A 55,104-nucleotide genomic window follows, 5' to 3' on the forward strand; every position below is an offset into this window, starting at 1 on the left:
TATATATATATATATATATATATATATATATATATATATATATATATATATACCACATCTTCTTTATCCATTCATCCACTGATGGACATTTGGGCTCTTTCCATACTTTGGCTATTGTTGATAGTGCTGCTATAAACATGGGGGTACATGTGTCCCTTTGAAACAGCACACCTGTATCTCATGGATAAATGCCTAGTAGTGCAATTGCTGGGTTGTAGGGTAGTTCTATTTTTAGTTTTTTGAGGAACCACCTGTCAGAATGGCTAACATTAACAACTCAGGTAACAACAGATGTTGGCGAGGAGAAGGATGATTTAAGTGATAGAAAATGTTTTTTTCCAGATCACCTCTCCTCTCAGGCTGTACCACTGTCCTGAAACCAGATGAGTACACTTTTATTCTCTTCCTTTGGGATCTTCCCTTTGAGAATTTCTGAGGGAAATGTAGATCAACGGACATTTAGTCAAAACGTGGAAAACTCATGCTTAATAAGATGTTGATTCATAGGTGTCTTCAAATGCCTTGATAAGTAGAAAACACTTAATGGTTTATTTCCATGAAAATTATTTAAAGTTTAAAAATCAGTGTACAGAAATCAGTTGCATTCTTATACACTAATAATGAAGCAACAGAAAGACAAATAAAGAAACTGATCCCATTCACAATTGCACCAAGAAGCATAAAATACCTAGGAATAAATATAACCAAAGATGTAAAAGATCTGTAAGCTGAAAACTATAGAAAGCTTATGAAGAAAATTGAAGAAGATATAAAGAAATGGAAAGACATTCCATGCTCATGGATTGGAAGAATAAGTATTGTTAAAATGTCAATACTACCCAAAGCTATCTACACATTCAATGTAATCCCAATCAAAACCAGCATTCTTCTCAAAGCTAGAACAAGCAATCCTAAAATTTGTATGGAACCACAAAAGGCCCTGACTAGCCAAAGTAATTTTGAAGAAGAAGACCAAAGCAGGAGGCATCACAATTCCAGACTTTAGCTTCTACCACAAAGCTGTAATCATCAAGACAGCATGGTATTGGCACAAAAACAGACACATAGACCAATGGAATAGAATAGAAACCCAAGAACTAGACCCACAAACGTATGGCCAACTAATCTTTGACAAAGCAGGAAAGAATATCCAATGGAAAAAAGACAGTCTCTTTAACAAATGGTGCTGGGAGAACTGGACAGCAACATGCAGAAAGATGAAACTAAACCACTTTCTTACACCATTCACAAAAACAAACTCAAAATGGATAAAGGACCTGAATGTGAGACAGGAAACCATGAAAACCCTAGAGGAGAAAGCAGGAAAAGACCTCTCTGACCTCAGCCGCAGCAATTTCTTACTTGACACATCCCTAAAGGCAAGGGAATTAAAAGCAAAAATGAACTATTGGGACCTCATGAAGATAAAAGGCTTCTGCACAGCAAAGGAAACAACCAACAAAACTAAAAGGCAACCAACAGAATGGGAAAAAATATTTGCAAATGACATATCAGACAAAAGGCTAGTATCCAAAATCTATGAAGAGCTCACCAAACTCCACACCCAAGAAACAAATAATCCAGTGAAGAAATGGGCAGAAGACATGAATAGACACTTCTCTAAAGAAGACATCCAGATGGCCAACAGGCACATGAAAAGATGCTCAACATCGCTCCTCATCAGGGAAATACAAATCAAAACCACACTGAGATAGTCACCTCACGCCAGTCAGTGGCTAAAATGAACACATCAGGAGACTACAGATGCTGGAGAGGATGTGGAGAAATGGGAACCCTCTTGCCCTGTTGGTGGGAATGCAAATTGGTGCAGCCATTCTGGAAAACAGTGTAGAGGTTCCTCAAAAAATTAAAAATAGACTTACCCGATGATCAGCAATAGAACTGCTAGGAATTTACCCAAGGGATACAGGAGTGTTGATGCACAGGGGCACTTGTACCCCAATGTTTGTAGCAGCACTTTCAACAATAGCCAAATGATGGAAAGAGCCTAAATGTCCATCAACTGATGAATGGATAAAGAAATTGCGGTTGGGGCGCCTGGGTGGCTCAGTCTGTTAAGCGGCCAACTTCAGCTCAGGTCACGATCTCACAGTCCGTGAGTTCGAGCCCCGCATTGGGCTCTGTGCTGACCGCTCAGGGCCTGGAGCCTGTTTCAGATTCTGTGTCTCCCTCTCTCTCTGACCCTCCCCTGTTCATGCTCTGTCTCTCTCTGTCTCAAAAATAAATAAATGTTAAAAAAAAAAAAAAAAGAAATTGTGGTTTATATACACAATGGAATACTATGTGGCAATGTGAAAGCATGAAATATGGCCTTTTGTAGCAATGTGGATGGAACTGGAGAGTGCTATGCTAAGTGAAGTAAGTCATACAGAAAAAGACAGATACCATATGTTTTCACTCTTATGTGGATCCTGAGAAACTTAACATAAGACCATTGGGGAGGGGAAGGAAAAAAAAAAAAGAGGTTAGAGAGGGAGAGAGCCAAAGCATAAGAGACTCTTAAAAACTGAGAACAAACTGAGGGTTGATAGGGGGTGGGTGATGGGTATTGAGGAGGCCACTTTTGGGATGAGCACTGGGTGTTGTATGGGAACCAATTTGACAATAAATTTCATATTAAAAATAGAAATGAAAATGAAAATAAAAATAAAAATTAAAAAAACTATTTAAAGTTTAAATTTTTTGTTGCAATTTTTACTGTATCAATGGTTAAGGATATTTTTATCTTATTTAGGATTCAACACTTATAATTTCCTAATGATTCATTTTGGGTTTAAGTCTTACTTAGCAATTCCAAGAGGGTCTAATATGTTCATGTATTTTCCAGAAGTATAATGTCACACCACTCACAAATAGTGTTCATAGTAATACTCAGCTCAAAATAATAAAAAATTACAATGATAGTAATAATAGTTTATTAAAAAATTATTGTGCCAAGAATAATTGCTTAACATGAAAGTCTTCTAAAAACTATGTCCAAGATGAGGCTCCCAGGTGGCTTAGTTGGTTAAGCATTGGATTCTTTATTTCAGCTTGGGTCATGATCCCGGGGTCATGGGATTGGGCCCGGTGTCGGGTTCCATGCTGAGCGTGGAGCCTGCTTGGGATTCTCTCCCACCCTCTCTCTCTCTCTCTCTCTCTGCCCCTCCCCCCTCTAAAAAAACTATGTCCAACTTAGCTGGCATCTTAATGAAAACATGTACAGTAGTTAGTTGGTATTTAATAAAAACATAGTTAGCTGGGAACAATAGTAATATAGATTACCATGAATTTCTAATAAACTGGTATCAGAATTCTACAGCTGGAGGTGTTTCTTCTGAGCCAAATTGATAATTTAAAAATCATTCCATTTGAATAGTTTTTATATAGTGGTTTTTATATAGGGTGCATTTATGATCCCGACACAATCATACAATGTTGATACGCTTGGTTGAATCTCACAGATGAAGAGGTGATGTGAAATCAGGGAGGTGCACAAGACCACTCAGATGAAAACAGGCAGGATTAAGACTCATGCCATGTGTTAACACTACTATTTTTAATTAAAAATTTTTAAAATATTTATTCATTTTTTAGAGAGAGAGAGAGAGAGTGAGTGAGTGAGAGAGAGAGAGAGAGAGAGAGAGAGAGAAAGTATGAGCAGGGAAGGGGCTGAGACAGGGAGACACAGAATCTAAAGCAGGCTCCAGGCTGTGAGCTGTCAGCACAGAGCCTGACGCGGGGCTCTAACTCAGGAACCATGAGATCATGACCTGAGCCGAAGTCTGATGCTTAACAGACTGAGCCACCCAGGCGCCCCCCCCCCCCTTTTAATATTTTTTAACTCGGGATGGCCATTTTTCTAGACTGTTCTTTCATTATGTTATGATGCTTCTTTTAAAGCACTTAAAAATCTGATTGGTTTAAAATGGTACCTTGAATGTGAACTTGTGACTTGCCTATTCTCAATTACATCACTCTTGTCTAAATATATTTGTCGATTAGTGTTATTTACCATTTTCAATTTGCTTAGCGACTTGCTCCATCTCCTGGTCTGGTTCCTTTCCCAGAATTGAACTGCATGATGGTATTGAGTTAAGGAACTTGAGGGGTATATATAGTACAATGCTTAGAGCATAGTGGGTATATACTGTGTTTGAGGATAATCAATTACTATTGCAATGCTAGGTTCTCACGTGGATTTTAGTCCCCAAAGGTCACCTCTTAAAACTGACCCTACATGGGGCACCTGGGTGACTCAGTTGGTTAAGAGTCAACTTCGGCTCAGGTCATGCATGATCTTGCGGTTTGTGAGTCTGAGCCCCACCTTGGGCTCTGTGCTGACAGCTCAGATCCTGGAGACTCCCTCTCTCTTTGCCCCTCCTTCAGCTCGCGCTCTGTCTCTCTCTCTCTCTCTCTCAAAAATTAACATAAAAAAGGTCCCGCCCTCGGCCCCACCGCTGCTCTCCGTTCCTCGAGATGCAGCCCCGCGTTAGCAGTCGCCGAGCCCGCCGCCCCCGCGCGCCCCCCCGCATCCCCCAGATGGCTGTGCCTCCCACGTATGCTGATCTTGGCAAATGTGCCAGAGATGTCTTCACCAAGGGTTATGGATTTGGCTTAATCAAACTCGATTTGGAGACAAAATCTGAGAATAGAATGGAATTTACGAGCTCAGGTTCCGCCAACACTGAGACCACCAAAGTGACCGGCAGTCTGGAAACCAAGTACAGATGGACTGAATATGGTCTGACGTTTACAGAGAAATGAACACTGACGACACACTAGGCACAGAGATTACTGTGGAGGATCAGCTTGCACGTGGACTGAAGCTGACCTTTGATTCATCCTTCTCATCAAACACAGGGGGAAAAAATGCTAAAATCAAGACAGGGTGTAAGCGGGAGCACATCAACCTGGGCTGTGACGTGGATTTCGACATCGCCGGCCCTTCAATCCGGGGCGCTCTGGTGCTGGGCTATGAGGGCTGGCTGGCTGGCTACCAGATGAATTTTGAGACTGCAAAGTCTCGAGTGACCCAGAGCAACTTTGCAGTTGGCTACAAGACTGACGAATTCCAGCTCCACACGAACGTAAACGATGGGACAGAGTTTGGTGGCTCCATTGATCAGAAGGTGAACAAGAAGTTAGAGACCGCCGTTAATCTGGCCCGGACAGCAGGAAATAGTAACACTCGCTTTGGAATAGCGGCCACGTATCAGATCGATCCTGACGCCTGCTTCTCGGCTAAAGTGAACAACTCCAGCCTGATAGGTTTAGGATACACTCAGACCCTAAAGCCAGGTATCAAACTGACGCTCTCAGCTTTGCTGGATGGCAAGAATGTCAATGCTGGTGGCCACAAGCTTGGTCTAGGACTGGAATTTCAGGCATAAACAAATACTGTACAATCGTTTAATTTTAAACTGTTTTGAGCATAGCTACCTTCAGAATTTAGTGTACCTTTTAATGTCGTATGTCTGGGATGTGAGTATTGCTAAATATCACGTTAGACCTCCAGGTTAAAGATGATTCAGCTTTAAGGTGTTACCCTTTCAGAGGTACAGAAGAAACCCAAATCCAAGAAGAGTCCTTTCAGCTGTAGACTTTGGGGGACCTTGGTGGCCCTCTAGAATTGTCAGGTTTCTTTTTTATCTAGAAATGGCTGCAAGTGGAAGCTGAGACTTCGTAGGCACTTTGTAAACTGGTATTGAGTAAATGGATGAAATTATGACTTCCTGAGAATTAACTTTGTCTTCCTACCCTAATGAAGGAGAGACTCACTGGTGGTGTGTACAAAATCATCTGAAAGAGACATTTTTTAGACAGATTTTCATGACCTGTTTCCACCCCAGTGCATCACCTCTTTTACACCAAAAGTAGTCTGCAGGGCGTGGTAGCTGTTTCTTTTGTGCCATTTAGGATGGAGAAGGTGGATGTGATGAAGCCAATAATTCAGGACTTAATTCCCTCTCATGTTGTGTTTTTTTTGCCCTTGCACCAGAGTATGAAATAGCTTCTAAGAGTCCCAGCTGCAAGCTGGGAAGAGTCTCTGTGACTGTAATCACATGGTGACAACATTCGGAATATAATTGGACTTCTGTTATATTCTCGCCACTCAGTTTATTTTTTAGCAGTTTAATGGGTACATTTTAGAGTCTTCCATTTTTTTTTTTAATTTTTTTTTTCAATGTTTTTTATTTATTTTTGGGACAGAGAGAGACAGAGCATGAACGGGGGAGGGGCAGAGAGAGAGGGAGACACAGAATCGGAAACAGGCTCCAGGCTCTGAGCCATCAGCCCAGAGCCTGACGCGGGGCTCGAACTCACGGACCGCGAGATCGTGACCTGGCTGAAGTCGGAGGCTTAACCGACTGCGCCACCCAGGCGCCCCAAGAGTCTTCCATTTTGTGTGGAATTAGATCCTCCCCTTCAAATGCTGTAATTAACATCACTTAAAGTAAAACTTGAATAAAATATTGAAACCTCAAAAAAAAAAAAAAAAAAACCCCATAAAAAAACCACCGAAAAACCCCACCAAAAAACCTGATCATACAGTTTAGACATACTTCCACTAGGTGGCAGCAACATTCCACAGGAGGGCCTAAACTAGTGGTCCTCCGTGCAGATGATTTGTTAATATAGTTGAAACCGTGTTAATATAGTTAATGTAGTTGTTAATGTCAGTTGTAATCATACTGTTTGGGTTCTTAGAGGTCTTCCACTTTAGTATTTTGTTTTAGAGCAAAAAACTGAGGTCCAGAGAGGTTAAGAACCTAATCTCCCACATCAGAATAGGAATTGGAACTCTGGTTCTATAACTTACGGTTTAGCACTTTCCTCTTATATATACATTTAAGACCTCTAAAACCTCTAAATTTACTCTTATCTTGTACCTTATCTTTGTTTGGAATATCTTGTGAAAAGATTTTGGATCTATAAAAGGTTGACAGTTTTACTCCTCACCAGTAGTGGAAATACAAACTGAGATAACTTTTCAAACTCCAATTTGAGAACTGAGATTGTGTTTTACTGTCAAAAATACCTCCAGATTTTTCTCTGGGCTTCCTTTGAAACAATTAGAATAACGTCATTAAAGTAGCTGTGCTAAAATGTTAAATAAACATGAAAGCAAATCATATTTTAGGAGAAGCTGTCAGTAAACAAAATCTAAGATGTGTAGAATCCTAGTGAGATAAATTTTGAGTTGACTCTCAAAGAATTGCCTCCTAAAATTTGTAATTCTAAATGAAGTTTATTTTCTTGTATGTGCTATTTGCTTTCATACTTTTTGATGTTCACTTAACCTTCTGCTTTACATTCTTAAATTTAATCATACATGAAGTCCAATATTTTAAAGTAAGGGTAATGAGAGTTTATGGTTATAGCCAAGTGAATTTAATAAAACAAATTTCTTCTTTGTTCTTAAATTGCTTATAGAATAGGTTGGCAAATATGTCGAATGTCCCCACTCTACATTTTCCTATCAAATGCAGACATTGCTAATTTAGAATTTGCTCTTATTGAGTTTCTCAGTCTTACTTTGCCAATAATCATTGTCACTATAATCAGAGTTATCATGACAGATGACATCTATAACTATCTTCTATTATTAACTTTTCTAATCCCAAGAAAATGTATTGATCATAATTAGGGATTTATCCTCTAAATTATCCGGGATCTTAATTCAGTACCAAAACACTTTCATAGTTGAGCTTGACTCTCTTAGCCTCAGGCTCTCTTGGGCCAGTATATCCCCAATCCTAGCCTAAAATGCTTCTCTTAATAAAGGATTTCCTTGGGGCACCTGGGTGGCTCTGTCAGTTGAGTGTCTGACTCTTGGTTTTGGCTCAGGTCATGCTCTCATGGTTCGTGAGTTTGAGTCCTGCATCTAGCTCTGAGCTGACAGTGCAGAACCTGCTTGGGATTCTCTCTCTCTCCCCGTCTCTCTGCCCCCCGCCCCTTGCTAGTTTTCTCTCTTTCTCTCTCTCTTAAAATAAATAAACTTTTTTTTTTAATATATGAAATTTACTGTCAAATTGGTTTCCATACAACACCCAGTGCTCATCCCAAAAGGTGCCCTCCTCAATACCCATCACCCACCCTGCCCTCCCTCCCACCCCCCATCAACCCTCAGTTTGTTCTCAGTTTTTAACAGTCTCTTATGCTTTGGCTCTCTCCCACTCTAACCTCTTTTTTTTTTTTTTTTCCCTTCCCCTCCCCCATGGGTTTCTGTTATGTTTCTCAGGATCCACATAAGAGTGAAACCATATGGTATCTGTCTTTCTCTGTATGGCTTATTTCACTTAGCATCACACTCTCCAGTTCCATCCATGTTGCTACAAAAGGCCATATTTCATTTTTTCTCATTGCCACGTAGTATTCCATTGTGTATATAAACCACAATTTCTTTATCCATTCATCAGTTGATGGACATTTAGGCTCTTTCCATAATTTGGCTATTGTTGAGAGTGCCGCTATAAACATTGGGGTACAGGTGCCCCTATGCATCAATACTCCTGTATCCCTTGGATAAATTCCTAGCAGTGCTATTGCTGGGTCATAGGGTAGGTCTATTTTTAATTTTCTGAGGAACCTCCATACTGCTTTCCAGAGCGGCTGCACCAATTTGCATTCCCACCAACAGTGCAAGAGGGTTCCTGTTTCTCCACATCCTCTCCAGCATCTATAGTCTCCTGATTTCTTCATTTTGGCCACTCTGACTGGCGTGAGGTGGTATCTGAGTGTGGTTTTGATTTGTATTTACCTGATAAGGAGCGACGTTGAACATCTTTTCATGTGCCTGTTGGCCATCCGGATGTCTTCTTTAGAGAAGTGTCTATTCATGTTTTCTGCCCATTTCTTCACTGGGTTATTTGTTTTTCGGGTGTGGAGTTTGATGAGCTCTTTATAGATTTTGGATACTAGCCCTTTGTCCGATGTGTCATTTGCAAATATCTTTTCCCATTCCGTTGGTTGCCTTTTAGTTTTGTTGGTTGTTTCCTTTGCTGTGCAGAAGCTTTTTATCTTCATAAGGTCCCAGTAATTCACTTTTGCTTTTAATTCCCTTGCCTTTGGGGATGTGCCGAGTAAGAGATTGCTACGGCTGAGGTCAGAGAGGTCTTTTCCTGCTTTCTCCTCTAAGGTTTTGATGGTTTCCTGTCTCACATTCAGGTCCTTTATCCATTTTGAGTTTATTTTTGTGACTGGTGTGAGAAAGTGGTCTAGTTTCAACCTTCTGCATGTTGCTGTCCAGTTCTCCCAGCACCATTTGTTAAAGAGACTGTCTTTTTTCCATTGGATGTTCTTTCCTGCTTTGTCAAAGATGAGTTGGCCATACGTTTGTGGGTCTAGTTCTGGGGTTTCTATTCTATTCCATTGGTCTATGTGTCTGTTTTTATGCCAATACCATGCTGTCTTGATGATTACAGCTTTGTAGTAGAGGCTAAAGTCTGGGATTGTGATGCCTCCTGCTTTGGTCTTCTTCTTCAAAATTACTTTGGCTATTCGGGGCCTTTTGTGGTTCCATATGAATTTTAGGATTGCTTGTTCTAGTTTTGAGAAGAATGCTGGTGCAATTTTGATTGGGATTGCATTGAATGTGTAGATAGCTTTGGGTAGTATTGACATTTTGACAATATTTATTCTTCCAATCCATGAGCAGGGAATGTCTTTCCATTTCTTTATATCTTCTTCAATTACCTGCATAAGCTTTCTATAGTTTTCAGCATACAGATCTTTTACATCTTTGGTTAGATTTATTCCTAGATATTTTATGCTTCTTGGTGCAATTGTGAATGGGATCAGTTTCTTCATTTGTCTTTCTGTTGCTTCATTGTTAGTGTATAAGAATGCAACTGATTTCTGCACATTGATTTTGTATCCTGCAACTTTGCTGAATTCATGTATCAGTTCTAGCAGACTTTTGGTGGAGTCTATCGGATTTTCCATGTATAATATCATGTCATCTGCAAAAAGCGAAAGCTTGACTTCATCTTTGCCAATTTTGATGCCTTTGATTTCCTTTTGTTGTCTGATTGCTGATGCTAGAACTTCCAGCACTATATTAAACAACAGCGGTGACAGTGGGCATCCCTGTCGTGTTCCTGATCTCAGGGAAAAAGCTCTCAGTTTTTCCCCATTGAGGATGATGTTAGCTGTGGGCTTTTCATAAATGGCCTTTATGATCTTTAAGTATGTTCCTTCTATCCCGACTTTCTCAAGCGTTTTTATTAAGAAAGGGTGCTGGATTTTGTCAAAGGCCTTTTCTGCATCGATTGACAGGATCATATGGTTCTTCTCTTTTTTTTTGTTAATGTGATGTATCACGTTGATCAATTTGCGAATGTTGAACCAGCCCTGCATCCCAGGAATGAATCCCACTTGATCATGGTGAATAATTCTTTTTATATGCTGTTGAATTCGATTTGCTAGTATCTTATTAAGAATTTTTGCATCCATATTCATCAGGGATATTGGCCTGTAGTTCTCTTTTTTTACTGGGTCTCTGTCTGGTTTAGGAATCAAAGTAATACTGGCTTCATAGAATGAGTCTGGAAGTTTTCCTTCCCTTTCTATTTCTTGGAATAGCTTGAGAAGGATAGGTATTATCTCTGCTTTAAATGTCTGGTAGAACTCCCCTGGGAAGCCATCTGGTCCTGGACTCTTATTTGTTGGGAGATTTTTGATAACCGATTCAATTTCTTCGCTGGTTATGGGTCTGTTCAAGCTTTCTATTTCCTCCTGATTGAGTTTTGGAAGAGTGTGGGTGTTTAGAAATTTGTCCATTTCTTCCAGGTTGTCCAATCTGCTGGCATATAATTTTTCATAGTATTCCCTGATAATTGCTTGTATCTCTGAGGGATTGGTTGTAATCATTCCATTTTCATTCATGATTTTATCTATTTGGGTCATCTCCCTTTTCTTTTTGAGAAGCCTGGCTAGAGGTTTGTCAATTTTGTTTATTTTTTCAAAAAACCAACTCTTGGTTTCGTTGATCTGCTCTACAGTTTTTTTAGATTCTATATTGTTTATTTCTGCTCTGATCTTTATTATTTCTCTTCTTCTGCTGGGTTTAGGCTGCCTTTGCTGTTCTGCTTCTATTTCCTTTAGGTGTGCTGTTAGATTTTGTATTTGGGATTTTTCTTGTTTCTTGAGATAGGCCTGGATTGCAATGTATTTTCCTCTCAGGACTGCCTTCGCTGCATCCCAAAGCGTTTGGATTGTTGTATTTTCATTTTTGTTTGTTTCCATGTATATTTTAATTTCTTCTCTAATTGCCTGGTTGACCCACTCATTCGTTAGTAGGGTGTTCTTTAACCTCCATGCTTTTGGAGGTTTTCCAGACTTTTTCCTGTGGTTGATTTCAAGCTTCATAGCATTGTGGTCTGAAAGTATGCATGGTATAATTTCAATTCTTGTAAACTTATGAAGGGCTGTTTTGTGACCCAGTATATGATCTATCTTGGAGAATGTTCCATGTGCACTCGAGAAGAAAGTATATTCTGTTGCTTTGGGATGCAGAGTTCTAAATATATCTGTCAAGTCCATCTGATCCAATGTATCATTCAGGGCCCTTGTTTCTTTATTGACTGTGTGTCTAGATGATCTATCCATTTCTGTAAGTGGGGTGTTAAAGTCCCCTGCAATGACCACATTCTTATCAATAAGGTTGCTTATGTTTATGAGTAATTGTTTTATATATCTGGGGGCTCGGGTATTTGGCGCATAGACATTTATAATAGTTAGCTCTTCCTGGTGGATAGACCCTGTGATTATTATATAATGCCCTTCTTCATCTCTTGTTACAGCCTTTAATTTAAAGTCTAGTTTGTCTGATATAAGTATGGCTACTCCAGCTTTCTTTTGGCTTCCAGGAGCATGATAAATAGTTCTCCATCCCCTCACTCTCAATCTAAAGGTGTCCTCAGATCTAAAATGAGTCTCTTGTAGACAGCAAATAGATGGGTCTTGTTTTTTTATCCATTCTGATACCCTATGTCTTTTAGTTGGCGCATTTAATCCATTTACATTCAGTGTTATTATAGAAAGATATGGGTTTAGAGTCATTGTGATGTCTGTATGTTTTATGCTTGTAGTGATGTCTCTGGTACTTTGTCTCACAGGATCCCCCTTAGGATCTCTTGTAGGGCTGGTTTCGTGGTGACAAATTCCTTCAGTTTTTGTTTGTTTGGGAAGACCTTTATCTCTCCTTCTATTCTAAATGACAGACTTGCTGGATAAAGGATTCTCGGCTGCATATTTTTTCTGTTTAGCACACTGTAGATATCGTGCCAAGCCTTTCTGGCCTGCCAAGTTTCAAAGGAGAGATCAGTCACGAGTCTTATAGGTCTCCCTTTATAAGTGAGGGCACGTTTATCCCTTGCTGCTTTCAGAATTTTCTCTTTATCCTTGTATTTTGCCAGTTTCACTATGATATGTCGTGCAGAAGATCGATTCAAGTTACGTCTGAAGGGAGTTCTCTGTGCCTCTTGTATTTCAATGCCTTTTTCCTTCCCCAGTTCAGGGAAGTTCTCAGCTATAATTTGTTCAAGTACCCCTTCAGCACCTTTCCCTCTCTCTTCCTCCTCTGGGATACCAATTATGCGTATATTATTTTTTTTTTAGTGTATCACTTAGTTCTCTAATTTTCCCCTCATACTCCTGGATTTTTTTATCTCTCTTTCTTTCAGCTTCCTCTTTCTCCATAACTTTATCTTCTAGTTCACCTATTCTCTCCTCTGCCTCTTCAAGCCGAGCCATCGTGGTTTCCATTTTGTTTTGCATTTCGTTTAAAGCGTTTTTCATCTCCTCGTGACTGTTCCTTAGTCCCTCGATCTTTGTGGCAAGAGATTCTCTGCTGTCCTGTATACTGTTTTCAAGCCCAGCGATTAATTTTATGACTATTATTCTAAATTCACTTTCTGTTATATTATTTAAATCCTTTTTGATCAGTTCATTAGCTGTTGTTATTTCCTGGAGATTCTTCTGAGGGGAATTCTTCCGTTTGGTCATTTTGGAGAGTTCCTTGCGTGGTGAGGACCTGCAGTGCACTTCCCCTGTGCTGTGGTGTATAACTTGAGTTAGTGGGCGGGGCCGCAGTCCGACCCGATGTCTGCCCCCAGCCCACTGCTGGGGCCACAGTCAGACTGGTGTGTGCCTTCTCTTCCCCTCTCCTAGGGGCGGGATTCACTGTGGGGTGGCGTGGCCCGTCTGGGCTACTTGCACACTGCCAGGCTTGTGGTGCTGGGGATCTGGCGTATTAGCTGGGGTGGGTAGGCAAGGTGCACGGGGGGTGGAGGGGCAGGCTTAGCTCGCTTCTCCTTAGGTGATCCACTTCAGGAGGAGCCCTGTGGCAGCGGGAGGGAGTCATATCCGCTGCCGGAGGTTTGGCTCCGCAGAAGCTCAGAGTTGGGTGTTTGCGCGGAGCGAGCAAGTTCCCTGGCAGGAACTGGTTCCCTTTGGGATTTTGGCTGGGGGATGGGCGGGGGAGATGGCGCTGGCGCCTTTGTTCCCCGCCCAGCTGAGCTCTGCCGTCCGGGGGCTCAGCAGCTCTCCCTCCCTTTGTCCTCCAGCCTTCCCGCTTTCCGAGCAGAGCTGTTAACTTCTGACCTCCCAGACGCTAAGTCGCGCTTGCTGTCGGAACACAGTCCGTCCGGCCCCTCCGCTTTTGCCAGCCAGACTCGGGGGCTCTGCTTGGCCGGCGAGCCGCCCCTCCGCCCCCTCCCGCCAGTCCGTGGAGCGCGCACCGCCTCGCCGCCCTTCCTACCCTCTTCCGTGGGCCTCTAGTCTGCGCTTGACTCCGGAGACTCCCTTCTGCTAATCCTCTGGCGGTTTTCTGGGTTCTTTAGGCAGGTGTAGGTGGAATCTAAGTGATCGGCAGGACGCGCTGTGAGCCCCGCGTCCTCCTACGCCGCCATCTTCCGGAACCCCCCCAATAAATAAGTAAACTTAAAAATTTTTAAATAAAGAACTTCCTTACCTTCTTTCCTTCACTGTCTATTTTTGGAGTCGCTTACTTTTTTCTTTCAGTGATCTCAGTTGCTAAATTTGTGCCCCTAATTTCAGCCTATTATCTTGTGTCAAGAATCTCAGTAATTATATTCTTTCACATAGAAGATATTTTTGTCACTTAATTAATTTTTATTCTCAGGCTAAGGTTTGCTGACTTGATATCCATGGAACAGATTAACTCCTTCTTATAAACTTTATTTCTGTACAAAAGTTTCAAAAACCAGGAAATGAGTGTCTCAAAATTTTAGATTTTCAGAGTTTGAGGGGTCCTTGGAAAATGAGCCCAATTTACTCAGGCCCTGAGAGGTGGGGGGAGGGGTTAACTGACCTGCCCACAGCCACATATCTAGGTCATGGCAGTTCTGGGAGTAGCACCCAAAATTTTAAAGGGTAAAGAAACTGTTTTCATCACACAAAAAAGTCAAATAAGTAGGAAAGAGCTCTTGGCCACGACCCTGGAGACAGAGTTAATGATGTCGTTACTCAATATTCCTGGAGTGATTTCTATTCATCAGGCACTGTGCTAAGACCTACCTGTTTGCATCTCATTTCATTACCAAACAACCCTTTGAGATTGGTATAATGATTATTACACCAGTGTTACAAGGAAGGAAATGGATATTTCAGAGATTTAAAAAATGTGTACATTTATACAGATAAAATGGCAGAGCCAGAATTTGAGCCCAACTCTCCTGTGTGTGGTTTACTTCCAATGAAGGGTCTCAAAGTAGAAGGTTGCCCACCAATGCAAAAGGATGTCTTCCTGGACCCAGATCAGGGAAAGCTCAGAGAAGAATAAGACAGGAGGCTGCAAATAAGACTCTGGCAATGGATGGTTTTCCCTGTCCCCATCACCCAGGGAACAATTAGTGCTCAGAAATGTTTGGTTCTAATGATTGCTGGGCTTTTACTTTGGACCCAGGAGTGAATGACAGGGCAGCCATATGGAGGAAAAGTGTGGCTATCCCTGCCCATTAAAATAATGAACTCCCTAAGGCCATTTTGAAGACTTGGTAATAAAGGAGCAGGGATTCCAGAAGCAGATATTACTATTTGCATGAGGCCAAACCACAAAAAATTGAACCAGAAACCAGGCATAGAGCAGTGGGAAATGCAGATGAAGTGAAGTTTAGAAAAAATGTTAGTAGAGCAAAGCAACCAACAATTCTTCTTCCGTAGGAAGAGATCTCAGGACACTTCTGCTTGAAGTAATTCAGTAAGTTAAGCTCCTTCCTTCCCAACCTCATTCATCCAAAAAATGACAATTATATTTTACAGCCTATTCCACATTTTATCTGTAAAAGGGGCAGAGTAAGTCCACACTTCCAGGTAGGATTAAATGAGTTAATATAAATCAAGTCCTTTGAACAGTGCCTGGTACTCAATAAGCCTTTAATAATGTTTGTGATTAGATTATATATTGCATATTATATTATTATAATTGAGCACTAATTATAAGCTAAACATTCTGTGAAAGCTCTACAGATAAGCAGTGAAGAAAATTCATTCATTCAACAAATATTTACCGTGCCAATGTCCCAAACACTGTTCTAGATCTATGATAGGATAAATCAATAAGGAGATTGATAAACAGAGGAGGGCACCTGTTGGGATGAGCACTGGATGTTGTATGGAAACAAATCTGACAATAAATTTCATATTAAAAAAAAATTAGATCAATAAACAGAACTCCTGGCCTGCCTTTAAGTGGCTTACATTCTTTCAGGGAAGATTTTATTAAGATAAGAAACACAGGGACACCTGGGTGACTCAGTCAGTTGAGCATCTTACTCTTGATTTCGGCTCAGGTCATGCTCTTAGGGTTGTGGGATCAAGCCCCGTGTCAGACTCTGTGCTGAGCATGGAGCCTGTTTAAGATTCTTTCTCTCTCTCCCTCTGCCCCTCTCCCCTGCTTGAGCTCTCTCTCTCTCTCTCTAAAATCATAAGCTGAGAAACACAAAACTCATGTTATTTTCTCCTTGGGAGGTTCATAGATTAATGTCATGGTGAAGAACAGTCTTGGCTCTTCTTGGTTTTGGCTCCTCAATCAGTTACTGATTGTGGGGAGATTTTAAATTTTAGAAAACACAAAGCTAGTAGTATGTATTTATTTTAACTTAATTGGCACATCTGTATATATATATATATATATATATATATATATATATATATGTATACATTGTGAAAAGATCACCACAATCACGCTAAATAACTTATCTGTCACCTCTACATAGTCACCCTTTGTGTGTGTGTGTGTTTTGAGATTTAAGATCTATCTTCTTAGAAAACTTCAGATATACAATAGAGTAATGTCAACTATTGTCACCAAGGTGTTCATTAAATCTCCAGAACTTATCCTGAATAACTGAAACTTTGCACCCTTTGACCAATATTTTCTCATTCCCCCCTCAACCACCCCAGCCTGCAACCATTATTCTGCCCTCTACTTTTATGAGTTTGACTTTTTAGATTCCACAAATGATATGCAGAATTTATCTTTATGTGTCTGGCTTTTTTCACTTAGCAAAAAGTCCTCCAGTTTCACCTATGTTGCTGCAAATGACAAGATTTCCAACTTTCTTATGGCTGAATAATATTCCACTCTCTCTCTCTCATCTATATATTTATCTACCATCATCATCATCATCATCATCGTCACTACCACCACTACCACCATCATAATCATCTACCTCAAGTTTCTTTACCCACTTACCTATTAATGGACATTTAGGTTCTTTCCATATGTTGACTATTGTGAATAATGCTGCAATAAACACGTAAGTGAACTATCTCTTCAAGATACTGGCTTCATTTTCTTTGGGTGTATATCCAGAAGAAGGATTTTTGAATCATACGGTAGTTTTCTTTTTAAAATTTTGAGGAACCTCCATAGTGTTTGTCATTATGACTACATCAATTTACATTCCCACCAACAGTGCACAAGACTTTTCTCTGTATCCTCACCAACACTTATCTTTCATCTTTTTAATAACAGACATCCTGACAGATGTGAGGTGATAACTCATTGTGGTTTGATGTGCATTCCCCTGATGATTAGTGATGTTGATTACCTCTTCATGTAGAACAATTTTTAATATGATGAATGATAAAGAAACACCATCAGATAGTTGCAATTGGCTGCAAACATGCATGGGCGGTCAAATTTCATACAATGATAAAATATCAGTAACTTTAATTTTAGCCTTGAGTCTTCCCCAGGGTACTTCTGCCTTTTTTACACCCATTTATATTTCCTCATTTTGATCTTAGATCAGTGCCGGTTTGTCTTTCTTAATGCAAAATGCAGACGGGCATCCCTCATGCCTTAAAAATGATAATCTGGTCTGGCCTGATGACATCAAAGGTGTTCCATGCTTATCCTTAAATATTGTCCTTGAATATCTAATGAACTCTTTCCAGTTTTTCTTGCTCAGAAAATACTGGTTTCTGCTTGCTCTTGACCACAATGGCTCATCCAATTTCAGTTAGCTTTGATGTTCCATGGAGGCATTGTTCATGGCCCTTCTATCCCATAATGGTGTTGATTGTGTTCATCCAAATTTTGATCATTTTATGCAGTGACCTGTATAAAAACTTATTAGGTAATTAGAAAAAATTTTCTAGTTCTAAGCATGTGTATGTATACTTTTTCTCTTGGTTTTATTACTTAGAAGAATGGATTATTTTTTATTATGGGTTAGATTTGCTGCTTCAAAATGGAGTATGTCAAATATAATAGCCTGTAGTGCTTAGCTGCTTTTCCAGATTCTTACATTAAAGATATACAAAATATAAGAAATTCCTAACTTTATTATTAATCTGAGTTTATATTTTCTAGTCAGAAAGTCTAAAAGGCCATAAGAAACTGAAGTCCAAAGGAACCTTGAGACTCATCTGACTCAACCCTCCCATTTTTCAGTTGAGAAAATGCGGATCTGGAGTGGTGAAGTCACTTTTCCACAGTCCTCAGTGAGTCAGGGATGGCCCAGGAGATCCTGAGGATACAAGAGTCAAGCCCAACTATGAAAGTGTTTTGATACTGAATTAAGATCTGGGAAAATTTAGAAGGTAAACCCCTAATTTTTTATCAATACATTTTCTTGGGATTAGAAAAGCTGATGATGTAGGATAGTGATAGATTTAATCTGTGATGACAACTCTGATTATAGTGATAAAAATGTTTAGTCTCCATTAGATGGATTCTCTTCTAATCAGCAAAATATATAGCATACAGATTTTAAATAGTGCCAAGAGATTATCATGGGCAGACTTCCTCCAGGAAGGTTGCTTAGCAGGTGGCTGTGATGTTAAGTTGGTGTTAATGGTTTATATGATCTTCCAAGAAATATCCACTTACATAATAACAAACACAATCTTACTGATCACAGGATTGTTTCTTTCCTTTATTCAGGAAGCAGGTCTATGGTTGTAGGAAGGAATAACACGATTGTGACAAAATTCATCCTCCTGGGATTTTCAGACCATCCTCAAATGAAGATTTTCCTTTTTGTGTTATTTCTGGGGATTTACCTCCTGACCCTAGCCTGGAACCTGAGCCTCATTGCCCTCATCAGGATGGACTCCCACTTGCACACACCCATGTACTTCTTCCTCAGTAACCTATCCTTCCTAGATATCTGCTATGTGTCCTCCACGACTCCAAAGATGCTCTCTGACATCATCACAGGGCAGAAAACCATTTCTTTTGTCGGCTGTGCCACGCAGTACTTTGTGTTCTGTGGAATGGGGCTGACTGAATGCTTTCTTTTGGCAGCCATGGCATATGACCGCTATGCTGCAATCTGCAACCCATTGCTCTACACAGTCCTCATATCCCATACACTTTGTTTAAAGATGGTGGCTGGGGCCTATGTGGGTGGATTCCTCAGTTCTTTGATTGAAACATACTCTGTCTATCAGCATGATTTCTGTGGGCCCAACAGGATCGACCACTTCTTCTGTGACCTTCCTCCAGTTCTGGTTCTGTCCTGCTCTGATACCTTTGCCAGCCAGGTGGTGAACTTCATTGTGGCTGTTGTTGTTGGAATGGTTTCTGTCCTTGTGATCCTCATTTCTTATGGTTACATTGTTGTTGCTGTCCTGAAGATCAGCTCAGCTAAAGGTAGGACCAAAACCTTCAGCACCTGTGCCTCTCACCTGACTGCTGTGACTCTCTTCTATGGTTCTGGTCTCTTCATGTACATGCGACCTCATTCTAGCTACTCCCTAAACCGGGACAAGGTGGTGTCCATATTCTATGCTCTGGTGATCCCTGTGGTGAATCCTATCATCTATAGTCTTAGGAATAAGGAGATTAAAAATGCCATGAGGAAAGCTGTGCAAAGGATCACGTGCATTCTCATGGGCCTTTGTTTTTCTGACCCTGAGCTAATGTTTTCGAAGAAGCCATGAGCTGAATTAACTATACAGATTTTCATGTGGTTTTGGACTAGTTGATTTACACAATGATTTGTGTTGACAAGATTTTTTTCCCCTTTCCAATATTTCCCCAACTAGTTTACCTATTGGTTATTGGAAAACAGTTTGGCCATTATTGGTTCCTAGAATGAATAGCATTGCATAAACCAATATTGTAAATGCCCAGTTTAGCAGAAAACTTCGCCATGACAAAGACAAAGACATTGTGTCTATAGCAGGAAAGTACTGAACAAAATATTAGTCCTGCATTCAGGATGGTGATTCTTAAAGTAAGATAGGAATATATAGCATAGTAACCTGAGGAAGGAGATACTATTTCTAAAAACAATTGCCTTTCTCTCTTATGAGGTTCTAACATGCTTCCTTTATGGCACATGAGCACCACAAAGCAGACACCCTCTCTTCTTTGAGAATCACAGTTATTGTGATCCCCTGTGACTGATGGTGGTATAGTACTGACCCTTTAGATGTGTTAAGGCAGGAACGAGATCTCTAATCATGGCCTTAATGACTGAACATTTCTTAGGAACCTACAGAAGAGAAGCATACCTTCATTTGGCATGAAAAGTTCTATGTTTTCACCAATTTTGTGGTAAGTTCTAGAAGAGAATTTAGCCAAGGAATTGAAGAGAGTGATTTTTCTCCTCCATGTTGTCTCAGAACTTGTTATGTGTCCTTGAACCAGCAGTAAACAACTGGCATACATTTATTCAGCTGTGGCTGCTCTTGGTTGGCCATAAATAAGTAAAGTACCTACCTGTGTGTACTTGGGCTCTGTGTACCTTAGTTCCTTCTGTGTGTAAAATAGGAATAATAATAATAAATATATCATAGGTTTATTGTGAAGAATTACATGACTCAGTATATACAAGCACTAGAATAGTACTGGTGGGCAGCAAATACTCAAGGGGTGATTATTATTATTATTATTATTATTATTCTATAATAATATTTATTTATCACCATTTGAGCCAAAGAAATAGACGACATTTCCTTAGTTTGGTAGAAAATGTGATATTTGTGATGGCTTTAATGCACTGGAAAGTGGGTCTGCAGATACCAGAGTAAAAGTGGTTAAGAGTATTTGTTAGGCATTCTTAAATCAGTAGACCTGCAATTATTTATCTCATGTTTGCCACTTTGTAGGTAGGTGGCCTTATGCAAGTTATTTACAAGCTCCATTTTTCTCATCTGTAAAATGAGGATAACAATGGTATCTACCTCATGAAATTGACTCAACAATTAAGTGAAGCATATGCATGAAAAGAGCTTAGCTTAGTGCCTGGTTTTATGGTAATACTTAATAAATGTTAGCTCATATTACTAGTCAATTTTGTATAAATCAAGAGAAATTCAGGTTAATGTGCTAAAAAGAAGCAAATTAGGTACTTTGGGGATAGCTACTTAAATTGAGACATAATAGTCTCAGTAAAAAGGCATGCCTGTGCCTCCCATCTCTGCCACCTACTTTGCATAGAGGAAGCAGTCATTAGAAAAATAGAAAGAATTCAAGTTCATAGAAGTGGGTATACATGGAAATGCTACTATTAAGCCAACTCTATCAGTTACCTGGACACCTCGCCTTTCCTTATAGCCATTTTTCCCTCCTCCTTTCCTTATCTGTACCCCACTTCACTGAGCTCTTACCTTTCAATTTACCTTTGGTAGCTAAGCTTAAATTCTCCTAATGCCAAAAGTCATTGGAACAAAACAAACAAACAAACAAACAAACAAACATATAAAGGAAAATATGCCTCACGCTTTGGATTTACATGGAGCTGTCACTGGTCTAATTATCATACATAAATTTTTTTGATGAACACAGATTCTGAATGTAAGATCTTTAGAAAAATAACTCTTGTTTAGCTACACACGTTTGCTGCCAATTGAAATTTTCTCCTTGCATTGATAAGACATAATGTACTTTTGCAGTTTTCCCAACTACCAAACAGAAAGTAATGCTCATTAATAATTGTTAAATACAGTGCATAAGATGGGGTTTGGTCATGAGACTTGAATGAAGCAAAAATAACCTGGGGTTTATAGTAAGCCATATGTTAAATGAAACTTCCTAAATCAATGCATTTATTATGGGGCAGATAAATAGACATACATTAAATAATATTTCTGGCAGTGAAAGAATCAGGCATTCCATAGCTCTTCGAAGCAAGACAAGGTAGAGCTGTCCTGGGGAGGTGGGCAGCTAGCTGGCCGGAGGTGAATTCACTTTAGTAAAATTACCAGAATTCAGGGTGTGCTGCTTATCTTCACAACCTCTGAAGACCTCTTCCAGATGGACTGAAGTTACCAAGCTCAGAATAGCTAACTGCATAAGCCAGATGCCATTTTTAGTTTTGGAAGAACTAAATTGCCAAGCTTGTACTTGTGCGAGCAGCACAATCCTGTCCTGCTGAGGAAACCACATGGAAAAACAAGTTATAAGCGAAAGTCTTTTTGGAGAGAAAGTGGGCAATGTGTGTCAGCACTTGGCGTGTCCAACAACAGGGTCCAGACAGGCTGAAGTGCTGGGCCAGGGCACTGACACTTTCTCTCCCCAAGAATTCATCTTCCTCTCTTCTAGGTGACCATTTTCCCTTCTAATCAACATGTCCATGGATTGATTAATAGATCTTCCTTCCTTTGGTGTAAGAAAAATTGTGTCTCTAAATACCTCAGTTATTTATTTATTTATTTATTTATTTATTTGGTCATTTACTTTTAAAAGAATTTTATTATTATTTTTAAATGTTTATTTGTTTATTTTTGAGAGAGAGAGAGAGAGAGAGAGACCCAAGTAGGTTCCATGCTGGCAGTCCAGAGCCTGATTTGGGTCTCCATCCCACAAACCATGAGATCATGACCTGAGCCAAAATCAAGAGTTGGACACTTAACTGACTGAGTCACCAGGTGCCCCCATTTTATTTACTATGATCTGATTTTGTGGTTTAATTTTTAGAGTTTTCAGAAACCTGATTATTGTCCACATGTACCACCTATATTCCCCTAATTTTTTGGTAGGTATATATGATTACAGTCCCTCTCTGCCTCCCTCCCTCACATACTCAGGGATTAGTGACTGATGCATTGAATGGGTTCTGGTGAGATTTTTAACTTTTTCCTAAAGATTAATAGTCTTATGTTTCTAGTCATAAACCTAGAGAAACCTAGAGCTTGCCTATTCTGTGATCACCCACACAAATAAGGAAACACTTGCAATTCACTTCCCTGCGTCCAGATAACTGACTTGGATCCTTCTGACCTACCGTTGATCAGGGAGAACCTAAATGTCTTGCATATATGAAGATATACCATGTGTTTCAGCATTCCCCCCATCACCTTGATCTATGACTACCTTCCTTGAATTCTTGATAGGTCTCCTTGTCTGTAACATCTCCTAAATAACAGAAAGAGAAACCAACGGTTTGTATGTGACCTTTGCTGCTTCTATTCCATTCTCACTCTTCCCATGCTTTCCTTTCCCCTTCTAATGCTGGCTAAGACTTCCTATGCGCAATAGTGTTTATGGATCTGGCCAGGGATGAGATTCCCTACCTTCCTACAAGTAAAGAAATAGCCAGCAGGCTCTTGCAATCATGACTTGGAACTTCTATCAAATGGATATAGCGGCGTCTCCCTTCAGTGTTGCCAGACCAGATGGAAGACAGACAAACCACCCATTTTGGTGAAACCACACTCTATAAATAAGCATCTTGGACCCAGGGAGACTCCATGGGAAAACAGCCTTCATTTCGCTTTCAAAACTTTTCTAAAGTAACTCATAATGGACTTAAATGTTGACATAAGTAGAAAAACTGACATGTGTAAAGTATCACATTGATACTGATGGAATATTCTTGTTCTAGTAAAATCTCTTTCTTATGCCAAGGAAGGCTGGGTGCTTTTCATCTTAAGAAATGCTTAAGAAACAAAATTATTGATGCACATGGGCCAGAGGGAGGAAGTCCCTATATGAGACATTCACTGAAACTCACAGTTCATTTTCTAACAAATAACAAAACTAAGGAAGTAGTCTTGCAGGGATCCTCTCACCCTTCGACTTGACCCTCAGTCTAGGATACAATTGGAAATAAGATCTGGGGCTGAGCAGCAGCAGGGAGTTGTCCATGAGACTTATCAAAAAGAGGTGGGTTCTGAGAAATCCTGCACCTCAGGGGACCTACCTGTCCAATTTTTCCTTTACTCATTCCATGTATCCTGTTACAGATACTCTTTACAATTTGCTGTATTATCTACACTGTCAGATCTAAATGCCACTTTTTTCTTGCAGTCCCTTTTTACCAGAGGCAAACCAGAAGGTTTAACACTTTTGCTGTCTGTGGTTTTCAGATCTCTGAAAGTTCTGGAATTGTTTTTCATACACTTGCCATCTCTGGCAGTTTTTCAACAGAAGACCATGCATGAGATTTTCCTGCGTTAGCCAGTTGAGCACCTTTGATGAAGACGCTAGCTTTCTTTATTCATTTGATTTACTTTTATTTTACAATTACAATTAAGTGTAACTCAGTATTACTTTTTTATCCTTTTGGCACTCAGCTCGTGTCCTTTTAAAATTTTTTTTTAACGTTTATTCATTTTTTGATAGAGATAGAGCGTGAGTGGAGGAGGGGCAGAGAGAGAGGGAGACACAGAATCCGAAGTAGGCTCCAGGTTCTGAACTGACAGCACAGAGCCTGATGCGAAGCTAGAACTCACGGAGTGTGAGATCATGACTTGAGCTGAAGTCGACGCTTAACCAACTGAGCCACCCAGGCGCCCCAGCATGTGTCCTTCTTAAAATTTAGTTTTAAATTTTTAATTGAAATATACTTGACCTATAACATTAAGGTATACAATATATTGATTTGATGCATTTACATATTGTGATATGGTTGCCATTGTAGCAGAGTTAGCACCTCTATCATATCACATAATTACCATTTCTTATTTTTGGTTGGCATGATTTTTTAAAAATGTTTATTTATATTTGAGACAGAAAGAGAGACACAGCGCAAGTGGAGGAGGGGCAGAGAGACAGGGAGACACAGAATCTGAAGCAGGCTCCAGGCTCTGAGCTGTCAGCACAGAGCCTGATGCGGGGCTCAAACTCACGCGAGTTTGAATCATGAGATTATGACCTGAGCCAAAGTTGCACGCTCAACCAACTGAGCCATCTAGATGCTTCTGATTGGGATAATTTAAGATCCAGTCTCTTATTAAGTTTGATGAATATAATGCATTATTGTTGCTTACAAACACTATACTTTGCATTAGCTCTGTAAGATTTATTTACTATTAGTTGCAAGTTTGTACCCTTAAAAAACATCTTATTCCCCCCAGCAACCATCTTTTTACTCTCTGTTTATTAGTTTGGCTTTTTTTAGATTCCACCTGTAAAGTGCCATCACATAGTATTTGTCTTTCTGTCTGACTAACGTCACTTAGTATAATGTCCTCAGGGGCCATCCATTTTGTCTCACATGGCAGTTTCCTTCTTACTCATGGCTAAATAATATTCTAGTGTGTGTGTGAGTGTGTGTGTATCATATATATCACATTTTATCTATTCATGCATCGATGGGTATTCAGGTTATTACCGTATCTTGGCTACTGTGAATAATGCCACAATAAACATGAGAGTGCAGGTATCTCTTTGATATCCTGTTTTCATTTCCTTTGGGTGTATACCCAGTAGTGGGATCACTGGATTGTATGGTATTTCTATTTTTAATTTTCTGAGGAACCTCCACACTGTTTTCCACAGTGGCTACACCAATTTATATCCCTACCAAAGGTATAGAAAGGTTCCCTTTTTTCCACATCCTCACCTACACTGGTTATCTCTTGCCTTCTTTTTTAAAAATTTTTTATTAAAAATTTTTTTTAACATTTATTCATTTTTGAGAGTGAGAGAGACAGAGCATGAGTCGGGGGGGAGGGGGGCGGGCAGAGAGAGTGGAAGACACAGAATCCGAAGCAGGCTCCAGGCTCTGAGCTGCCAGCACAGAGGCCGATGAAGGACTCAAATTCACGGACTGTGAGATCATGGCCTGAGCAGAAGTCAGATGCTTAACCGACTAAGCCACCACGCACCCCTCTCTTGCCTTCTTGATTATGGCCATTCTAATAGGTGGGAGGTGGTATCTCATTGTGGTATTAATCTGCATTTCCCTGATGATTAGTGATGTTGAGCATCCTTTCATGTAGCTCTTAGCCATTTACATATTTTCAGTATGTGCCCTTAAAAATGAGTTTGACATTTCTCCACCCTCATAGGGTAAACTTTCACTTGTAGGAGTTGTTAGAGGGGTTCATTGTACAGGGAGGGATCTCAATTCAGTCAATCTTTCTGTGACCTTATCTACCTGTTTGGGTTTCAAAGAGGCAGGGGAAGATTGCCCTCCCTCCACACCCTGCGATCTTGGCATCTATCATTTATCTTAAAAGGACCCTCAGTATTCCGGTATGTGAACAATGCCTGGCACATTGTATGCACTTAATATTTGCCTAAAGAATTAACCTTAGTATTTTGTACAAATCTTAATATTTTGGTTCTTTCTTTCCCAGCCCCACTGCATTTTATTGCCTTTGGGAGTCTTATCACATTTTAATTTGGGAGAGGCATTCCTAGACTTCTCAGGGACTTCAAATTTGCCTTACCTCAAAAGGATGGGAGGGGATTTCTACTTAGCTCCTTAAAGTGGCGCCCTCCTATGGTCACAGCTCAGGCTTTGGCTTCTGGCCACTCTTACCCAGTTTTAACTGTGCATTTGCGTTCAGTGCAGACTTTATTCTTAAGGTTAAGCCACATTAATTATTCGTAGCCCACACCTTTGAACTCAAGCTATTGTAGAAGGTGTACCCGGGGAGTGGCTGGCCTCCTCACCTGCCACAGTCCCGGGCTCCAGCGCAGCCAACGAAGTGGGGCGCCACGAGGCCAGTCGCGTGCCAGTGCTGATGAACTCTCCCGCGAGCCGGGCGGGCATGATGGACCTCGACTTCTTGGCCTCCGCCATCACTCCGGAGCCCGCCAAGTCCAGGCCGCTCCGCTGCACCACCATGACGTCGCTTCTCCCAGTTCACAAGTCCACCCTGTCCTTCCGAGTCAGCTTCTGCAGGCTCTCGAGGGTGACCGTGGCCCCAGAGGACCTGAACACTGCACGAGGCGTGCGGACGCTCCAGCTGTCACGGGTCCCAGGGCACCCTCAGCGCTCACTGCGCGTGATGAACCCCACGCAGTCCACAGGGCGTCAAACGGCATGAAGCGCATGCGCGTCAGGTCTGACATGCGCACTGGCTTCCCGGACATGGGGCAGGATCGAGGCGCGCGTGTAGGCTTCTCCGGGTCGGTGGCCTTAGCCTCTGGAATTTGCCACGGAATCCAGGCAGCGCTTTGTCCTTGTCTGCGAGGCCGGCACTGGGCTCTTGTCAGGCATCCTCTGGGCCATTCCCCGGGGCAGCCTTGGGCGTGAAGGGTTCCTTCTAGAGGAAGGCCGCACCTGATTCTGGTCTGTGGCTGCGCAGCTCCTCCTGGCCCTCACGTCGAGCCCCCAGCTGCTTCTCGAGCGCCTTCCTCGGCCGGGGGGGGGGGGGGGGAATCTCCTCCTCTGGAGTGAAGGGTCACCCGGGATTGCCTCACGCTTGTACACGAAGCCGTCAGGGGTGACCATGGGCCATGGCTGGGCTGCGGAGAGTTGCGGCTGCAGCTGCAGACCTGGAAGGCATCCTGGCTCCTTTCGTACGTTCTGGTCCTATCGCCTGAGGCCGCTGTGCCCTTCTCCTGGCAGGTGTAGACAGCTCAGCCAGTGTAGACCGCCCAGCCGTGCGGTGCGGTTCGTGCCTGGAAGTGTCATCCTCACAGACTGCGCCCTGTTCCTTTGCTGCTTCTTCAGTTGTGCCGGTATTTTGGTTAAGTCCAAGTTACTATTCAGCACTGTAAGTATTTAACAAAAAATAAGAGTTCTTGGTAGAGTGCTTTTGAGGGAAATATGGTTATCACGACTGTTTAATTTTTAGGCTCTCTTACGTTGTAACAACATATATTTACTTTTTTGTTTTAAAGGGAATTGGTCTTTTGTGGTGAAATTAGTAAAAATTGTGGTTCAGTAGGTCTTGTTTTACAGATCAGTTAAAATGTAGTGACATTGTTTATTTTAGATTCTACGTATGGGATTCTACATATGAATTTCTCATTTTTTCAGTCAACTCTGATATGTTGAAATTTAATTTTTTAAGAATTTATTTATTTTGAGAGCTAGCATCAGTGGGGGAGGGCAGGGAGAGAGGGAGAGAGAGAACCCCAAGCAGAGTTAACCAACTGAGCCACCTGAGTGCCCCTTGAAATTTAATTTTTAAAATTATGTCCTAATTATAGTTTTGGAATGAAAGAAAAATGTGATTTTTATCAGATCTTTACACACATATATATGTATATATATTTGTTACTCAGATATAAGTCCTTAGTATTAAAAAGTGTGGTTGTAACAGTAGGCTATAGACATTAATAAAATAATAGTATAAGCTAATTACATTTTTACAAGTAGAGGTGCTGAAGACAAATTAGGATGAAAAGGAATATGGTTAAAATATATAAAAATACAAAGACAAAATTTCATTTCAAAGATAATAAAGGGAAATTAAAACAATTTTTTTTTACCTAATGAAATATCAGTTAAAAAAATTAAAATAATTTTTTATTTACATTAACTGAATGCTGGCGAAATACAGTAAACAATGGCATATAGTCACTTATTTCTACTGAAGATATAAAATGGCTTAAGCAGTTTGAAAATACAGTTGTGATATGTGGCTAAACATAATGAGCCGAATCCATGCGTTTGCCTTTACTCCTTCCTAGAGCCTGCGTAAATGACAATAGGAGGGTTTTTTTTTTCCCCCATAAAATCACGAAGATATGGATACCAGGAGAAATGACCACGGAAGTTGGAAGCTGGAAAGCAGATCTATGAGGAGTAACCAACTTAGATTCAAGAAATCAGGAAGCTATGGGTCCTGGGTAGGTGGGGTGGAAAAGCCAAGAAGCAGCAAGTTGATTCCCATTGCACAGCCCCCAAAAGGATCAGGAATTGTAGGCACCAAGTACCTGCACAGTGGGTGGGACTTAAAACTGGAGATTTTATTGAAAATCTTTTAAGAGTGTCTAGACTCCTAGACCAACCCATCCTGTTCTCTAGCCCATAGGAAACTGCACCTTCCCCCATCATTCCTCACTCCCTCTAGTAGAATATTGGAGATTATTTCTCTGGGATATTGAACCAAGAAGTGTGGGCTCAGGGCCATCACTTATATCTATGGGGGAATGATAAAAATAGAGGGATGAATATAATATGTACATAGCGAAAAGGGAGATTCTTTCTCCACTGCACACCTACTCCATTCACTTGTTCAACTCTCAGAATACTCCTAGCTAGGTTGATATCTCCTGGGCAGGAAACTGGAGAATTCCTGTGTAGAGAAAAACCTGCCCATGATTACAGCAGAGTTTATCAGAGCAATTGAGAAGTGCTCCCCAGAATGCCTTGCAGGAAGCCCAATAAAGGACAGTCTCTGGCCATAAACACCAAACCTCAACTCTTGCTTTTTTAGTGCCTTTCTCTGCAATGTGGAAGGACAGAAAAAAACACCTCAGATGGTAAAAAGGCAATGAATGGAGTGTAAGACTGTGTAAAAAATAAAACTCCAAAATTAGTACACTCAGATTAAAGTAGTTTCATGTGTTTTAAAGAAGATACTGCATCCTTATACTGCCATATAAGGAGTGAGAATGGGATGGAACCAAAAAATTTTCCATTACAAGTCTGTTAAAACTACTTGACTTTAAAAACTGTATATACTTAGTATTTTTTTTTTACATTGAGAATTAAAATTACAAAAATTCGTGATTTATTTATTTACCAACTTATTGCTGTCTAGCATTCATAATCATTCTCTGAGGAGTATCTTTAATGTACAGGAGGAATATATGTAATAACATACATTATATACACATATAATAGTATATTAATATATTTTTATTGGTATATTAATTATGTATAATTAAGTATATTAATTATACATTTATATGTAGGTTTAAGCCAATCAGAAAATAATCAATAGCCATTGCAAATAGCTTGGGGTAGAAGTGAGAGATAAAACCTGATCAAAGCTATCTCTGATGCTTTGAAAGATGCAAAGAGATGCTTGTTGGGGCTTTTGGGAGAGAAAACATTTTTATCTTTTGTGGAAGCTGCTAGAAGACACACTGTCTTCTTTTGGATGATATGAAGCGAGACTGGGAGATCTAGAACTTACACAACTTTTCTGTATAACGGAAATTATCCATAGGATAGAACAATTACAACATTAGGCATATTAAACAGAAGAGAAGAAACTGGCCATTTGTAATATTGTTAGAGCCACTGGGTCATCAAATTTTCTCTGACTACTTCAGTTTTATGAGTTAACAGATTCACTTTATTGTTATGCCCAGTTTCAGTTCTTTTTTTCTGTTGCTAAAAATTAAAGATTCCTGGGGTGCCTGGGTGCTTCAGTCGGTTAAATGTCCAACTCTTGATTTCAGCTGAGGTCATGATCTGGGGACTTGTGAGTTTGAGCTCTACATCAGGCTTCATGCTGTTGAGTGGAGCCTGTTTGGGATTCTCTCTCTCCCTCTGCCTCTGCCCCTTCCTTGCTCTCTCTCTCTCTGTCTCTCAAAAGAAATACACTTGAAAAAAATGAAAGATCTTGATTCTGAAATAATTTCATAAGGTATACCAAGATCACAAAAATGTGACTTCTTTTCAGTATGAATGGCCTTCATTTATAGGTAATTACTCTTCTTGCACAAGAAATTACTATAAAACCTTGAGACTTCAAACATAAGTAGATATTTATTAGAAAGTTTCCTTGGATCAGGAATTCAGGGGTGATTTGGCTGTGTGTTCTGGCTCAGGGTCTCTCATACGGTTGTACTCCAGTAAGTAGAGGGTCAGGGCTGTGGTCGTCTGCAGGTAGATTGAGGCTGGAGGACCCACTTCCCAAATAGGCTGGCAGGTTTGTGCTGGCTGATGGCAGGAGGCTAATATATTCTTGGTTACATGAATTAGCCCTATTAAATATAGGAGTGGTCCTCACAAATCCATGAATAACAGAAGGCTAGGGTCACTGGGGACCATCTTGGAGGCTTCCTATTACAGTCAGATGTTAGAAATGCTTCAGAGTCAATATATTAAAAAATATTCATTGAAAGTTTAGAAACAGCTTATCCCTGGGACCTTCATGTGAAGTGAATTGTGAAAGAGATGGGAGAAAGAAATGGAAGAAAGAAGGTGCACACTTAAAATCAAGGTGGGGATTTTTCTTTCTTCTTGAGGTAGTCCTGCATTCATATAATATTCCCTCTTAGAATAGCTTTTCCTGCACCCCAAAGATTTTAGACCATTGTGTTTTCATTTTCATTTGTCCCCTGTCTCTTTTGATTTCCTCTTTGATTTCTGGCTGGACCATTCATTATATTGTACACTGGAAACTAATATAACACAGTATGTTAATTATACTTAAAATATAGAATCGAGGGGGACGCCTGGGTGGCTCAGTTGGTTAAGTGTCCGACTCCAGCTCAGGTCATGATCTTGCGGTTCACGAGTTCAAGCCCCGTTTCAGGCTCTGTACTAACAGCTCAGAGCCTGGAGCCTGATTCAGATTCTGTCTCCCTCTCTCTCTGCCCTTCCCCTGCCTGTGTTCTGTCTCTGTCTCTCTCTCACTCAAAAATAAAAAATAAAAAAAATAGAATCAAGGTTGGGGAGATTTGCACAGGCTATAAAGAAGTCAAAGTCATCAATTTCTGGGTAAAGGCAAGCCTGAAGCATGCTCCATGGTAGCTTCGCAGAGACAGTGCAAGACCTCAGAAAAAATGGCTATTGTGGTGTGCCTAAGTCCAAGACATCTGAGCCCCTCAGGGATTCCAGGACAATAAGTTGACCAAGGGGCAGAAAAGCCACCAGACTGGGGTACCATGGAGACTCAGAGTCCAACCAAGAGAATTTAAAGAGAATTTTTTAAAGACATTTTTTCCACACAATTTATGGACTCATTTCATACATATATTACATTAGTATTTATACAGTACTTTACATTTTGCATAGTTACATCACATAGGTTTGACTTGTTTTTCTGTTAACCATATGAAAATGGCAGGTGAGAAATTATATTGCCGATATTACAGATAGAACGCTTGGGCACATAGAGGTCTGCCACATTCGTCCCAGTGTAGCAACAATTTATTAGAATCTCACAAAGTGTGATTTGTGGAACATTTTTGTTCTTACCAGAAACATGGCCTCCATTGCTTGGCCATGATGCCCACATTCTATACTTTTTGGTGTTCTGTCTTTAAAAGGGTTAAGATATTACAGTTCTTATCAGGGGGAATATATAACTACTAAACTATCAGTGAGAGTTAAATAATTAACTCACTGCCCACCCACCCGTTTCTCCCTGCAGGTAAGAATAGCTGAAGTAGATCAAATTAAGGATGGGATCTTGTCTCGAACATCTCTGCATCCCTAGTAACTGGCAGGGTAGATGAGTTTCATTTCTAAAAACCCAGAAACAGGGTTAGCTGGATGGTTCAGTTGGTTAAGCGTCCAACTTCGGCTCAGGTCATGGTCTCACAGTTTGTGAGTGTCGGGTTCTGTGCTGACAGCTTAGAGCCTGGAGCCTGCTTTGGATTCTGTGTCTCCCTTTCACTCTCTGCCCCTCCCCCACTCACATTCTGTCTCTCTCTCTCTCTCTCTCTCTGTGTGTCTCAAATAAACATTGAAAAAAAAGTTTTTTTTTAAACCTAGAAACAAACAAGAAAAATGTTTATGGGAATGATCTTAAGTAGATATTTTTAGTGAAGGATTAGTAATGCAGCAGAACACGTTGGAAAGAACTCCAAATCAGAACACACAAATCACACCTACTGTTAATAGAAGTTATGTTTGTACTACACCCCCTGGTAAGTGCTTTGTATGCATTATCTAACTTGATTCTCTCAATGTAGACGTACTCTATGAAGTAGCTACTACTATCAGCCCCATTTTATGATAATCCTGGGGCTTGGAGAGGTTAATTTGTTCAAGATCACACAGTCATCAAGTCATCAGATTGGTTGATACCCATGTCCCAGGTTGTAACCATGATAAGTCGTGACTCTGTCATGAATTAGTTTTGTTGTTTTCCTTATTTTCTCAGTTTCCTCATTATGCGTAGGGAATAATGGCATGTCTGCCTCACAGGACTGCTGTGAGAGTCTGGTCATTTGAGAAAATGTATGTTTGTAAATATCTAAAATGAAAGTGCTTTGTACAGAGGGAAATGTTCATGTATCTAATTTATTTTAATTAAGATATTTTACCAGTTAGCTTGGTCATCTTGAGCAAATCTTTTAGCTCCTTGGCCTCAGGTTCCTCACCTGGTAATTGAGGTATTGTAGTAGATGGTCCCTAGGTTCTTTCCAACTCAAATGACTCCAAGTTCGTTAAAAGAAAAGCTACAATCATGAGAACATGATTGGACTATGGGGATGTGGGGAATGGATCCAGAAGGGACATGGCAAAGAGAAGCATGAAATTAGCAGGGACAAAAACTCCGTGACAATCATGACTCCAGAGAGCAGGTATCTGGGGGTTTTCTCCGTCTAATTGCCTTCTCCTGTTACCTTTGCTCTTAATAACACATTTTATAGGATCTCCAGTTGTGGGCATCTCTCTTGCTCTGAGTGGACAGCCAGTTTCATAGCCTAAGGCTCCCGTCTTGGAGAGTGATAGGGCCCAGCTGGAAAATTCCTTTGGAAAAGAAATAAGCAGTTTTAACCTTTGGCAAGAGCTCTGTCTTCTTGGGAAATCTGGGTCAAGGTGAGAGGGCAAGATTTAGTGAGAACGGTGGATTTTTTTCTGTCTTAATAGCCATGTGATTCTTCCAGTAGGACCTGCGTGGAGCAAGGTTTATGGTCCTCAGTCTCTCCCATTCTTCACCTCTTCCCTCTCCCTCCCTCACTCCCACACTCTCCACGGTGGGCTCTTCCTTGGGTTCTCTTTCACCTATAGAATGTCTCTGACCTTCCTTGAAAAGATTAATCTCTACTCTAAAATATCAGGGATTATTCTGGGGTGAGGGATGAATGTTGAGTTCCAGTTCTGCAATTTCTTAACGATATGGTCTTAAGCTCTGTTACCTTCTTTTTTTTCACCTGTAAAGTGGGGGATAATGGGATTACTTAGAGCCTAATAAGACAATGTTTATGAAGCCTAGCAAATTTTAGAAGTCAATAATTTCACACTGAGCTAAAATTAACAGTTTATTGACTCTCAGGCAAATACTGGTATGACAGAGTATTCAAGTCGAATTCCATTGGCCTTTTGAAATACTTCATATACCTCTCCATGGTCATCTTTGGAGACCCTGGGGGTCTGGAGGCACTAGTGTTAGGGTAACACAGATATCAGAGATGCTTCACTCCCAAGCATAGGTAGTTGTTTTTGTTCGTTTGTTTGAGAGAGAGCATGTGTGTGTGTGAGAGCTTGGGAGGGACAGAGAGAGAGGGGGAGAGAGAATCCCAAGCAGGCTCCACATTCATCATGGATCCCAATGTGGGGCTCTATCTCACAAACCATGAGATCATTACCTGAACCGATATCAAGAGTTGGATGCTTAACCCACTGAGCCGCCCATGTACCATGGTTATTGTTGGTCTTACTGTCTCTTTTAATTTTTTTTAATTAAAATTTTTCTCAATGTTTATTTATTTTTGAGAGAAAGACAGAGCATGAGTGGGGGAGGGGCAGAGAGAGAGGGAGACAGAATCTGAAGCAGGCTCCAGGCTCCGAGCTGTCAGCAGAGAGCCCAGTGAGGCACCTGAACCCCAAAACTGTGAGATCATGACCTGAGCTGAAGTCGGGCGCTTAATTAGGTGACTGAGCCACCCAGGCGCCCCGACCTTTTTTTTTTTAACTTATATTTTTCTTCTTCATTCAGCAACATCTTGGTTTTTACCTGACTTTGTACCCTGAACAGCCTTACAGAGTGGCCATGTCCTTAGTAGATCATATTGGAAAATGTGTTGATTAGCTATAACCCTATCTCCAACCAATATTTATGTCAGTCACCTTTTCTTCAAAGTGTCTGGGATATTCTGAACACATGCAAAAAACTAATTAAAGAGAGTGAATATATTCAGAATTTTTCCCTCTTCCTCTATCTTACCAAATTTTAGCAAGATAAGTTTTCAGGATCAATTTTAACATGAATTAGTAAACAATCCACAGTTCTTCACCTTTATTTGGAGAATGATGAGTTGAATAAAATACTTTTAGCTCTGCCTGCCTCTTGTTACCAGAATGTAATAAGAAAATAAAATTATTGCAAGTGATTAATTAGAAGCTTGACTTAATTTTCACAGAATTGATAGATTGTGTTGGTGTATTGGGGTATGTTTTACACAGGAGTTCATACTTGCAAAATATATTCATTGACTCTGACTCATCTTGGATAAAATAATGGAGAACGTATATTGGCAACACTTTAAGAGTAAACAGAAAGATTTCCAAGTTCCTAAAAACATATTTGAAATGTAATAAGACAATTTTAGATTTACATCCAGAAGTGGGGGAAAGAACCATTTGTTCAACATATATTTATTCAGTTATGCAAACATTAGTATACAAGATGCTTATCACTAAATAGTGGAACATCTCCATTGGACTATGCACTGTGCATAGTGTTGTCAGCTCAAGAGTAGTTGGTGGTGGTAGAACACAAAAAGTGGCATCAGGAGCTTACAGCTGACTGGCAGATAACAGAACAATATGAGATAGAAATAACTATAGTCATTGATTAACAGTATTCTTGAGTCTAGGCACAGAGGCCATCTAATTTAGAAAATAATTATGTGAAGAGCTCCTTGACCTTTCAGTATTCATTCTGCCTTATTTTTCTTTCACAGAGAGGAGTGATAATGGGGATGATACTTGCTAACATTTATTGAGCCTCTACTGTTTGAAGCCCTTTATGTCATTCAGTCCTTGCAGCAATCCTATGAGGTAGTATCATTAGCCCCCTTTATAGATGAGGCAACTGAGGAGGAGGGGCCAAGATGGTAGAATAGCATGGAAGTTTTTTTTGCGTCTCTTGCCCCTGAATTGTGGCCAGAGCAACACGAAAGTATCTTGCACACCTAGAAAACTGATTTGAGGATTAGCACAACAATCTGCACAACCTGAACCACAGAACTCGGCAGGTATGCAGCGCGAAGAGGTGAACTGGGGAAGAGAGAAGCCGCAGAGGGCAGGGAGTGGTTTTTGCTTGCAGAGAGATGATGGGGTGGGGGGGGGGGGGGGAGGTCGGGGAAAAGCCCCCCCCCCCCCCCGCAAAGCAGCTGGAGAGAAAAAAGGAAAAAGGAAAAGTGGAAACAGCCTCAAGGGTCTGAACAAAAAAAGAAGGGAGAAAGGAGAAAGGAGAGTGTTTAAATTCCATTAAGACTCTGTAAACAGGGAGAGTGCAGTCTGAGACTCTGTACGATTAAGGATGTATGTATCTTAATAAGTTGTTTCTTATAGGGGTTGTTGAAAATTTATCAAATACAAGGATGTTTAAAAGAGGAATCAAAATCATACCAGTCATTACTTTTGGTATTTGTAATTGGCTCACATGTTGTGTGTGTGTGTGTGTGTGAGAGAGAGAGAGAGAGAGAGACAGAGACAGAGACAGAGAGAGGGAGACAGAGAGACAGAGATATTATATAAAGCAAAAACGTTTTTCCTCCAGAGAGATAAAATCATTTTGTACCCTTATCAGAGTAAATGTGAATGCCCCATCCCTTGATTTATACCTTTTATGTTAAAGGGATTACTACATTTGTCTTTTTTATGTTTGTGACCATTTTTCCTTCATCAATTGTATTTCTTTTTTTTTTAATTTTTTTTTAACGTTTATTTATTTTTGAGACAGAGAGAGACAGAGCATGAACGGGGGAGGGTCAGAGAGAGAGGGAGACACAGAATCTGAAACAGGCTCCAGGCTCTGAGCTGTCAGCACAGAGCCCGACGCGGGGCTTGAACTCACGGACCGCGAGATCATGACCTGAGCCGAAGTCGGCCACTTAACCGACTGAGCCACTCAGGCGCCCCTCAACAGTTACTTTGTACAGCATTGTATGCTGGGCCTCCCCATGAATTTTCCTGTAACTCTCCTAGTAATCTTATAGTCCAGGGGCTCTTGATGTTCTCATTTTATTGGGAGCAAATCAGTCTTAGTGTGTAAGCTATGGGGGCGAGTTCATAAAATGAGAAGGTATCAGATAAAACTCCAAAGTCTGAACCTTTAACCACAGTACCATGCTGTTTTCAAGTAGTAAAATACCCTAAGATTGAAAAAATTCTTGGGGTCAGTAATGAGCTATGCTGGCTTCCCTTTGGTGTACTTAGTATGAAGACTTCCCAAGAGACTTCTTCCATAACTTTATTGGGCATTTAAGCTATGCCTTGAGAAAATATTATCAAAGTCAAGTTATGATATAGTTTTCTGGGCCAGTTAGAAGATGATATATCAAAAAATTTACATAAAAGTTTGTAAAATTGTTATAAACATCAAAAATAACTTTTCTTAAGGGTAAAAGAAGAAATTTAAAAAATTTATCTAGATGGCTATCTGGGACTGAAGGGCTATTTCAGTTTTAATCTGCAGTGATGACCCTTATGCTCTTATAAAGCTGCACTTATATAATGAATTTTCAAAGGCTTAAAAAAAACTTTCAATGACTGATCTCTGTAGTAACCACAGAATTTCTGTTAAGTTTTCAGTCAAATTTGAAAAATATCTCTTTAATTTGAATGAGATTTCAGCAGTGCATTCTCTTCTCTGTTTTCTGATTCTAGAAGCACCAAGCCAATGACTGGGGGAGGAAATATTACAGAGATCACTTATTTCATCCTTTTGGGATTCTCTGATTTCCCCAGAATCCTAGTAGTGCTCTTTGTTGTATTCCTGCTCATCTACATTATGACTCTGACTTGGAACTTGTGCCTCATCATCTTAATAAGGATGGACTCTCACCTCCACACACCCATGTACTTCTTCCTCAGTAATCTGTCCTTCATGGATATCTGCTATGTGACCTCCACAGCCCCCAAGATGCTCTCCAGCTTTTTCCAAGAGCAGCAGACTATCACCTTTGTGGGTTGCGCCGTTCAATACTTTGTTTTTTCAATCATGGGACTGAGTGAGTCTTGTCTCATGACAGCCATGGCTTATGATCGATACGCCGCCATTTGTAATCCTCTTCTCTATTCATCAGTCATGTCACCCACCCTCTGTATTCGGATGGTGCTGGGGTCCTATCTGGCTGGACTCTCTGGTTCTGTATCCCAATTGTGTGCCATACTTCAGCTTCACTTCTGTGGGCCTAATGTCATCAACCACTTCTTCTGTGACATGCCCCAGTTGTTAGTCCTGTCCTGCACTGACACTTTCTTTGTACAGCTATTGCTTGCTATAGTAACAATGATCTTTGGGGTAGTTAATGCTCTCATTATCATGGTATCCTACTGTTATATTGTCATCTCCGTCATGAAGATCACTTCAGCTAAAGGCAGGTCCAAGGCTTTCAACACCTGTGCTTCTCATCTAACAGCAGTTTCCCTCTTTTATATCTCGAGTGTCTTTGTCTATTTGAGTTCCAGCTCTGGCGGTTCCTCCAGCTTTGACAGATTTGCATCAGTATTCTACACTGTGGTTATCCCCATGTTGAATCCTTTGATTTACAGTCTGAGGAACAAGGAAATCAAAGATGCCTTGAGGAGTTTACAGAAGAAGAGATGGTACTGCTGAGGTTCTGTCCAGATTTGTCCTATCAGAAAGCTTAACTCCTAAGAATATGCAAATAAATGGACTATAATATCGCCTTTGTATGAAGAAAGCTTAGTTTGACACAGATTAATATGCCAAATGGACTGACGGTGACTTGATTCCACACAAACACAATGGCTTTAAGTCCCGAGGAGGCTCATACTTTCATACATGGGGAATGTCATCATCATTTATAAATAATCTGCAAGTATTTGTAAAATATTAAGGTTTAGAAACTCGTTAGTTCCTTTTGCTTTGGAGATTGAGCCCTGCTCAGTCTCAGACCTCTGATTGTAAAGGACTGATATCTAACAGAGGCCCCCAAGAATGTGGAGAACTTGTGTCCCAAATATTTTGATGTGGCGTAATGCAGACATGATGGTGGTTGATGTTTGTTGTGTGTTTCTGCCATAGTGGGAATAAACGGAGAGAGAGGATGTGCCTTTGAACAGAAATAAAGCTATACGATTAGCCTGGTTGTGTCTCCTGGGAAGAGTCTGATATAGCTACTGTTTGTCTAAGGCCTCTTTCAGAGCTAATCATCCCATAAATTTGGTCACATCCCAGTCTCTACCAGCTATAATCTTCTGAAGGAAAAGGTGATTTGAATCCTAAAGAGGATTGGAATGAAGGATGTGGTCCCTTCCTTACCATTTCTTAGGAGTCTGATGGTTCAGTTTCTTGCTTCTAGTGTTGAGTGGGTGTTTCTCATGGAAGATGATGTTCAAAATCCATGTCATAGCCAATATCAGTTTTTTATATTGTGGGACTCAAGCCTCTTTCTCCCATTAAATGTGGAAAATTTACCCTTGTGTGACATAGCCAGTGTTTCACACTCTCAAATCATTTCTGATATTTCAAGCATCTGTTTATGGTTGGTGTGAGGAGACTTGTGTGAAAATTCATTGTAGGAATAGAGTTACTGAATTATAAATATTGCAGACTAAGAACAAATATGGAAAGCTGATATATATTCTTTTTATTTTCTATGTTAAACATTTTATGTCCTAGAGATTTATGGTGTTGTATGGGGTGATATAATGTGTGGAGTAGATGGTTAGAGTTATTCTAATGCTGATATTTTCTAGGAAGCCTCAAGAGCCAGAGAAGAAATAATAGTGGGAGAGGCAGGGCTTTTAACATTGGCTAGTTTTCTTTGTGTAAAGTAGAACATAAAGCTTTTGGTTCTTGTGATCTGTTTGAAAAGGGAACACGTTGTGTAACAAAACTGGCTGCTGATTTGCCAGATTGCTCAGACTTGAACCAAATGATATAAAACATATGTCATTACAATGACATGTTAACCTTGGAGATTCATTGGGTTCTCATTGCTGTTTGGGGGGGGTCTTAATTCTGATGAGTCACATAATTGTTCTGTTTAATTTAAGATTATAAATGAAGAGGCATTTGAAGCCTTTGCCAAATTTTTCACGAGTTTGCAAATGGATGGGATTGAGAGAAGGGGAATCACTCAGTCTCTGGGAGAGAATGTGAGGTCTTACCCCATACCAAGGAAGTAGGGCAGTGTGAATAAAAGATGTGTGCTCCCCTTCCCCACCGTGTAAGCTTAGGTATGCTCTTTGAAGTATTGTTCTTTAAAAGTGTGTAATGATGTATGAGAAGGCTTCCTAAGGAACCATGAGGGCTTCAGTAGGAGGCACACCTCATAATCATTATGCTGTGCATGAGATTTCCATATTTATTTATCTTTTAGTTGCAAGGTTGTACCCTTTCAAAAAACATCTTTCCTATTTCCTTGCTCTCCAGGTCCTGGTAACCACCATTGGACTCTCTGTTTCAATGGGTTTGGCTTTTTGATCCTGCATAGTAGTGCTATCATACAGTTTATGTCCTTGTCTGATTTATGTCACTTGGCATAATGCCATCAGGGTCCATTCATGTTGTCTCAAATGGCAAGATTTCCTTCACTGTTGTAGTTGAGTAATATTCCACTGTGCTGTGTGTCAACACCATGTCTTCTTTATAATTCTTTATCATTCCATATATTGCCTATTATGAATAATGCTGCAATAAACACGGGAGTGGAGATTATCTTTTTGGTATCCTGTTTTTATTTCTGTTGAGTGTATACCCAGAAGTGGGGTTGCTGGATCCTATGGTAGTTCTTTAATCTTTTGAGGAACATCCATACTGTTTTTAATAGTGGCTAAACCAAGTTACCTTTCCACAAATAGTGTACAGGTGTTCCCTTTTCTCTAAATCCTCACCACCACTCATGATCTCTTGTTATGATGATAGTCATTTTAACAGGTGTGAGTTGATATTTCATTGTGGTTTGGATATGCATTTCCTTGATGATTAGTGATGTTGGATATTTTTTTAATGTACCTGTTGGCCAATTGGGTGTCTTCTAGGAAAAATATCTATTTGGTTCCTCTACACATTTTTTAATCAGATTGTTTTGTTTTTGAGTTGTATGAGTTCTTTTTATATATTGGATATTAACCTCTATCTGAGATACGTGGTTGGTAAATATTTTTAAGTATATGGTTTACAGATAAGTTGCCTTTTGATTTTGTTAATTGTTCTCTTGCTGTGCAGAGGCTTTTTAATTTGATGTAGCTGCACTTGTTGACTTTTGCTTTTGTTGATTGTGCTTTTGGTGTGAGATCTAAAAAATCGTTTTCAAGACCAGTGTCAAGGACCTTGTTCCCTATCTTTTCTTCTAGGAGTTTTATGGTTTCAGGTCTTATATTCCTATCTTTAATCCATTTAGGGTTAATTTTTGTGAGTGGTAAAAGGTATTGGTCCAGTTTTATTATTACGCATTTGATAATCCAGGTTTTACAAAACCATTTATTAAAGAGACTGTTCTTTCCCGACTGAGTATTCTTGGCTCCCTTGTTAAACAGTAGTTGACATGGTAGGTGGGAGTTGATTTCTCAATTCTATTTTATTCTACTGACCTATGTGTCTATTTTTTTTTAATATTTAAAATGTTTATTTATATTGAGAGAAGAGCATGATCATGGGAGGGGCAGAGAGAGGGAGAGACACAGAATCCAAAGCAGGATGCAGGCTCTGAGCTGTCAGCACAGAGCCAGATATGGCGCTTAAACTCACAAACTGCAAGATCATGACCTGAGCTGAAGGCCAATGCTTAACCGACCGACCCACCCAGGCTCCCCGCTATGTGTCTATTTTAATGACAGACCCATACTTGTGTTTAGTATAGCTTTGTAGTATAGCTTGGAATCAGGAGTGTGATGCCTCCACTTTTGTTCTTTCTCAAGATTCCTTTGGCTTAGGTCTTTTGAAGTGTCACACAAATTTTAGTATTGTTTTTTCTATTTTGGTAAAAAATGTCATTGTAATTTTGATGGAGATTTTCTTCAATCTATTGATGACTTTGGGTAGTATGGACATTTGAAGAATATTAATTTCGGTTCATGAACATGGGATATGTTTCCATTTTTTTGGTGTGTTCTCTAATTTCTTCAATGTATTTTAGTTTTAATAGTACAGATCTTTTACTTCCTTGGTTAAATTTATTCCTAAGCATTTTATTGTTTTTAATGTTACTGTGAATGGTATAATATTTTTTACTTCTTTATCAGGTGTTTCATTGTTAGTGTATAGAAATGCAACTGCTTTCTGTATGTTGATTCTAAGTACTGCAAGCTTACTGAATTTCTTGATTAGTTCCAATAGATTTTTGGTTGAGTCTTTAGGACTTTCTAGATATAAGAATATATCATCTGCAATAATGACAGTTTTCTTTCTTCCTTTCTGATTTAGATGCCTTTTACCTCTTTATCTTGCCTAATTATTCTAACTAGGGCTTCCAGTACTATGTTGCATAAGCATGGTGAGAATGGACACTCTTGTCTTGCTCTTGATCTTGGAAATGATTTTAACCTTCCATTGTTGAGTGATGTTAAGTGTGGATGTCTCATTTCTGGCTTTATTATGTTTAGGTCAGTTCCTTCTATACTCAAAGTGTTGACTATTTAAAAAAGGATGTTGTATTTTTTCAAACGCTTTTTCTGCATCTTTGAGATGATATGCTTTTTATCTTATATTAACGTGGTGCATCATATTTGTGGCTTTGTGTATGTTGAACTATCCTTGTAGGGACAATATTCATTTAGTCATGGTAGATGATCCCTTAATGATTTTGACTTGCTGATATTTTATTATGAGTTTTTGCGTCTGTATTCATCAGGGACATTGGTATATAATTTTCATGTAGTGTTCTTATCACTCTTTGGTATCAGCATAATGTTGGGATCATAAAATGAGGTTTAGGGTTAAGGTTATAGGATTATTCCTCTCTTTTCTTTTTTTTTAAAATAATTTCATAGAATTTCTGTAATTTTTTTATGTTTATTTTTTATTTTTCACAGAGAGAGAGAGAGACAGAGCATGAGCGGGGGAGGGGCAGAGAGAGAGGGAAACACCGAAGCTGAAACAGGCTCCAGGCTCTGAGCTGTCAGCACAGAGCCCAACGCGGGGCTCGAACTCACAGACTGCGAGATCATGACCTGAGCCGAAGTCACTCAACCGACTGAGCCACCAAGGCACCCCTCCTCTCTTTTTTTTTTTAGTCTAGGTAAAGATTTATCACTTTGTTTATTCTTTAAAAACCCCAGCTTTAGTTTCATTGATATTTTTCTATTGCTTTTCTGATCTTTATCCCATTTATTTCTACTATTTGTTATTTCCTTTATTCTGCTAACACTGGCTATATTTGTACTTCTTTTTCTACTTCTGTGAGGTCAAAAGTTAGGTTATTTATTTGAAATCTTTTTTATTCCTTGATATATGCAATTTTCACTGTAAACTTCCCCCTTAGAGCGGCTTTTGTAGCATCACTTAGGTTTTCCTGTGTTGTGTTGACATTTTCATTTGTTTTTGAGGTATTTTTTGATTACTATTTTGATTTCCCCTTTGACCCATTAGTTGTTCAGGAATGTGTTTAGTGTTCACATGCTTGTCATTTTTCCACCTTTCCTCTTGTTGATTTCTAGTTTCATAACAATGCATATGGGAAAGATACTTGGCATGATTTCAGTCTTGAATTTGTGAAGACTTGGTTTGTGTCCTATCATATGATTTATCCCGAAGAATTTTCAGTGTGTGGTTAAGAAGAATGTGTATTCTGGTGCTATTGGATAGAATGTTCTATAAATGTTTGTTCAAGACATCTGGCTTACTGTTTGGTTTTGTCCAACATTTCCATGTTGATTTTCTGCTTGCATGATCTATCTATTGCTGATAGTGGGGTATTGAAGTCTTTTACTCTTATTGTATTGCTGTTTATCTCTCCCTTCAGATCTGTTCATTTTTGCTTATACATATTGGAACTCTGATAATTGGGTGCATATATTCATGTTCTTAATGAATTGACCCCTTTATCATTATTTAGTGACCTTCTTTGTCTTTTATTTCCATTTTTGGCGTGTAGTCTATTTTGTCTGATATGAGTATAGCTGCCCTGCTTTCCTTCTTTCTTTCTTTGTTTCTTTCTTTATTTTAATATATGAAATTTATTGTCAAATTGGTTTCCCTACAACACCCAGTGCTCATCCCAAAAGATGCCCTCTTCAATACCCATCACCTCCCCTCCCCGCCCTCCCACCCCCCATCAACCCTCAGTTTGTTCTCAGTTTTTTTTTTTTTAACATTTATTTATTTTTGAGACAGAGAGAGACAGACCATGAATGGGGGAGGGTCAGAGAGAGCGGGAGACACAGAATCTGAAACAGGCTCCAGGTTCTGAGCTGTCAGCACAGAGCCTGACGTGGGGCTCGAACTCACGGACCGTGAGATCATGACCCGAGCGGAGGTTGGCCGCTTAACCGACTGAGCCACCCAGGTGCCCCTGTTCTCAGTTTTTAAGAGTGTCTTATGCTTTGGCTCTTTCCCACTCTAACCTCTTTTTTTTTTTTTTCCTTCCCCTCCCCCATGGGTTTCTGTTAAGTTTCTCAGGATCCACATAAGAGTGAAACCATATGGTATCTGTCTTTCTCTGTATGGCTTGTTTCACTTAGCATCACACTCTCCAGTTCCATCCACGTTGCTACAAAGGGCCATATTTCGTTCTTTCTCATTGCCACGTAGTACTCCATTGTGTATATAAACCACAATTTCTTTATCCATTCATCAGTTGATGGACATTTAGCGTCTTTCCATAATTTGGCTATTGTTGAGAGTGCTGCTATAAACATTGGAGTACAAGTGCCCCTATGCCTCAGTGCTCTTGTATCCTTTGGGTAAATTCCTAGCAGTGCTACTGCTGGGTCATAGGGTAGGTCTATTTTTAATTTTTTGAGGAACTTCCACACTGTTTTCCAGAGCGGCTGCACCAGTTTGCATTCCCACCAACAGTGCAAGAGGGTTCCCGTTTCTCCACATCCTCTCCAGCATCTGTAGTCTCCTGATTTGTTCATTTTGGCCACTCTGACTGGCGTGAGGTGATATCTGAGTGTGGTTTTGATTTGTATTTCCCTGATAAGGAGCGACGTTGAGCATTTTTTCATGTGCCTGTTGGCCATCCGGATGTCTTCTTTAGAGAAGTGTCTATTCATGTTTTCTGCCCATTTCTTCACTGGGTTATTTGTTTCTCGGGTGTGGAGTTTGGTGAGCTCTTTATAGATTTTGGATACTAGCCCTTTGTCTGATATGTCATTTGCAAATATCTTTTCCCATTCCATTGGTTGCCTTTTAGTTTTGTTGGTTATTTCCTTTGCTGTGCAGAAGCTTTTTATCTTCATGAGGTCCCAGTAATTCATTTTTGCTTTTAATTCCCTTGCCTTTGGGGATGTGTCAAGTAAGAAATTGCTACGGCTGAGGTCAGAGAGGTCTTTTCCGGCTTTCTCCTCTAGGGTTTTCATGGTTTCCTGTCTCACATTCAGGTCCTTTATCCATTTTGAGTTTATTTTTGTGAATGGTGTGAGAAAGTGGTCTAGTTTCAACCTTCTGCATGTTGCCGTCCAGTTCTCCCAGCACCATTTGTTAAAGAGACTGTCTTTTTTCCATTGGATGTTCTTTCCTGCTTTGTCAAAGATGAGTTGGCCATACGTTTGTGGGTCTAGTTCTGGGGTTTCTATTCTATTCCATTGGTCTATGTGTCTGTTTTTGTGCCAATACCATGCTGTCTTGATGATGACAGCTTTGTAGTAGAGGCTAAAGTCTGGGATTGTGATGCCTCCTGCTTTGGTCTTCTTCTTCAAAATTACTTTGGCTATTCAGGGCCTTTTGTGGTTCCATATGAATTTTAGGATGGCTTGTTCTAGTTTCAAGAAGAATGCTGGTGCAATTTTGATTGGGATTGCATTGAATGTGTAGATAGCTTTGGGTAGTATTGACATTTTGACAATATTTATTCTTCCAATCCATGAGCATGGAATGTTTTTCCATTTCTTTATATCTTCTTCAATTTCCTTCATAAGTTTTCTATAGTTTTCAGCATACAGATCTTTTACATCTTTGGTTAGATTTATTCCTAGGTATTTTATGCTTCTTGGTGCAATTGTGAATGGGATCAGTTTCTTTATTTGTCTTTCTGTTGCTTCATTGTTAGTGTATAAGAATGCAACTGATTTCTGTACATTGATTTTGTATCCTGCAACTTTGCTGAATTCATGTATCAGTTCTAGCAGACTTTTGGTGGAGTCTATCGGATTTTCCATGTATAATATCATGTCATCTGCAAAAAGCGAAAGCTTGACTTCATCTTTGCCAATTTTGATGCCTTTGATTTCCTTTTGTTGTCTGATTGCTGATGCTAGAACTTCCAACACTATGTTAAACAACAGCGGTGAGAGTGGGCATCCCTGTCGTGTTCCTGATCTCAGGGAAAAAGCTCTCAGTTTTTCCCCGTTGAGGATGATGTTAGCTGTGGGCTTTCATAAATGGCCTTTATGATCTTTAAGTATGTTCCTTCTATCCCGACTTTCTCAAGGGTTTTTATTAAGAAAGGGTGCTGGATTTTGTCAAAGGCCTTTTCTGCATCGATTGACAGGATCATATGGTTCTTCTCTTTTTTTTTGTTAATGTGATGTATCACGTTGATCGATTTGCGAATGTTGAACCAGCCCTGCATCCCAGGAATGAATCCCACTTGATCATGGTGAATAATTCTTTTTATATGCTGTTGAATTCGATTTGCTAGTATCTTATTGAGAATTTTTGCATCCATATTCATCAGGGATATTGGCCTGTAGTTCTCTTTTTTTACTTGGTCTCTGTCTGGTTTAGGAATCAAAGTAATACTGGCTTCATAGATTGAGTCTAGAAGTTTTCCTTCCCTTTCTATTTTTTGGAATAGCTTGAGAAGGATAGGTATTATCTCTGCTTTAAACGTCTGGTAGAATTCCCCAGGGAGACCATCTGGTCCTGGACTCTTATTTGTTGGGAGATTTTTGATAACCGATTCAATTTCTTTGCTGGTTATGGGTCTATTCAAGCTTTCTATTTCCTCCAGTTTGAGTTTTGGAAGTGTGTGGGTGTTTAAGAATTTGTCCATTTCTTCCAGGTTTTCCAGTTTGTTGGCATATAGTTTTTCATAGTATTCCCTGATAATTGTTTGTATGTCTGAGGGATTGGTTATAATAATTCCATTTTCATTCACGATTTTATCTATTTGGGTCATCTCCCTTTTATTTTTGAGAAGCCTGGCTAGAGGTTTGTCAATTTTGTTTATTTTTTCAAAGAACCAACTCTTGGTTTCATTGATCTGCTCTACAGTTTTTTAGATTCTATATTGTTTATTTCTGCTCTGATCTTTATTCTCTTCTTCTGCTGGGTTTAGCCTGCCTTTGCTGTTCTGCTTCTATTTCCTTTAGGTGTGCTGTTAGATTTTGTATTTGGGATTTTTCTTGTTTCTTGAGATAGGCCTGGATTGCAATGTATTTTCCTCTCAGGACTGCCTTTGCTGCATCCCAAAGCATTTGGATTGTTGTATTTTAATTTTCGTTTGTTTCCATATATTTTTTTCTTCTCTAATTGCCTGGTTGACCCATTCATTCTTTATTAGGGTGTTCTTTAGCCTCCATGCTTTTGGAGGTTTTCCTGTGGTTGATTTCAAGCTTCATAACATTGTGGTCTGAAAGTATGCATGGTATGATCTTAATTCTTGTATACTTATGAAGGGCTGTTTTGTGACCCAGTATGTGATCTGTCTTGGAGAAGGTTCCATGTACACTCGAGAAGAAAGTATATTCTGTTGCTTTGGGATGCAGAGTTCTAAATATATCTGTCAAGTCCATCTGATCCAATGTATCATTCAGGGCCCTTGTTTCTTTATTGACCATGTGTCTAGATGATCTATCCATTGTTGTAAGTGGGGTATTAAAGTCCCCTGCAATTACCACTTTCTTGTCAATAAGGTTGCTTATGTTTGTAATTGTTTTATATATTTCGGGGCTCCCATATTCGGTGCTCTTCCTGATGGTAGACCCTGTAATTATTATATAATGCCCTTCTTCATCTCTTGTTACAGCCTTTAATTTAAAGTCTAGTTTGTCTGATATAAGTATGGCTACTCCAGCTTTCTTTTGGCTTCCAGTAGCATGATAAATAGTTCTCCAGCCCCTCACTTTCAATCTGAAAGTGTCCTCAGGTCTAAAATGAGTCTCTTGTAATCAGCAAATTGATGGGTCTTGTTTTTTTTTATCCATTCTGATACCCTGTGTCTTTTGGTTGGAGCATTTAATCCATTTACATTCAGTGTTATTTTGGAAAGATACGGGTTTAGAGTCATCGTGATGTCTGTAGGTTTCATGCTTGTAGCGATGTCTCTGGTACTTTGTCTCACAGGATCCCTCTTAGGATCTCTTGTAGGGCTGGTTTAGTGGTGATGAATTCCTTCAGTTTTTGTTTGTTTAGGAAGACCTTTATCTGTCCTTCTATTCTAAATGACAGATTTGCTGGATAGAGGATTCTCGCCTGCATATTTTTTTTCTGTTCATCACATTGAAGGTTTCCTGCCATTCCTTTCTGGCCTGCCAAGTTTCAGTAGAGAGATCCGTCATGGGTCTCCCTTTATATGTTAGAGCACGTTTATACCTAGCTGCTTTCAGAATTGTCTCTTTATCCTTGTATTTTGCCAGTTTCACTATGATATGTCGTGCAGAAGATCGATTCAAGTTACATCTGGAGGAAGTTCTCTGTGCCTCTTGGATTTCAATGCCTTTTTCCTTCCCCAGTTCAGGGAAGTTCTCAGCTATTATTTCTTCAAGTATAACTTCAGCACCTTTTCCTCTCTCTTCCTCCTCTGGAATACCAATTATGCATAGATTATTTCTCTTTAGTGCATCACTTAGTTCTCTAATTTTGCCCTCATACTCCTGGATTTTTTTATCTCTCTTTTTCTCAGCTTCTTCTTTTTCCATAATTTTATCTTTTAGTTCGCCTATTCTCTCCTCTACTTCTTCAATCTGAGCTGTGGTCGTCTCCATTTTATTTTGCAGCTCATTAATAGCATTTTTTTAGCTCCTCCTGGCTGTTCCTTAGTCCCTTGATCTCTGTAGCAATAGATTCTCTGCTGTCCTTTATACTGTTTTCAAGCCCAGCGATTGATTTTATGACTATTATTCTAAATTCACTTTCTGTTATATTGTTTAAATCATTTTTGATCAGTTCGTTAGCTGTCATTATTTCCTGGAGGTTTTTTTTGAGGGGAATTCTTCCGTTTGGTCATTTTGGATAGTCCTTGGAGTGGTGCGGGACTGTGGGGCACTTCCCCTGTGCTGTCTTGAATAACTTGCGTTGGTGGGCGGGGCCGCAGTCAGACCTGATGTCTGCCCCAGCCCACCGTTGGGGCCACAGTCAGACTGGTGTGTGCCTTCTCTTCCCCTCTCTTAGGGGAGGGATTCACTGTGGGGTGGCGTGGCCCGTCTGGGCTACTTGCACATTGCCAGGCTTGTGGTGCTGGTGATCTGGCGTATTAGCTGGGGTGGATCCACAAGGTGCACAGGGGCGGGAGGGGTAGGTTCAGCTCGCTTTTCCTTCAGTGATCTGCTTCGGGAGGGGCCCTGTGGCACCAGGAGGGAGTCAGACCTGCCACTGGAGGGCTGGATCCGCAGAAGCACAGTGTTGGGTGCAAGCAAGTTCCCTGACAGGAACTGGTTCCCTTTGGGATTTTGGCTGGGGGATGGTCGATGGAGATGGCGCTGGTGAGTCTTTGTTCCCTGCCAAGCTGAGCTCTGTCGTCTGGGGCTCAACAACTCTCCCTCCCGTTGTCCTCCAGCCCTCCCGCTCTCCGAGCAGAGCTGTTAACTTATAACCTTCCAGATGTTAAGTCCCTCTTACTGTCAGAACACACTCCGTCCAGCCCCTCCGCTTTTGCAAGCCAGACTCAGGGGCTCTGCTTTGCCGGCAGGCTGCCCCTCCGTCCCATCTCCCTCCCGCCAGTCCGTGTAGTGCACACTGCCTCTCTGCCCTTCCTACCCTCTTCTGTGGGCCTCTCGTCTATGCTTGGCTCTGGAGAATCCATTCTGCTAGTCTTCTGGTGGTTTTCTGGGTTATTTAGGCAGGTGTGGGTGGAATCTAAGTGATCCGCAGGATGCGGTGAGCCCAGTGTCCTCGTAAGCCGCCATCTTCCCTCTCCTTCTTTATTTAAAAGGAAATGCATCAACCCTATTTTTTTTTTTTTTTTTTTTTTTTTTTTTTGGAGAGACAGAGGGAGCAAGAACAAGAGAGCAAGCAGGGGAGGGTCAGAGGGAGAGGGAGATCGAGAATACCAAGCTGGCTCCCAGCTCAGTGCAGAGCCTGATGCAAGGCTCTATCTCACTACTGTGAGATCATGACCTGAGCCAAAAATCAAGAGTTGGACGCTGAAACGCCTGAGCCACCCAGATCCAGGAGCCCCTACCCCTGCTTTCTTTTGGTTTCTACTTTTTCCATCTTCTCACTTTTAGCCTCTGTGTCCTTACAGTTGAAGTAAGTCTCTTGTAGGCAGCATATAGTTGGGTCTTATTTTGTTGTTGTTGTTTTAATCCATCCTGCCACTCTGTGCCTTTGGTTGGTGAAATCAATGTATTTATATATAGGGTAATTATTGATATGTTATCTTATTAATAACTGCTAATAACAACTAATAACAGCTGTTTTGTTGTTCCATTACTTGTTTTTCTTATTTCTTCCTAACTTGTGAGTTGGTTAATTTCCCTGATGGTATGCTTTGATGCATCTTTCTTTATCTTTTGTGAATCAGATACAGGTTTTTGCTTTGTGGTTACCACATGACTTATATGAAACATAGATTAAAAATCCATTTCAAACTGTTAGCTTAATTTGGTCTCATAGTAGTGTATCCTTTTTCTTCCTCTCCTATGTTTTTGATCTCACAAATTACTTCTTTTTATGGTATGTGTTTATTAACAAACCACAGTACTTATGCTATAGTTACATGATTAAAACTCTATCCTATTGTAGAAATAGCCTTCTAAATCCGACTTTATATTTACTTCTACCAGTGTGTAGTCTATTTTCATATGTTTTCATGTTACATCTTTTCAATCAGCTTGAGGATCTCCTTTCATCATTTCTTGCTGGGAAGTTCTAATGGTGATTAATACCCTTAGCTTTTATTTGTATGGAAAAGTCTTTATTTCTGCTTCCTATCTGAAGGATAACTTTGGCAGATAGAGGTTCTCAGCTGGCATTTTTTCCCCAACACTTTAAATATATCATTCTACTCTCTCCTGGCTTCCAGTTATCTGCTGTAATATTCATTGATAGCCTAATGGGGATTCCTTTGTAGTTTACAATCCTTTTTTTCACTTGCTCCCTTTAGGACTCTCTTTGTCTTTAATTTTTGACACTTTCATTATAATATGCGTCGGAGAGGTCATTTCTCAATGAGATAATGTGGCAGGCTACTAGCTTCTTTAACTTGGATGTCCATGTATCTACCCAGGTTTGGGAAATTCTTAGCTGTTATATCTATAAGTAGACTTTCTGTTTTCTTCTCCTCTCTTTTCTTTTTCTACTCCATTTATTCTAAAATAGTATGTTTCATGGCTCCCATAGGCTTTCTTTGCTCTTTTGTATTCTTTTTTTCTGTTCTTCTCTGATGGCTTATCTCAAAGCTCATGTCCTGTAGCTCACTGATTCTACTTACTGTTTCCATCTACTGTAGTTGCTTCCTATTGCATATTTTTCATTATATTCAATGAATTATGCAGCTCCAGATTTTCTGTTTGGTTATTATTATTATTATTATTATTTTAAGTTTACATCCAAATTAGTTAGCATATAGTGCAACAATGATTTCAGGAGTAGATTCCTTAGTGCCCCTTACCCATTTAGCCCATCCCCCCTCCCACAACCCCTCCAGTAACTCTCAGTTTATTCTCCATATTTATGAGTCTCTTCTGTTTTGTTCCCCTCCCTGTTTTTATATTATTTTTGTTTCCCTTCCCTTATGTTCATCTGTTTTGTCTCTTAAAGTCCTCATATGAGTGAAGCCATATGGTTTTTGTCTTTCTGACTGACTAATTTCGCTTAGCGTAATACCCTCCAGTTCCATCCACGTAGTTGCAAATGTCAAGATTTCATTCTTTTTGATTGCCAAGTAATACTCCATTGTATATACATATACCACATCTTCATTATCCATTCATTCGCTGATGGACATTTGGGCTCTTTCCATACTTTGGCTATTGTTGATAGTCTTTGGTTGTTTTTAATGATTTCTTTGTTAAATTTCTCATTTTGTTCATGTATTGTTTTTTATTTCATTGAATTGTTTGTGTTTTTTCTGTATCTCATTTAGTTTCCTCAGAACATTTAGTTTCCTCAGAGTAGCTATTTTGAATTCTTTATTAACTGGATTGCAAAATTCTGTAGCTTTGAACTGATTGATCGAGGATTATTTTCATCTTTTAGGGATGACGTGATTCCTTGAATCTCATGTTCATTTGAGTTTTGTGTTTCTGTTTTTGTGTTTCCTTACCTAGGAAAAGAAACAGACATCCAGATTCTGGAAGTCCAGAGAATTCTAAGTAACATGAATCCAAGAGAACCACACTGAGACTCATTGAAAATAAAATGTCAAAAATTAAAGAGATAATCTTAAAAGCAGCAGGAGAAAAACAGCTTGTTCTGTATGAAAATCTCCATAAAACATTAGTAGATTTCTCAGCAGAAATTTTGTAGGCCTAATGGTGTGGCACAACATATTCAAATTGCTGAAAGAAAAAAATGTGCCAACTAAGAATAATCTACCTGGATAAGTTGTCTTTCAGAATTGAAAGAGAGATAAAGAGTTTCCAGTCAAGCACACTTGAAGAATTCATCACCACTAGGTTGCCTTTAAATAAGTTGTGCTTTATGTATACAATGGAATACTACTTGGTGATGTAAAAAATTGAAATCTTGCTATTTGCAACAATGTGGTTGGAACTAGAGGGTATTAGGCTGAGTGAAATAAGTCAATCAGAGAAAGACGTATCATATGGTTCACTCATATGTGAAATTTGAGAAAACAACAGATGAACATAGGTAAGGGAATGAAAAATAAGATAAAAACAGAGAGGGAAGCAAATCATAAGAAATTGTTAAGTACAGAGAACAAATTGAGGGTTGCTGGAGGAGAGATGGGTGGGGGGATGGCTTAAATGGGTGATGAGTATTAAGGAGGGCACTTTTTGGGATGAGCATGGGATGTCATATGTAAGAGCTGAATCACCTAAAGCCAAGACTACACTGTATGTTAACTAACTTAAATTAAAAAAGAAAGAAAGAAGAGAAAAGAAAAAAGAAAAAGAAAAGAAGAAGGAAAGAAATGTAAGGGGACTTCTTTAAGCAGAAATAAATGGTGATTAATTAGTAACAGGAAAACATATGAAAACACAATCTAATTGGAAAGGTAAATTAAATTCAGAACACTGTAATGTGGTGATCATGGTGGTGTATCACTTACAAATCTAGTATGAAGGTTAAAAGGCAAAAGCGAAAATAACTACAATAATTTGTTAGTGGTATACGAGGTAAAAAGTTGTAAATTGTTGCATCAAAAATGTAAAATGTAGTAATGTAATTTTAATAAGGATTTGAACTTAAGGTGTTTTATGTAAGCTTCATGGTAACCACAGAGCAAATACTTATAGTAAATCCACAAAAGAGAAAGAGAAAGAATCTAAACATACTACTTGAGAAAATCATCAAATACGAAGGTAGAGAATAAGAGATGAAGAAACAAAGGAATTACAAAACATCCAAAACAATGAACAAAATGGCAACATTAAATCCACACTTAATAATACTTTAAATATGAAAGGTCTAAATTCTCCAACACTTTGAGTGGTTGAATGGATAAAAAACAAAATCCAACTATATGCTGCCTACCAGAGGCATAATTATTAAAGACACAAGCAGACTGAAAATTAAGGATGGAAGAAGAAATTCTATGTAAATGGAAATCAGAAGAAAGCATGATTAGTTGTATCAGAAAAAAATAGATGTTAAGACAAAGACTTTAGTAAGAGACAAAAAAGGTCATTATGTAACAATAAATGGATCAACTCAACAAAAGGATATAATATTTGCAAATATTTATGCACTCGACATTGGAACACCTAAATTTATAAGGGAAATATTAACAGACTCAAAGGGAGAAATAGCAATACAATAGCAGTAGGGAGCTTCCACTACCCCATTTTAAACAATGGACAAATCGTCCAGACAGAATCTTAATATTGAAACATTGGACTAAGACTACATGTTAGAATAGATGGGCTTCACAACGTTTACAGAGTATTCTATCCAAAGGGGCAGAATATACTGTTCTAGAGTGTGAATGAAACATGCTCCAAGAGAGCTCATATGTTAAACCACAAAGTAAGCCTTATTTAAGGAGATTAAAATCATATTAAGAATCTTTTCCAGGGGGCGCCTGGGTGGCTCAGTCGGTTAAGTATCCGACTTCGGCTCAGGTCATGATCTCATGTTCTGTGAGTTTGAGCCCCACGTCGGGCTCTGTGCTGACAGCTCAGGGCCTGGAGCCTGTTTCAGATTCTGTGTCTCCGTCTTTCTCTCTCCTCCCCTGCTCATGCTCTCTCTCCTCAAAAATAAATAAACGTTAAAAAAAAAATTTAAAAAAAATCTTTTCTAGGAGGTGCCTGTGTGGCTCATTTAGTTAAGCATCAGACTCTTGATTTCAGTTCAGGTCATGATCTCAGTTTGTGAGTTTGAGCCCCACATTTGGTTTTGCAGACAGTGAAGAGTCTGCTTGGAATCCTCTTTCTCAACCCCTCCCCTGCTTGCTTCCTCTCCCTCTTTCAAAATAAATAAAATAAGTATTAAAAAAATAAAAAAAGAATCTTTTCCAATGGCATGAAACTAGAAATCAAGTACAAGAAGGATAGTGGAAAATTCACAAATATGTAGAGAATTAAGCAACATGCTACCAAATACCAATGGATTTATGATGAAATCAGGGCACCTGAGTGGTTCAATTGGTTAAGCATCCAGTTTCAGCTCAGGAAGGTGTAATCTTATGGTTTGTGAGATCAAGCCCTGTGTCAGGCTGTGCACTGACAGTGTGGAGAGTTCTTGTGATTCTCTCTCTCTCTGCCCCTCCCCTGTTCATGCTACCTCTCTTTCAAAATAAACAAGTAACTATTAAAAAAAGAAACATTTAAAAAGTATTTTGAGACAAATGAAATGGAAATACATTAAGGATGGGGCAAAGGCAGTTCTAAGAAGGGAAGTACATAGCAATGAATACTTGCATTAAGAAAGAATAAATGTAATTAATTTTTTAAGTTAAAAATATTTTTAATGTTCTTTTTTTTTTTTTTT

At 39.7% G+C, this 55,104-nt stretch overlaps 3 protein-coding genes and 1 pseudogene across 4 annotated transcripts; 3 read left to right on the forward strand and 1 right to left on the reverse strand.

Moving 5' to 3' along the window:
* The first annotated feature begins 4,542 nt into the window (after positions 1 to 4,542).
* Positions 4,543 to 6,178, forward strand: LOC125933210 (voltage-dependent anion-selective channel protein 1-like). Its single transcript, XM_049646079.1, is given in 2 exon segments — positions 4,543 to 4,762; positions 4,765 to 6,178. Coding segments are annotated over 2 exon segments (849 nt in total). The 3' UTR covers positions 5,394 to 6,178.
* Positions 6,179 to 18,432: 12,254 nt separating this feature from the next.
* On the forward strand, positions 18,433 to 24,955 carry LOC125933219 (olfactory receptor 5A2). Of its 2 annotated transcripts, XM_049646096.1 has the most exons (3): positions 18,433 to 19,347; positions 24,055 to 24,065; positions 24,934 to 24,955. In XM_049646096.1, the coding sequence occupies exons 1-3, from the start codon at positions 18,433 to 18,435 to the stop codon at positions 24,953 to 24,955; spliced, it is 948 nt and encodes a 315-aa protein (XP_049502053.1). The 2 variants fall into 2 exon arrangements, with proteins under 2 accessions (XP_049502053.1, XP_049502048.1); XM_049646091.1 differs by lacking the exons at positions 24,055 to 24,065; positions 24,934 to 24,955 and having other exon boundaries at positions 18,433 to 19,763.
* A 1,173-nt stretch (positions 24,956 to 26,128) lies between these two features.
* Positions 26,129 to 31,790, reverse strand: LOC125911256 (nitric oxide synthase-interacting protein-like; annotated as a pseudogene).
* Positions 31,791 to 37,374: 5,584 nt separating this feature from the next.
* LOC125933233 (olfactory receptor 5AN1-like) lies at positions 37,375 to 38,321 on the forward strand. Its single transcript, XM_049646110.1, has one exon. The coding sequence runs from the start codon at positions 37,375 to 37,377 to the stop codon at positions 38,311 to 38,313; it is 939 nt and encodes a 312-aa protein (XP_049502067.1). The 3' UTR covers positions 38,314 to 38,321.
* The last annotated feature ends 16,783 nt before the right edge of the window (positions 38,322 to 55,104 follow it).

This window comes from Panthera uncia, chromosome D1, assembly GCF_023721935.1.
Source record: "Panthera uncia isolate 11264 chromosome D1, Puncia_PCG_1.0, whole genome shotgun sequence".
Lineage (NCBI taxonomy): Eukaryota > Metazoa > Chordata > Mammalia > Carnivora > Felidae > Panthera > Panthera uncia.

Excerpts from the sequence above, each read along its gene's own strand:
- LOC125933219 (XM_049646091.1), top strand. The coding sequence starts at position 18,433 with ATGGTTGTAGGAAGGAATAACACGATTGTGACAAAATTCATCCTCCTG.
- LOC125933233 (XM_049646110.1), top strand. The coding sequence starts at position 37,375 with ATGACTGGGGGAGGAAATATTACAGAGATCACTTATTTCATCCTTTTG.